Source organism: Lathyrus oleraceus, chromosome 2 (assembly GCF_024323335.1).
Source record: "Lathyrus oleraceus cultivar Zhongwan6 chromosome 2, CAAS_Psat_ZW6_1.0, whole genome shotgun sequence".
NCBI classification, from domain to species: domain Eukaryota; kingdom Viridiplantae; phylum Streptophyta; class Magnoliopsida; order Fabales; family Fabaceae; genus Lathyrus; species Lathyrus oleraceus.
In genome coordinates, this window is record NC_066580.1 from 378,040,568 (window position 1) to 378,112,656 (window position 72,089).

Consider the following 72,089-nt stretch of genomic DNA (forward strand, 5'->3'; position numbering starts at 1 on the left):
CACAAAGGCAAGCTATAAGCTCAAGCTCAAGCTTCACAACCTACAAAACAAATTCATGTTAGTTCATAACACCAAACAATCTCAATTTAATTGACTTGAAGCATTCTCCTTAAGCATCATGCATTTCATCCTGAAAAGTCAATCCAATTGTGAGAAACTAGACCACTAGGCCAAGCCTAGGGCCCAAAAGGGAGAAAAAATTCTAAACAACAAGTAATCCTCAACCAAAATCAAATTCACACAAATATAAAACCAATACAATTGATCCCATACTCATATCATTCATCATATTCATTTCATGACCAAAACATCACAAACTAGGTCAAATGCAACATCCAATGTCCAAACAGAATGAATTCCATCAAAAGCATACCAAAATAATTCCAAAAATCCTCAAATAATTCACACCTAAACAGGACACATTCAAGGTATAGCATGTCAATTTTCAGCTCAATTGGACAAAAGGAACTATGTCAATGAAAATCAAGAAATACAGACACAATTATTCAAGCCAAACCAAAGCATCAACACATGCATTCACTTCAAAAATTCATAAGTCAATGAACACAATTAAGAAATGAATGGGACCAAAACAGGGATGTCCTACAATGTGTCTACAACCAGCATACCAAATTTCATGTTCATCTAAAACCATATGAGAATTTCACATTAAATTTACAAACATGTGTCATATGAACTTGCATAATTGACATACAGAGATGAAAAATATCAATCAAATTGAAAATGCCATATAAAAATCCAGAAAAATTCACATAGCATCTCAACATGTCAATGATCATCCATGCAAAATTTCAATTCATTTCAACAAGCATAGGCTAGGAAAATAATTTCATGAAGTTGCCCTAGTTAGGTGTGACACAAATTGTCACACCTACGTTCAAAAAATCATATCTCACTCCACAGGTATCCAAAATTCACAAACTTTACATGTAAATCACCATCAACATGTCCACAATCACCACAAAAAATTTCAAGAATTTCTTTTAAAGCATGAGTATTTCACAATGGAAATGGCAAAATGCATACAAAAATGACCTAAGTCAAACATCCCTAGGTCAAACCAATTTTCCACCATGCACAACCTTGAAAATCATATCCATAAAATTCTAGAGAGAAAATGGGAACTATAGAAAAAATCCTCATATTTTTTTGACTATTAATTAATTTTCTATGATTTTTTAAAGTTTGTTAAATTATGGAATAATTATTTAGTGTGAAAACGAATTAAATTAAATTACAGTGGCATTTTCGCAATAATCCCAGGCCAGTCCAAACTCATTAATGCGGTGTCACTTCCTTATTGGCCGTGCTTGGAGGGAAACAGCTTTCAAAATTGGAATGGCAGTGAAGTGCATCAAACGAAAAACAATTCCAGAATATCGTCTTCCTTCTTCGCACGGCATGTTCATGAGCTTGGAACGGCAAATTCGGTTTCGCTCATTTTTTCACCAAAACGCATAAACCGTACATCATTCTCTTCCTCTCTCAATGCTCATCACTAATATGCTAACGATTTTTATTAATTTCCACTGTACATCACGAATCGAGCTTGGAAAGGAATGAACACAAAACTTGAAATCAAGATATCTCTCTTAATACTTAATCATTTCATAAACCACAAGTTTCACGCTAACCTACGATGAACGATCTACACAATGCATATAACAATTTACAAAACCATGAGATTCGAATTCGCACCTTTGTTTGATGACAGCCGTGATTCGTGATGTTTTGATGCGCAAATTCCAAAAACAGATCAAGTAGAAGATATAAGAAGGTGAATGCAACTTGTAGCTTGGCTCGAATTCGCTTCTAGTGGAAGAAATCTCCAAATGCCATTGATGCACCTCATATGAACAGTTGCGAATGGTGAGGCTTTTGATGATGAATTGCCAAAACAGTAGAAGAAGATGATGATTGGAGCTTGAATCAAAAAGAAACTCGTGATTTCATGGAGAATTGGAAGAGTTATGCTTCAATTTGCTTGATGTGTTCTTGAGAGTTTTTGGTGAATTTGGAGGGAAAAGAGATTGAGATTTTGGAAAATGTGAATTCTGTTATGAGTTGGTTATGATTAGGAATATATACCTCAACTTAATCCACACTTAATCACCTTAATTAACAAAATAGAATGTGTTTAGCAAAATGTCATTTTCAAAGCAAGGGCAAAATGGTACTTTCACCACAGGCCAATGACAGCTGTATTTGACAGCTCACACATGCTCTAAATATCTGTTATGATGTGTTGCAACTTGTCCCATATTCATTGGATGTGTATTTCTCATTTTCCACATGTCATGACACTTTTATGCATTTTCAAGTCCATTTCAAAAGTGAGTTCTCAAACCATGAGGCCTTGACACGTTATGAGCATTCAAACCATTTCCAAATATCATTTGTGAGGTGTTGCAAAAATCCCCATTCAAAAATTCCCATTATTTCTCAAGTTGGACAATTTTGCCCCTGGATCTTTAACTGTACACTTCAAATTTGACTTTTTGCATTGACCATTTTTGATGAAATCCAATTATGCAGCATGAAAGTACATGTCAAATGGAGTTTTTGCATAAAAAGATCACTCAATTTGGACACTCCATGTGGAAGTTATGCCCCTCTGATTATGGGTCATTTTTAAAATTGAATGGACCATAACTTGCCAACCATACATGGGAATTTCAAGTTCTTGGACTTTTTGGAAAGGTGAGACCAAGATATACAACTTTCATGTTGAACAAATTTTCATTTGAATCTTCCTTGGACATGTAATTTTGAGGTCAAAAACTTTCCATTTTTGGAAACTTCCATTACAAGTCACTTTCTATTTTTGGCAATTTCTGTCCTGACTTGATTTTCTCCATTCTTAAGCTTTGCAATGTCCAATAACACTTGTTCCAACATGAATGAAGTGTATCCAACTCATTTTCACCTCCAAATCCATTAAATCATGCACAGTTGACCACAGTTGACTTTTCCAACTGATAGATGAATTTGACAATGCACTGATCAATCTGAGCTCCAATCTCCTGATGAAATGGCTCAAGGGTGAAACCCTAGCCTCAATAATCTCCATATAATCATGAAATGATCTTCATATCCATCATAGACCCCATCTCCTGATCATGCCCTGATTGGCCCAATGCAACTGATTAGGGTTGACCAGTGGTCAAAATCCTAATCTCAAGGAATCTGCTTCAACACTTGATGAAATCAAACCAAGATGATGATGATGAATCATTGTAATCAAGATGAATACCAATCTCCTTTGAGAACCATGAAACCCTAATTTGGACCTCCACATCCTCAGATGATCAATGACCAGTCCAATGAAACCCTAGCTTGCACTTTGCCTTCCTCATCTTCTGATCAAGACTTGGGAGAATGGCTTGCACAATGTAACCACATGATATGCAATATGCAATGCCTAATGACCTAAAAAATGATATGCAATATGCTATGCTAATCCCAAGAGAGAAGGGCAAATTTTGAGGTGTTACAGATACCACTCACTGTTTATTATGTTAAATATGTGATTTAATATAATTGCTAATGTTGCAAAAACCTACAGGGTCACACACAAAAGGACAGATTGATGAGAGATAGAGTAACTAAGGAACACTGTAAGGTATGGTGCACTTAAGTGAATTGTAGAACATCGTAAGGTACATCGTACTTAAGTAGAATAGGAAATATGGTAAGGTACCACACACTTAAGTGATTTTGGCATATCATAAGATATGGGCCACATACACTTAAGTGGGCTTTTTAGCTTGCAGCCCACACAAGTGATTATATAAATAGTACCCTTGTGCAGAAGCATATGTGCAGTTGCAATTTCGTTTCTCTCTCTCTCTCTCTCTCTCTCTCTCTCTCTCAATTAAAGTCTTCATTCGTAGCAGCTAGCACTGAGATTGAAGGAATTTGTTTGTGTGGACTTAGTAGAGGCGTTGTCACCATTCAATGTTCGTGATCGCTCCGTAGATCTGCATCAAAGGTTTCAATCGCCACAAGAGGTAACGATTCTATCACTGATCATGCCCATTCGTAAGGATCACTAAAGGAGAATTTTTTAAATTTCCGCTGCGCTTTGAATCGCTCTTCTCCTTCATAAATGACCTTGTTTATCTATTTGAGGCTAATAATGATCTAACATATTTACTAAGTCTCTAAACCAAAGAATTGTTGTTAAGAGTATTATTGGAATTTCACATAGTTTAAGTGAATGAGTAAATCAGTAATTTGGGCATGGCATTATATAAATAATGGAATAAAGTTGAAAAACCAAAATTCTTATTCTTCTCTACCTATTTCACACAAGAAAGATAGGAAAAAGGTGTGAACATGGTGAAGAGCAAGTCCATTTTTATTGCACTCATCCTCAATCCTACATTTTATCATCTTCAACATAGGAGCTACATGCAAGCATAATCCAACATAATCAATAGTAAGTAAAAGAAGTAGGGTGATAAGATCTACTCCATTAAATCCTCTTGGATATTCAATAACATGCAATGAAAATAAAAGGCAAGTAGGGTGAAGTTGGGATATGCTTGTGCTGAGGGAAAGAAAGTTCATCATCATCATCATCATCATCATCAAACTTTCTGGTGGATTAGAGAGAAAAAGAGAGAGAGAGAGAGAGAGAGAGAGAGAGAGAGAGAGAGAGAGAGAGAGAGAGAGAGAACAAGATTCTCTGACACAATAAGGAAGAGTGTGAAGACCTCAAAGAATCTCCAACCTTTATTATCAAACTCTCTCTTGAAATCAGAATTTTGAAGTCAGGTAGGCTTCTTATTAGGCTTGAATTCATGAGTATAATAGTTATGATGAATGTAGGCCTAGGTTTTGCTTATTTGAATGACATGCATGTGGATTCTTAGTTGTTATATGAGATTATGAGCATGTCTTCTAGTTGCTATTAGTACCAATGCATCTGTAGGGTTTTGAATGCCTTTGAGTGATGAGAGGATGGGAGTGGTGTTGGCTGATTTGAGTTTTGTAGCTCGACCTTGAAGAATTCTGCACAAATTACGGTTATAATACAATAATATGGTCTACCTGTTATTTTATCTGTGGCGTGTGTTTGGCCTTCTAAAGGAATTATGATCATACGACCAAATTATAGGCTACCATAATTCCTTTTGGTGTGCGCAAAAAACGTCACGTTTCCAAGCTTCAAGTAATTACCTATGATATAGGGGATGAAAATACCAAGCTTTCTATTGGTGTTATAGTTAGAATCTGAAGTAAATAATGTTAATTTAGATTAAGACTTTAACCTTACATGTATATTTGCTATACATATAAAGCTCTTGTCTAATGAAATGGATAATAATTGAATACATATAGGGAGTGATATGTCTCACTACATATATCGATTGTATAACCTAGAAGAATAGTTGGAGTCTCACAAGATCGTAGTAAGATGTTCAAGATCACATAAACTAAACTCGAATATGAGAGACCAACGTTGTTATGATTTATAGATTCATATAGGTGTATGTGATATCATGTTATGTCAATATAGTGTATATGATTAATTACATCACCAATTAGGTTATAGATGACATAGGTTGTTGGGGGAGTTTTTCACTAGGGAGCATTGAACATTATGAAACTTCTTCTTTTAGAGCAAGAACTTTGTGAGAGACACACCACATATTCATCCAAAACCTTAAGGTGATTTATGAGTGAGTTCTCTCACTTATAAATGCTCAAGTTTCCACACTACCAACCAATGTGTGACTATTATCCATACTACTCACAATTGATACATTATCAACACCCCCCTCAAGTGTGAGTCCATAATACTCCCCCTCAAATGAAAGCTCTTCTTACTTCCACAAATTCTTGTACCGCATAGAACGTTTCTTATTCACCACACTGACGCCGTTGACACTCTTCAACGAAATATTTCTTATTTACCACACTGGCGCCATTGACACTCTTCAACGAAACGTTTCTTATTCACCACACTGGCGCCGTTGACTTACGATACAAGTAAGCCGACCCCGTCTCAAACCAAAAGCTCTGATACCATTTGTTGGGGGAGTTTTTCACTAGGGAGCATTGAACATTATAAGACTTCTTCTTTTAGAGCAAGAATTTTGTGAGAGACGCACCACATATTCATCCAAAACCTTTGTTGGGGAAGTTTTCACTCTGGAGCATTGAACATTATGAGACTTCTTCTTTTAGAGCAAGAAATTTGTGATAGACACACCACATATTCATCCAAGACCTTAAGATGATAGGTGAATGAGTTCTCTCACTTATAAATGTTCAAGTCTCCACATTACCAACCAATGTGAGACTATTGTCCATATTACTCACACTTGATACATTCTCAACATAGGTGACCACAAAAAGAACTTATAGATGTAGTAAAAATTCCACATAGATTGTTTATCTCAACTTTTTTCTTATATATATGATTAAATGATAGGTAAAGGCAAGGCGGAGATATTGTGAAGTGAATGTTTGACACCTATTAGTTATTTATTGTTCAGTTGCATTTTCTATTAGATGTACTGATATCTAGATGTATTTTCTTATACTATTTTAGATGTACAGGTACCAATTATAATAATACCCTATATCGATAATATAGACAATTTAATGTGAGATGTTATAAATCTCTAAATAATAATATTCATGGATAAAAATAAGTCTTTAAATACAAATACAAGTTTATTTTATATATATATATATATATATATATATATATATATATATATATAATGTTTAGTTATAATAAAATAAAAGAAAAATTAATATTTAGGGATGAATAAAGTACTATTTTTTACGCATTAATTATTCTATTTTTATTTTATTAATGCTATTTGATGAATTTAATAAGGAGTTTAAAAATAGTGCACTAACAATATAAAATAATATTACACATCCAACTAATTAAAATTTATAAATTTAGCATGTCATATTAATATTTTAAAATTAAAAATATGATTTAACAAAATACATGCTCATTGATAGATATTAGATATATTTTCTCTTTAATAAAAAACAAAAGCCTAATCGAATATATAATTAATAATGTTAAAATATTTACAGAAACGTCTATAAGAAATTTAAATTTTGGTGATATTAAATTATTTAGTGAATAAAAATTAGACATTAATTAAAAAATTTCTTTGGCAATTACTTACTCTCACAAAATTTAATGGTGAAATTGTTATGATTGATTTTTATTAAATCAAGATCAAATATTAAAATCAAATATCATATCAACAAAACAAAATCTAACGCTAAAATTATTATTATTAAACAATAATATTAGTAAGATATCTGTAATATTACTATTTCATGATTTTAATTACTAGTAGTATATTTCACATAAATATTAGAGTCTAATTATAAATGTAGGTTGTAGTTTAATTATAAATATTTGATATTTTTACAAAGTATTTGACAAACATATATCTTATCTTAGCCATCAAATATTTTTAATACTAAATCAATAATTATATTTTAGTTCACTATGATGAAACAATATAACCATGTTATCCTTGTTTGTCAATGCTACTATTTATCTCTTCAATTTTGGTGTTAGGATATTTTATAATTTAAATATTATTTAATTATTATATTTTAATAATTATTATGTAAATATATATATTTTTTAATTATATTAATTATTCATCAAATTAAGTCTCTTAATTAATTAAATGGTCAAATGAATTAATGAATTAATTAATTCGATATTAGCTTAAATATGAGGGAATGTCATGATGATCCATTTCGGAATAATGGAAATCCTAAATGGTCATCACCTTATATATAGGTTATGGTCCCTTCTTTAAGCAAGAAACCAGAATCTTAGATAAAATTTTAGGGTTAACGATCTTTGGGACAAGAGTGATGAAAGAAGTCATTATTGCTTTAGACACACTAGAATTTGAGTAGAAATCCATGACAAAACGAACAACATCCTTCTTCACTGACTCTCAACAAACCTGAAAAAAATTGAAGCTAAAGCTTTCAGGTTCGAGGCTCTTAACTACCATTACAACTCCAAAATGTAGCCTTAATTTCTTCTTATGTGAAAACCATTTATAGACTCCTGCTATCTTCATACGATAACTCAAACATATCCACTCGGTCGAGCACCGGTCTTGACCTATTCGCCTCAAGACTTTCTCTTTCTCTTTCTCATTGCAAACTCCTGTTTTAATCTCGGTCGCTTTCTCTTTCATGCCTTCCGAAGTGTTGACGTAAGAAATGAAATTTCTTCTGTATCTAGCTTTCATGACTTTATGGAAAAAGCAAGAGTTCCTGTCTCTTTCCTTCAACCACAACACTCTAGATTTTTGTCTTAACAAACTCTCCTTCAAATTAAGATGATTCCACACTTCCAAAGATGCTAATTCTCTTCTCAAAGCCAACTCATCTATGGTAGTGATATCTAAATTGCTAACCTGAGAATCAAGGTTATTCAGCTCATGCGCTGCAACCTCCACTTTCAAGTTTATCCAACCAAATACATCAACATTCCACTTCTTCAAACTGATCTTCAATTGTCTCAATTTCTCTTTTAAAACAAAATCTCCTATACTAGTGACCTTGTAAGAACTCCACTCTTTCTCAATAAACAAAGGAAAATCTAGGTGTTTGAGATAACTATTGTTGAACTTGAACGACTTAGGACCCAAATCTTTGTTGTTTGCTTTTAACTAGATAGGGAAATGATTTGAGATACCCCTATTGCCTACATATTGACCAACAGTCTTCAAAACCTCAATCAAATTATCAGAAACCAATAACCTATCTAATTACGTTGAATTCCACCTCCTCCACTATTCAATCCCCCATGTTGAATTATTCTTCAGGGCAACCAAATCCCTATATAACCTCTTCTTTAGTAACAACTGACACGAAGAGTACACATTCACCAAGAAGATCTCTTGACCCCTTCACTCTGCGTTAACCCCTATAAAGCCCTCGCCCATAAAGCTAAACGAGAGCTTGAGTAAATCCTTCCTCCATAAAATAACAATACCCTCTGTCGACCCGACATCCCTAGATTCAGTCCATTCCACATTAGAATCACCCCACAAAGAAGAAGCAATGTTATCATCTAAAGAAGCAAGCCTGGTTTCTTAAATAAAACAGATGTCCACCTTAACCAATTGAATCAAGTGAGTAATCCTCTTCCTCTCGACCTTATTTCCTCCCCCGCCGATATTGATAGACAACAGATTTATTGAGCAATAAATTTTATAGACTCCCTCTTGGACTTTCCTTCTTTGTCTTTAGCCTCCACTTCTCTAATTTGTTCATCATAATCTTCCTTGCTACCCTCTGCTACCCTCTTCATAGATACCCAGAGAAAAGATAATCTCCCAAACTTTCTTCGACACCTTGGAGTCCATTTCCGCCCAAAATCTCTTGTTACCTTGGTTAACCTCAGAGTCAGTGACTGAATGAAATATTTGAATTGATTCCCCTGACAAGGAAACCTTCGAATTCTACATCTTCGACTGAGTAAGAAAGAGATCATTACCGTGGATGCTCTCTGACGAATGAGCTTTGAAACCTCTTTAATCAAACGATTGAGATAAATAATTCTTTACAAAACCCAGGGTATGATTAATTGTAAATGTTGAAGAAGATGGGAAACATTCCCCCTATAAACCTAATTTCTCCCCTAACTCGACAAAAGTTATGAGAGGAGAACAACCACCTTTGCCTATAATTTTCTGAAGTGCTCCTAACCATAATACTAGCCACATCCAACTTGGAAAAATCTGAAGTGCTCTCATCACAACAAATATATTTACCAACCAAGGATGACAGAAAAAAGAGAAAAGGAATTGACCATGCATGACAAGGGATGCCATAACACCGCAACCACGTAACTCTCTCCGGATCAACATCCTCTTCTTTCCATTTCCTTACCTCTAAAAACCACAGACCAAGCCAGTACTTCACTCCTTATAACAAAGCTTCAAGCTCATCGTCTTCGTTCTCTTCAAGGAGGCAAATATTGGCTTCTAAAGGAGTCACCTTAAGAGCAAAATACCCCTCTGGATGAAAATTCCTTTGCATATTATACGAAGAACATGGGATCAAAACCTTCCTTACATACGCTTTCTTAAACCTCTTCACTTCCTCCTTACCAACCTCATAAACAAGCTTTTGAGAAGTCTTGGAAGAAAAAGTAACATTATGATGTTGTTTGGTTGGGTTGCGAGTAACATCTGCATATGTGGTCCCTCTCTGAAACTGGGACTGAACTTTGTTGTCCTTGTACTGTTTCTCAAAGAACGAAACTTCTCATTGATCTTCTTTCTTGGTTCCTCCTCACGTACCCTTCTTAAAAATATTTTGTCAGAAGAAAACACTCCTTCAAACGCTCTATGAAATATTGGAAGATTCACATACAACTTCCTCCCTTCTATCAACAAGTTGTCTAGTTTCAGGATCAAACTTCTTTCATCTCTAACCTCATAGAAACGAACAAATATGTATTTCCTTCCTCTCTTGTCCATCTTTGGTGGAATGACGACCTCATTAATCTCACCGAACTTTTTGAATAACTGGTACAAATCTCTTGCCCTCAAATGATCAGAAAACTCTATAAAGAAAATAGTAGTAGACTCCTTATCAATCTTCCGCTTGAACCTACTTTTTACATCCCATCTCTTTCATGTCAGTTTATGATAAGAAACCTTGATCCATTCTTCATCTCCATAAACCTTGATCCATTCTTCATCTCCATAATTGCCTTTGGATCTCGCCATAGAGAAATGATTGAAACCCTATAAAAGAGTTGAGAAAGCTAGAGAGAAGGGAGAACTTCTCTCTCCAACAGATGAAATCAATTATTGTTGAATTCAATTTGATTATTGTTTGAATAGAAAAATTTCCTTGATAAATCTATGCAAGTATTTGAGGAATATGATGTAATATTTGAGTCATCGGACACAAGAAACTTTGATTCGTCTTCTTAATTAAATACTCCATCTTAGGCATTATTATGTGGACTATTAGAATTCAAATCTTTGGTTGTTTATCAGGTGGTTTTTAGTTTTCTTTGCTTGTTTGTGGAGCTGTACTGATCTTTTTGAGAGAGAAACTTTTATCTAGGGGTGGCACTTTTATCTAATTTTGAGATTCTTGGTTTTCTTATTTTTTTGGATTTTGGTCTTATTAGACACTTTTCGTGTCAAGTTCATAGAGATTGAGCGGAGACCCATATTCTTTGGTTTGTTTTTATGTATTCCTCTTCATATATATATATATATATATAATTTTAATTACCATATGCTAAATTATTTGATATATTAAAAAGAATGATCAAAATTAACGATTTTATTAAAATTTTGTAAGAGATTAATTTTTATGCACCTCGTTGACATATTAAATAATTTTCAATTGATGTTAAATTTTATAGAAATGATCTATATGAAAATTGTTTTCAGTTCAATGGTGAATTTTGTTAGACTGATATGTGGTGAAGAGTTAGCAGAGGTGTCATAATAGTATATTTGACACCTGTCATTTTATACCAAATCTTAATCGTTAATAGAAATAAATCAAATAATCATATAAATTAAATAAAAATACAATATATAAAATTTATTTTCTCTAAAAAATTGTCTAGTTTTTAGAAAAAAATTGACCTATTTATAAATTTTTTTATTTAAAAATAAAATTATTTTAGAAAAGTAATATTATTTTATCTCCTCTAAGCATTATCTTAATTTTCTATATATTTTTATCCAAAATTATTCACCATTAACTATTATTAGATGCATTCAATATTCAATGTATTCAATTACATTTATTTTATTAGTAAATTTTTTTAACACATATCTTAGAGGTTTGATTGATTTTGAACCTACCTTATAAATCTTCTATAAATTAATAGTATTAATAGTAATACTCCTCACCAAACACCACCACAATTTGATTGTCTTTCAATTTCTCCTTTCAATACCAATCATGAATATGTTTGGATTAAACACACACCAATCCTATTTTATTTTTCTTCTTCTTATATCAATGGGACTATTTTCATATTCAGCTCAATCCATGAGATTTGAATTACCATATGGTAAATCTGCAAGATGCTTCACCGAAGAAATAAACAAGAATACGATGGTAGTTGGAAAGTACTCAATCGTCAATCATGACAAGAATCAACCTTTACCCCCCAACCACACTATCACTGTTCAGGTATTCATTTAAAAATTAATGCTAACTATGTAAATTTGATTATTGGGTTATTATTTGTGATTTAATTGTTGATGTTGATTATAGGTGTCTACTCATGGAGATAGGCCAGAAGTATTTCATTTTGCAGAGAATATTCAATTAGGGCAATTCTCATTTACAGCATATATAAGTGGACAATACTTTATATGTTTTATGGATACAACTGATGATCCCAAAGTGACATTGTCTATTGACTTTGATATGAAAACTGGAGTCAAAATCTTGGATCGGCTCAATGTTTTAAAGAGAAGTCAAATTGATGTAAGTTTCTCAATTTTTTAGTGTAATATTTACATAAAGTAATATTACTTTATCAATTAATCAATTTTACTATGTTGATATTGTATGTTTTATTATAATTTTTGCACCACGAAAAAGGTATTAGTTGTGGAATCTAAAAAATTAATTGAATGAAATAATAGTATAAAATAATTTTATGTATACATTCAATCACGTCATACCATTTATATATTATATATTTATATGTTTTTCTAGAAATTATATTATCAAATATCTAAAACAATAGAAGATCTAATTGGACATTATTATAAAAGTTAAAGCCTATTTTTTAATAAAGGCAAATTAAAGTTTAATAATAAAAATAATAAATCATATAATATGTTAATATATGTTGGCATATATATATATATATATATATATATATATATATATATATATATATATATATATATATATATATATATATATATATATATATATATATATATATATATATATATATATATATATAATTCAATGGGTTGTTTGATTTCTTTAAAATGTGACAGGGAATGGCACGTGAGATACAAATTTTACATGAAACTGCATTATCCATACATGAGGAGATGTCTTATCTTCTGCAACGGTAATTATTTTTCTGTTTATTTGTTTATTTTTAATCCAACTTTTAGTGATATGATTCTTACTTTAGTTTACCAACAAAATTCCTTTCAGAAATAGAGAAATGATAGAGCTTAACTGGATTACCGAGTATAGAATGTTCCTGTGGATTTTTGTTTCATTTTTTATCACCTTCTCAATAACCGGATTTCAGCGATGGCATTTGAAGACCTTTTTTCGGAAAAAGAAACTCATATAGTTTTGTCACCTTCTCAATGAGTTTTTAGGTTTATTAATACTGGTTTTTGGATAAATCAAGTGCAAACTCATATTTTTTTTTATTGAGTTCAAAATGTTATATTCTATCTAAACCAATAGAAGATCGAGTGTTTTATCTTTGATTATATAATTTTACGTGTTTTTGGTGCTTTTCTTAGAAGTTTGTGTTTTGTAGATGGTAGATTATATAATTGTTATGCACTTTTGGTGCTTCTCTTAGAAGTTTGTGTTTAGTTGTTTTGCAAAACAACTGATGCAGTCTTGTATAGACATACTGCATGGAAATATATAGTGTTTTGATCCCCTTCTCTTACCCCGTTATGCCACGACTTTTGTCTAATTAAACTTTCCTTGTATTGAAAGTTTCTCCATACCTTACTGAATGCACTCTTTTTCTTTCTATCACTTCCTCATTTTGTTCATTAGTTGTACTCAATTTTGCATCTATATCATTTAATTCCTTAATTGTCTCTTCCACCTTTAAGTTTAACCACCAACAAACCTCCATGTTCAAATCTCTTAACTTTGTTCTTAGTATTTTGAGTTGTTCCTTTAAAACATTAGACTGTTTGCCTTTTACATCAACGTTTTTCCATTTCTTTTCTACAAATTAGAGGAAATCTTTGTTATAAAATCACCATGTATTCAATCTAAAGGGTTTTGGACCCTAATCCTTTTTATTGGACTTTATCCATATTGGGCTATGATCTGAAACATCATTGTGCCTTACCTCCCGACCCACTACCTTCTAATTGCCAATCACATCTTCTGATAACAATAATATATCCAGTCTACTTTTTTTTTGTTGCATTCTAACATTATATCAATGATAACAAGCATTTCACCATGTTTTTTAGCTTAATTTTAGTGTTTTTAATATCGTTTTATATTCCTTTTATTGCAATACTGGCTGTTTTCATTGTGTTTCGAGTATATGGCGATTGGAAACGACTATAGAAGGAACAAATGAAAAATAATAATAAAAAAAGAATAAGGTTTCATGATGGGTAGGCATGACGCATATCACGCCCCGAGGAGCCGGTCGTCATGGCTAAAAAACAAACAGAGAAGCCAACGCTGAAGAACCTATGACCTATGACAGGAAGGTTGTCATTACAAATGACGCCCATCATGGGCCCTGAAACTAAATTTACAAAAGATGAAGGGAAAACCTTCATCTAGGATGATGCTCGTAATCTACTATAGTCCCTGTTTTTCTCCACTTTCTCAATTTGTTTCAGCCTTTTTCTCGACCATTCTCTCTTGATTCTGCACAATTTCTTAAGTATTTGGAATGCAAAAATATGTACAAATAGGGCCATAACTCATAGGAAAAGCACCCAAGCACATTTGTACTGAATTACTCTAGATTTTCATTATAGTTTTATGCAAAATTTGAAGCTTTCTATCATTGTCGCTATCTTCTATTTCTCTGTTGCACTTTCATTGGATCATTGTTGTACTCTTGGATCAAAGTCTCCCTTCATAGCACCTTTAATTTCATAAACATTTATATCATTTACAAGTTCCATTTTGACTGATTTTATGATGAATTCATTATATGCATGTGTTATTTTTCTGTTTATCATGTCTGAGTAATTTATTTATAGTCCGAAACATGACGACTATCATACCAATATAACTCATGCGAATTGTATATATATTTAAAGATTAAATATACGACACCCCTTGTAATGTTAGCGATTTTGATTTATCAATAAAAGAATATTTTTTGATTCCCCATTGTAATGTGAAGATTCTTTGCTTTTGACCCATGTGTGCACTGTTTGCTAATGTGGCGTGTATATGTGTAATTTAATTTATTTATTTATTTTTAAAATCCACGTCAGCAGATAGTAAAAAATAGTGCACAAAGAGGCCATATATAGTGAATCTTCACATTACAAAGGGGGATAAAAAAAATTCTTTTACAGGGGATAAATTGAAACTCATTAACATTGCAAGGGGGTGTCGTATATTTAACCTTATATTTAACTGTAACGAGAATGCAATTTTTGTTTTGCAATTTCTATTTTTGAGAAGGAGAGTTCGCTACAAAAGTATGAGCGTCGAGATATCGTTTACGCGCTGAAAGGGCGAAAATAATATCCGACTTAGAAATTAATATTTTTTATTTTTAGATTGTGAAAGCGTCTATAAGTTAATCAACAAACTACTGTATTTTGAAAGAGATATTTAAACTCACAAATTCGACTTGTGAAAGTAAGTGGTTGCAGGTTTAGAGTCCGGTAACGTGCCGACAAAAGTGGAAGTTACCCCTAATTTTAGTATTTTCTACGAAAAATATCATTCTCGTTATAATTAAATGCAACAACTCGTATGAGTAAAGTCAGTAGATAAAAATCATTGTTATGGCATTTTGTTTTAATATTGAGTAAAATCAAACTATTTTCCTTTTCGCAAACAAAAACTCAATTTCGTATAGTCTTAGCTTTACACCAAAAATAATAGAAAATGGTACTTGAATGTTTGGTCTTTGTGGATACGATATCTTTTTATACCACTTGATATAGTCGTATACTTGTGGCATATCAACCAAGTGGACCTATTTCCAAATGTTTGGACATTTACCAGTTTCAATAAGTCAAGAATTCATTGAAGTCTCGCATCTCTCATGCCCTTTATTGACTAATTGAACCTACCATTTCCATCACATTTCTTACAACATTAAAATCACCTCCCACACACCAATCCCCTTTCCCCAATTTCTATTTTATCTTTATTAATCCCCCCACAATTATCTTTTTTTTTTCCTATCGGACATGAAGAATAAACATTGACAAAATAACATACTTTTCCTTTGTGTAATATGCATACTCCAACAAAACATTCTCCTTTAAAGTTGAATTATGGTATAATTGGTCTCGCTCTCCACATGATTATTGTACCTCCTAATAAACCTTGTGCTCCCTTAGTCATCCACTTAAATTCCCTGTCTCACAATAACTTTGCAACTATATCAATGTTAACTTCCTATGATCCCCCCCCCCCTAGAAAGCATATGTTCGCCTTTCCTTTTTAATATGTGATTGAGTCTTTTTTTTAGTTTTCGCACCCTCTGATGTTATATATCACTATATTATTTTGATTTCCTTGCCTCCCTTTTGAATTTTCCTTCTCTATCTCTTGCTTCCATCTTTCTGATTGCATCTTCATATACCTCCCCTATTACCTCACTCGTATTCCCTCGTTCCAAAATTTCTTTCCAAACTTTCCCAACTACATCCTTTTCTAAACCATCACAAAACACCTTGTTACCTTGCAAGACATATGAATTAGTTGTCTGTTTGTAGCAAAACACGAAGCCTCATGACCGTTGCTCTGATAACTGATAAGTGCTAAATTGTGGTAATTTTGTGTGTGAATAATTGGTACTTATTGACTTGTTTCAATTGATTTTCTTGCGTAAATCTCAACTTTTGCGTATATATTGTATAATTTATGTTATCATGTAAATATTGCTTAATTTGATAGTTTTCATCTTTTTTTGAAAGTTTTTATTCATAATTGAAGCATTGGGATCAATGGCACAAAGCAAGACTAAAATAACATTTTTGAAGATTCCAAATTTTCCTACTTGGGCTTAGTGTGGTCCTAGCGCGCTTAAAGAAAGAGGGATAGGGAGAATTTTGGAAATTTGCGCTAGGGAGTGCGCTTAACGTGAATCAAGCCAATTTAAGTGTATTTTTGCTGATCACGCTAAGCGAGCTCTGCTTGTGCTTAACGCGATTTCACTTTTTCAGCCCATATATATATATATATATATATATATATATATATATATATATATATATATATATATATATATATATATATATATATATATATATATATATATATATATATACACACTACAACAAACAAGACCTTAGACAGCGCTTTTTTTAGCCTTAGACAGCGCTGTCTAAACCTCCGCTGCTAAAGGTTTAGACAGCGCTTTTTGAAATCTTAAAAGCGCTGTCTAAGCCCCCCCCCCCTAGACAGCGCTTTGGCCAAAAGCGCTTTATAAGACCCTCTTATTTTAAATTTTTTAGGTATACCTTAGACAACGCTTTTGAAAAGCGCTGTCTAAGCCCCACCCCCTTAGACAGCGCTTTGGCCAAAAGCGCTTTCTAAGACCCTCCTATTTTAATTTTTTTAGGTATACCTTAGACAGCGCTTTTCAAAAAGCGCTGTCTAAGCCCCCCCCCCCTTAGACAGCGCTTTTGCCTAAAGCGCTTTCTAATCCCCCCCTTAGACAGCGCTTTTTACAAAAGCGCTGTCTAAGGTATACGAAAATTTTTGAAGCTTTTGTTTTAAACCACATTTTTTCCAGGTTTATAAACCAGAATTTCTACCTGTTTTCAACCAGATTTTGACAGACAATTATCACATTTTATATATGCCATTTTGGCCTTTTTTCTACCAATTTTTGGCTAACAAATATATATATATATACCAATTCAAACCAATTTTGCCTTAAATGTATCAAAATATATACAAATTTATGTACACATTTACAAGTCATAACATATACTACAAATGTACACATTAATTACACAAATTTATGAACAAACATTGAGCTTTATCATGAATTGACACCACTCGTTTTAAGACTTACATTACACAATTTTACCAGGCACTCAGTGGGAGAGAGATGTTTTACATATACCAAGTTTTTGGGGGAAGGATAATTGTTTGTGTTTTCTTGTCATTCTGCAATTTATCACATGACTTTAATATGTTGATGCACTAAATGTATACATGGTTTAGCTTGAATTTCTTTTGTTTCGTGATTGATCAAAACCTATCCATTCTGCATTTTGTTTGTGAGTAAGGCCTCTGATTTCCATAATTTAGCTTGATCAAAATCTTACCATCCTTTGCCTATTAACCACAACCAGTCAAGTGTTAACCCAGCAAAAATACCTCCAAGAATAAACAATACCAAGATATTTCCCAAGGCATTTTGTTCAGGTCCCTACAAAAGTAACAACACAAGTATTAACAAATCAATATTTAAATAACTCTGAACCTTTATAAAGTCATAGTTTCTTAAAGGATCCTTCACCTTGTAACCTTTGGGTGCAGAAGTGAGAACACAAACAGTGAGGTAACCATTTGACAATCCCAGAAAAGATGTCAACATTATCATCCAACCCTGAGTACCATACTTAGCCGTGAAATAAAATGCTGGAATAAATAAAAATCGAGAAATGGATGCGGTAGTGATCAATTTTCTCGACTCCAAATTCAGGATTTTAATCAGTGGAATGTATCTTCCGATAAGATCCCACACATTGTACATTGTAATTAACACAAGAGCATATCTGTAATAAACAGAATGTAAACTCATAATTTAATTTGTACTTTCGATATATTCATCTACTATAATGATATTGTATTTACTCAGGTTTATGCCTAAAAATGAACAAACAACAAAGGATGAGAAATACAAAGTAGATAAACAATGTTGTGAACTTTTGAATGAACTTACCATGTGCCTAAACTGTGTTTTCCGGTATCTTCTGATAAGAATCCAGGGAATATGGACAATGTCAACCCATATATCACAAACAAATTAAGTGCATAATCAATGTTTTCCCGTAACAATTCTTTATTTTCTTTGCGCTCAAACTGTCTTGATTCTTCGGTTTCCTGAAAAAACACAAATTAGTCTAATAAATAAAATCGCAAAAGTTAGGAATTTCCATGAAAAAGAAAACTGAAATGAGTAGAAGCAAAACAAAAGAAGCAGTACCGAACGGATGCCAGCTGCAGCAAGGTCAGAAGAAACCGTTTTGGACCCTTCAGATGCTGCTTTAGATCGATAGTACTTCACAATTGGTAATTTAGGATACACAAATCCATAGAGAACAACACAAAGAAGCACAAAGAATGTTGATATAGAAAAGAAGAGAACTGCAGAAGCAGTATCATTACAAATTATCAGCACATTGATAGAGTAATATGCAAGTCAGTACAATAAACATAATGAATGATGCAAAGTTATTAAAGAGTTGAACTTACTCGCTCCTTTGTGAAGACCCTCCTGAGAATTTTCAAATGCAACTTTTGTAATTAACCTCAGAGTGGATGTCAGCGCGCCCGATGCTGCTTCACCAGCAAGAAAAGACTGCAGCAGCAACAACAACAAAATGTTCAAAAATTGAATATATCAAAGGAATTTTTTCAGTATCCTCGTCAATTCTATCGTGATTATGACCTGAGTAGGGCATCAATTACAGGGCTTGCCAATGTTGTATCATACAACAGAACCATCATGAACCTGCATCCACAAGCTCATGTTAGTTACCATCCAATTCTAGCCTGGCAGGAGGTTTCAACATAGCTCATGGCAAGCATAATCAATCTACAGACTAAACTGATGCGACAATCATAAGCCAAATGCAGGTATGCGTTTTTTCAATAAGTCAGAAACTACACCAAGCTGTAATAGTAGCCAATTGACATAGTCATGAGCTGAACCTGCAACATGTGTAAAATAGGAGCCATTGCCAAACAAACTTGCATCAAGCCACCAAAGCCTGTAATCAAGCCATGCCAGCACCAGGTTTTACAAACCAGCACAGTGAACTTGCAATGCTTGAAACTTACTTGTATTGCAGCAATGCACAATGGTCCTAACATAACACTACATCAAAGAACAAAAAACAACATAACAACATAACATTTCCTAAATTCAAGTTACTAACCAAATTGGCATTAAAAAGGGAACATGTTCAACAGGTCATCAATCAAGCTTCACAACAAATGTCACTTAAGTCAACCTTCCACAACCAGCCACTAATAGAATCATCCTAACCTAAGTAACTAACTTCATCAAACTAACTGCCAACTCAGTGAGTTAATAGAATAAACTCACTAAGTTCATCTCAACTAACTCCAAACCAACTCCTAACTTATTCCAAACCTATTCTATTCCAGACCTAGTGCATATATATCATCATCTCCATCATCATTGCAAGGGCTTGGCATCATTCCCTCAAGCTCCTAAGCAATCCTCTCTGAATTTTCTCCCTCTTCCACACTACACGCATGATCCCAAAGCTATTAAAGCTCATCATTAGAGCTTCAATTTCACTTATGCTAACCTTCTCCCACACAGTACCAAAGCACTCAATTCACTCAGGTTTTGAATCCAGAAGAAGAAGAAGAATCAAGGAGAATAAGAAAGTGCGACCAATACAAGGAACAAGCTTTGAAAGACATTACCTGGAAGGTCATCATCGCCGTCAACAACTTCGGCAAGGTAATTATGAAAAATGTCGCTTTTCTTTAAATTTTGGTTACCAATATGTAGAGGATGATGAGAGGATTCAAAGTCCTCATCCCTGGGGCTTTGAATCAGTGAGGATAGAATTTAATTGGAGATTTTCGTGTTAGGGTTCTTGGGATGATTGGTTTAGGTTAGGTATTTAGAGGTCCAATTGCATCAAATTAACTAGGGATTTGGGTAGAGCATGAGTAGATGGAGATTTTGGCAGCTCCAATGTTGGTTTTGGTGGCCATCGCCGCCAGGAGTGATGGACGACGCGGTGGCATGTGTCATCTCCGGCAGGCATGGAGGGAAGTAGTGTTGTTGACTCTTTCAAAATATTGTTGAGTTTGATCTTGATGGGCTTGATTTGGCCAGATCCATATCTTGATCTTGAAAGACTTTAATCATATTCTCAGGATTATAATTTTATTCCATTAAACAAACACACCCTTAATCACAGCGACCAAGTTCTCATTATTTTCATTTTGCTTCATCTGCATCTCTCTCTAAGCTATTCTGATGCCAATCATTTGCTTTTCTAGAGCATCTAATACTGCTTCCACTTTGGTGTTAGTATTTGATCCTGTAAAGTGATGATCCCCTCAAGAATCCGGGAGGTCATACCAGTTTGATGTGAACCCGGATTACAGAAACAGTAAATGGAAGAAAATATAGTAGTAATGGAAAACAAGTGTGTATCATTTCTATAAATCAGAGGAAAATCAATAGAATGATCCTATTGTCCACAGAGCTATGCTCCTTCAGAAAACCAATGCTCTCTTGCCTTAACAGCTGAGTAATTTTCTTCATGCCTCTCTCTCTCTCTACTCAGCACACCTATAACAGAATTCCACTACATCATTAGCCTCTCTCTTTCTCTCTCTGCCACCAGTGTTATCAAATTTCCCCACCATGGCCGCTATGGCGGATTTACGTGGCGGTTTTTGGGCTCGCCAAAATGGTAAATATCGGCTGCTATTGCAGGTTTTTCCGCAATAACGGCACCGCAAAGTGACCGGTATGGCAGGATTTTGCCTCTCCGTCATGGACCGCCATCAACAACACTGTCTGCCACACGGACAATCCCACTCTCCCCTTTCCTATTCTTCAAGCTTCAACCCACTGCATATTAGGTTTAGGGTTGTTGTGTAACGGTCCATTTGGCCCAGAATTCTCATTTGGGGTTCTAACATATGCACCTTACAAAATTTAGTTACTATTTACACGTGCAAAAATAGATAATAAACTAGACATCACATAATCTAGCTCAAAAGGATGAAAAAGAAGCTGGTCAAATACTACTAAACATTTTGAACTTTTGTATTTACTTTAAAAAGGCAATTCTGAAATGCCTCTTTACAGTAGGTAAACTGTTATAGCTAGCCAGATAAATCTTTGCAAGTAAACAAACCTTTAAAGTATAGTACAGGAGGTCAGACATCCTAAATCCCTCATAAGCCATAAAATCGTCAGAATTCAGGCCATGGAAAAACTTTAGACTGGTATAACATTGGCGATTCATATGCATATATTCCTCAAACAAACAAGAATATTCCGTAATTCAACACAAATAAAAAGTTGAGGTACCTTCTCAGCTTGAACCACAACCATGAGACGACCAAGTATCTCTTGATCAGATAGTCGCGAAAATCTCACAATTGCACACCTACTCTGAATCGGCTCAATAATCTTAGACGATGTATTGCAACCAAGCGCGAAACGAGTAGAATTAGAATATATCTCCATCGTCCTTCTTAAAGCTTGCTGTGCTCCAGATGTCATACTGATTCGAGTCCAAAAAAAAATGTTACAACAAAACTAAAATCCAATGAAAACAATAATGAATAAAGTAAGAACATTAATTGAATTAAATCACCGCCAAAATATAAAATAGACCTGTCAGCTTCATCGAGTATAACAACTTTGTGTCGGCCTGGAGGAAGTGTTACTTTCTTTTGAGCAAACATCTTGATCTTGTTCCTCACAACATCTATTCCTCTACAGCAGCAAAAAAAATGTGAATAGCTTGGTTAAACACTGTAACATCATTATTTCATGTGCAATAAGGGGAAAATTCGATACCTATCATCTGAAGCATTTAGTTCAAGAACAGCTTCTCTGTAATTGGGACCGAGAAGCTCGTGCGCAAGTGCGAGGATGCTAGTGGTTTTTCCAGTTCCAGGAGGACCCTAAAAAATGACAATAACAAAATTGGGAATTAGGGCACAGTGAAAAACTAAAGAGTGAGAGAAAACGAATGAGTGAGTGTGATGAATTGAAGAGTGGGGATGAGTGGTTTACTGATAAAATGAGGTTGGGCATGTTGCCGTCACGAGCGATGACTTGGAGCCGGGAGACGTCGTCTTCATTGCCGACGATGTCGACGACCTTGCTGGGTCGGTACTTCTCAACCCACGGTACGTCGTAGTTTGCGCTGTTGCTTGAGGATGACGATGCCATGCTGTGATGCTGAATGCGAATAGCAAAACCCCGGACAAACCCTATATGACAAACTTGGAGGGAATTTCTAATTTCTAAGGTGGGAAAGTTTTTAGGGATACTCTTCCTAATTTATTTTATTTTTTAATTGAAAGACTTTAAACAGCGCTTTCTCAAAAGCGCTGACTAAGGTCTATATTTAAAAGCGCTTTCTAAAAGCGCTGTCTAAGGGGGGGTCTTAGACAGCGCTTTCTAAAAGCGCTGTCTAAGACCCCCCTTAGACAGCGCTTTCATTATTTTTTTAGAACATTTTCCGTGTTTTATTTTTATTTTAACCTTAGACAGCGCTTTCTTTTAAAAGCGCTGTCTAAGATGCGCTGTTAAAAAACCTTTTTGGCGTAGTGATATATATATATATATATATATATATATATATATATATATATATATATATATATATATATATATATATATTCATTTGTACACAAATTTTTTAGGGATGGTTTTGGAAACTTTTAATCTCATTTCCATCAACACAATTCTTTATAGATGCGTTTAGAAACAACATTAGGGGTTGCATCTTGAAGATCTGGAATTGGATTCGCCTCTATCATTGGGAAATCACGGTGGATGTTTCTTCACCTTCCTTCTTCTCTTTGTACCTTTCTTGTTGGGGTTTTGTATGTAAGTTTACTTTGATAATATGTATTTTTATTGATCATGGCGTTGTATACGGTCTATTTTATGAATCTATGTCGATGTTATCCTTGTTTACTTGTTTTATCTATTTACTTGTTTTATCTAGATCTAGGATAATCATCTGTCAGATGCTAAACTCGAGGAGAAAATGACGCGTTTCTAAAGCTCATCTCCAAGTTTCCAACCTCTCATTTAAATCATCATTCGACTCTCTAAGAAGGACTATATCATCTGCAAAAAAAGCATGCATCTCAGTGCTAACTCTTGTATGTGTTCCGTGAGTAATTCCAAAATTAAGGTAAAAAGGTAAGGGCTTAGGGTTGAACCTTGATGCAATTGTAATGGGAAAATCCTTTGTCTCATCACCTTGTGTTTGAACACTATTCGATACACCTTTATACATATCTTGGATAGCTCGAATATATGCAATTCTAACCATTTTCTTCTCTAGAGCTTTCCATAAAATTTCTCTAGGCACTCTATCATACGCCTTCTCTAAGTCAATAAAAATTAAGTGCATGTCTTGGTCCATTCGATACTACTCCATCACACGTTGTAATAGATAAATCACTTCCATGGTCTACATTTCCGCATAAAATCAATTTGATTTTTGGTGACTTGAGTCTATTTTTTAAATCTCCGTTCAATCACTCTTTCCCATAGCTTCATGGTATGACTCATAAGTTTAATCCTCTTATAATTTGCATAATTTATATACCTTCATTGTTCTTATAGATTGAAACTAAAGTGCTTCTTCTCCATTCACTTGACATGTATTTTGACCTCATAATTTCATTAAAGAGTTTGGTGAGCCACTCAATACCTCTATCTCTAAGAACTTTTCACACTTCAATAGGTATGTTGTCTGACCAACCACCTTACTATTACTCATTGTTTTCAACCCTTCATTTATCTCATGTTTCTGAATCCAACAATAGTAATTATAGTTTTGATCCTCTTCTCTAATGTTGAGTTTGCTAGAGTTCAATGAAATATCATATCCTTCATTAAATAAATTATAGAAATACGTCAACCTATTGTTTATATCTTTTTCATGAACTACGACTTTACCTTCTTCATCTTTAACACACTTCATTTGATCAAAATATCTAATTTTTATTTCTCTTTACTTAGCAACATGTAACAAAAATAGTATATATTATGCTTAAATAGTCTTTGGTCCCTGTAAGTTGACGTATTTTTTATTTTGATCTCTGTATCTTTTTTTTTGTGTAAGTTCTTATATGTTGAATTCTTTTTTGTTTTAGTCCCCGACGTCAATATTCCGTTACAAAAATGCTGAATTGGTTAACGTTGCTAACATAACATACTTTTTTTTTTTCATTTTTTTAATACCCAATGTTTCCACGTCAACTTTTTTTTATTTTTTTTATTTTTGTTTTGATGTTAAATCCTAAAATGCAAAGTTTAAAAAGTGATGTCCAAAATAGTTAAACTCATGACAATTACATCAATATCATAGTACTTAACTAGACCAACCAACTCATTTGTTTAATTCATTGCAACAAATTTATATATTACATAAACAAAATATTTACTATTTAATTCATTTGTTTAATTCATTAAATATATTGTTGAAATACTAATTAATATATTAATATTTAATAAACTATCTAATATTTCAATTATTAATATTTAATATACTATTTTATTATTAATTAAAATATTAAATAGTAATTGATATGTTTGAAACATTAAATAGTATTTCAAGTATTTAATAAGTATTTCAACTATTTAAATAAGTATTTATCACAATATTATTAAATATTAATAAAATAAACTATTTAATAAACTAAATAATTGAAATATTAAATAATTAAAATATTTAAAAACTAATTATTTAATAAACTAAATAATTGAAATATTTTATAAACTAATTATTCAATAAACTAAATAATTGAAATATTAATAGTTGAAATATTAAATAATTGAAATATTTTATAAACTAATTATTTAATCAACTAAATAATTAAAATATTTTATAAATTAATTATTTAATAAACTAAATAGTTTAAGTAATAATCATTAAAATATTTTATAAACTAATTATTTAATAAATTTATTAATATTTCCAGTATATAAATTTATTCTTAAACTAACTATATAAATAATTAAAATATTTTTTGCATTACTGCAGTATATATAATTGCAATTCATATTTGCAATATATAATTCCGTACCGTACGAAATATATATATATATATATATATATATATATATATATATATATATATATATATATATAATATATATATATATATATATATATATATATATATATATATATATATATATATATATATATATATATATATATATATATATATATATATATATATATTAAAAATATTCAACAATGTGGCATAAGTTTTTGAAAGTCTTTGCTTTTTTTTATTTATCACTCAAGTTATTAAATAATAATTATTATCCTATGTGGAATTCAATAAAAATAAAAAATAAAATAAAAAATCTGTCACGTAAGCAAGTTTACCACATCAATTTTTTTAAAAAGGAAAATCACAAGACAATTTCAACCTATATATTATATATTACCACAAAACTATGAAAAGTATATTTTATTTTAAAAAAATTAAATTAATATTAAATTTCTGAAAATTTTAATTTTAATTTTGTTTTTAAATATTTTAGTTTTAATAAATTACTTATCATTTAATGTTTTTTGTTTATATACAATATTTAATTTTGATTTTTTATATTTTAAATAATATTTTATAAAGATAAATAAATGATTTCATGCTTTACATCTTATTCTGCTGCTTTACTAACTCATCAAATTCAAAATAAAATCTACCTTCTAGAGACATGATATAATAAGTCTCACAAAAAACACTTCAGCTTTTTTTAATTGAATTGTGTTCTAGTAATAAACTTTCAGTTTTTTTTTAAAATTCTTTTCTCTTTTAGAAAATACATTTATCAAAAAAAAAATCTCATTATGTTAATTCTCTAATACTTTTTCTTTAAAAAATATTTATAAATAAATATTATATGATGTAGTCAATATTTGATATTCAGTCAATTATATTTAATTATTACTACAAATTGTTTTAACACCTACTTTAGAGGTCGGCACTAATTTTGCACATTTACCTTATATAACTTCTATAAATTAATACTAATAATCCTCAACTTTCTTCCACTCCTTTCAATACCAATCATGAATAGGTTTGGATTAAACACACAACAATCCTATCTCCCTTTTGTTCTTCTTGTAACCATAGTACTATTTTCATATTCAGTTCAATCCATCAGATTTGAATTATCACATGGTAAAGACGCAAGATGTTTCTCGGAAGATTTAATTAAGAATTCAATGGTAGTTGGACACTACTCAATCGTGAATCAAAACAATGATCAACCATTGCCACCAAACCACACTATCGGTGTTCAGGTATTGAATCAAAAAACATTATGCTAGATATGTGAAGTTGATTATTGAGTTATTATTTGTGATTTAAATGTTGATGTTGATTAGGTGTCTACGCATGGAGTTACGAATGCAATACTTTATCGTGCAGATGAGATTCAATTAGGGCAGTTTGCGTTTACGGCAGATGAGACAGAACAGTACGTGATATGTTTCTTGGGTACAACTGAGGATTCTAAAGGGACGCTGTCTATTGATTTTGATATAAGAAGTGGTGTCACCACATTGGGTAGACCCAATATTGCAAAGAGAAGCAACATTGATGTAAGTTTTTCAAATTTTGTGTGTATATAATATTTTGCAGTTTGTAGCACACTAAAATTGAGAAGAAAATAAATAAAAATATTGGGAAGAGTGAAAAATATGAACGATCCAAAGATGAATCAAGGAGTGGTTTGGTTGGGAATAAATGAGGGTAGGAAAGGGGACGGGAGAAACGGGGAGAGGAAGAAAGTGTTTCATATTTACATATTTTTATTTATTTATTTATTTAAATATAATTTAACTTATTATTAAAATGTTCAAAATTCTATTTTATACAAATTTTGTCTTTCTCTCTCTTTTTTTTATCTTTATCTTTTAATTTATTAATTTGTTTAAGTTTATTTTATTTTATTTTTTAAATTTGATGTTACTTTTTAATTATTAAAATTTTTTTTATAATAATTTTATATTGATTTTATTTTATTTGATAATTTTAATTATATAATATTATTGTTATATTTTTATAAAATATTTTATGATGTTTTTTGAATGAATACTTATATTTCGGTAATGAAATAATTTTAAATTATGAACGTAAATATCATGAAAAATTAGAAGAATAAAAAAATAAATTAGTTTTAAAATATATTTAATCTCTTTGTGAAAATATAATAGTTTGGAAAACATTTTAATTACAAATATGTTTGGTTGAGATGATAGGTAAGATATTTTAAAACTAATTTTTCTTTTATTTTTGTAATTTTATCATAATTACTGTTCATAATAATATAAGTATTCTCTAATATCATAAAATATTTATGAAAACATACAAATAATAATATAAAATTTTATTTTTTTTATCAAATATAATAAAATCTAAAAAAAGTTATTATATAAAGCCTATTAACATAACTAAAAAGTGACATCAAAATTAAGAAATAATTATAATAATATGAGATTGACTTTGAGGTAGGAGTAAGTTTTTAGGCGGAAAAAATAAAACCCCAACATAAAAAAAAAAATAGAAGAGAAATAAGATAGAAAATCCAAAAATTCGATATTTGTTTAGAGATAAATTAAAATTTTTATAAAAGAAAATTGAGATTAATTTCCTAAATATAATAAATTTTAGCATCCATTGAGGGACAGAAAACCATTCTACAATGGATTTTGATTCTCTCTTAAAACATTGAACCAAACAAATTATAAAGGTAAGTTTGATTGGGTAAATGGAGGGTAAGGGGAGAAGTGAAAATATATTAACATTATTAGATGTATTTTGTTCAATTTTTAGAAAGAGGAAGGAGCAAAATCCTTTTTTGAACTATTTTTGCTTCTCCAATTTTGAGAGATGTGGAGAAAAGGGGAGGTGTTTTATATTTTCTCCCCTTCTCTCTAAAAACTCTCAACCAAACAAATTATAAGGGTCCATTTGATCGGGTAAATGGAGGGGAGGGGGAGAAGCGAAAATATTTAATATTATTAGATGTATTTTGTTCAATTTTTAGAAAGAGGAAGGAGCAAAACCCTTTTTTTTAGCTACTTTTTGTTTCTCCAGTTTTGAGAGATTTGGAGAAAAGTGGAGGTATTTTATATTAATTATAATAATTATATTACATATTATTCTTATTTATCTATTTACATATAAACTTAATTTATTAAAATGTTAAGATTTTTTTTTTTTTAAAATTATCTCTCTTACTTTTTTTAATATTTTACTTTTATTATTCATTGGATTTGGATGTGTTTAAATTTATTATTAATTTTTAATTGTTTGTGTTACTTTTTAAATATCTTAACATATTTTTTTATAATATATTTTTTAGATTTTATTGTATTCGATAATCTTTTTAAATTGTATATCATTATCATTACATTTTTCTTTTAATATGTATAAATTTGTTTATTTTGTTCTCTAATTAAATACTTATATTTTATTAATAAATTTGTATTTGAATTATCTTTTATTTTATTCTCTGATTGAACATTTATATTTGTGTTGAATTATAAACGAAAAGTAAAAATTACAAGAATAAAAAAAAGTAAATTATCTCCTATATGAATCAAATATATTTTTAACTAAAATTCCTCTCACCCTCTTTCATATTTTAAATCAAATTAAAATCCTTTCACTCCCTTTCCTTCCCTCCCCTTAATTTGATAAAAACAATTAATTATCTTAACATTTTGTTTATAATATTTGTTTGATAGATTTTATTTTATTCAATTATCTTTTTAAATTATATATCATTATCATTACATTTTATTTTGATATATATATATATATATATATATATATATATATATATATATATATATATATATATATATATATATATATATATATATATATATATATATATATATATATATTCTTAACTTTTATTAATATATAATATTGTATAGAACTTTGGGAGGAGGGGATGTATTATACAAATATAGAATGAGTAAATAATTATTTGATCTATCAATATTTTTATTATTGTATTCTTTGAATATAACCAAATTGCAAATTCTTTTTTTTATTTTAAATTTTATGAATTAAATTAATTAACGAAAAATAAATAATTGATATGAATAATGAAAAGATATTTAAGAATCAAACTAACTAGTTTAAAAGACATTTGAGTACAAATTTACAATTTCAACCCATTATAAAATTGTTTTATTAATAGGGATAAGAATAGGTCAGACCAATTAATAGGAGACTATTGTCTAACCTATACAGATCCAGACTAGGTCAATTTTTTTTAAATAGAAAAAATTTAGACTTGTTTATAAATCTATTTAGCTAAAACGTCCCGATCACCGACTATAAAAAAACTTTTTAAGTCTTTTAGGTCGACTTATTTAAATAAACATGGAGAACTTTATAATATTTATATTGTATTTTATACTTGGAATTAAAATATGAAAATAAAGCTTAGTTATCTTAAAGAATTTATGAAAATAAGTTTAAAAAATATGTTATAAGTTGTTTTCATAAGTTCTCTTAAACAAGTAGTATCACAAAATTTATGTTTATAGGTAAACTCAAATTACTCAATGAAAATTAAATCTTTATTCTCATTGATATTTTAATTTATTAGTCATCAACATTGAGTTAAGAGTGATACACAGGTGAGAGAAACATCACATATTCATTTAAAATCTTAACCTAATAAATATGTGAATTCTCCCACTTATAAATGTTCAAGTTGTTACATTTATAAGCAATACGGGACTTCAATTCACATTTAACTTATTATTCTTAACAAAAATATGCATATGATGGGCTACAAGCCTTAAAATAAGTCTATGAAATGATACATGTTAGACTTAAATTTTGAATTTTTTTAAAACTTAAGTTTGACAAAGATTAACTTGACCCAACCTATTCTCATTCCTAGTCACCAATGTGTTGGACATTAAAGTAAATTTAGGGACGGATCATTTTCAACGTTTCTAATAACATTTTAGAAAAAAATACTAATAACATTTTTTAACTAATTTAACTAATATAATAACCTTTTTTAACTAATTTTCTTTTTTATGTTTTAGAATACAAAATTATTTAATAAACTAACATTTTAATTTAATTTAATATGTTTTTAATTGATAATAAATTCAACTTATTTTTATTTTTTATAAGATTTTGTTAAGTTTAAAATTTAAAAAATAAATAAATTATTAAACATTTTCGTTAAGTATAGTTCTATATTTTTTAAAAGTCTAAGACATTGTCTTGGTAACCTTACCCTAAGTAGTTTTGTGTGTCACATATCCATAAACTAAATTAAATGTATAATCAATAGAGTTTAAGAAATTGTAATATTGTCATTGTTAATGCAACCCAATTTTACTGTTATATTATATTATTGTAATAATTTTATTATAGGATCTCATTTTTTTATTTCAAGATTTTATAATTATTACATAGACATAATCTTTGTGAAAATTTGTGTCATAAAAAAAATATGGATTGATTTGATTTTCTTAACATTTGACAGAGAATGGTATATGAGGTACAAATGTTACATGAAACTGCATTATCTATTAAAGATGAGATGTCTTATCTTCTCCAACGGTAAGTGTGTAGATTTGTTTGTCTATTTTTAATTATTAATTCAATTTTTAGGCCTATGATTCTTACTTTATTTTTTCCATTTTTTCCCTCAGAAATACAGAAATGTTGGAGCTCAACTGGATAACTGATAATAGAATGTTCTTGTGGATTTTCGTTTCATATTTTGTCACCTTCTCAGTAACAGGGTTACAACTATGGCACTTGAGGGCTTTTCTTCGGAAAAAGAAAATTATATAACTCTTTTGATTATTCATAAATTATACTGTACATCTTAATTGTCTTATGTGCTCAATAAAATATACTTGTCTCAATGTATTAGACAAGCATAAATGAAGTATTTTGTATTAGTATGAGAAATAATATGTTGGGTATTGGTACGTAATACCTAGCTCATTTTCCATAATTGTTGATATTATTAAATTAGATATTTTAAATTTTAAATTTTAAATTAAAATTAAAAAATAACAATTTGGACAAGAAATATAAGGAAAATAGGTGTTATTGGCAGTGTGATAGATTGTAGCTACGGCAAAAATTTAGATCTATGTTGCTAAGAAAAAAAAGCTTTTTTTTAGCAAAAGCAACAATCTCCAAAATGCCTTTGCAGCCTCCCTTCGGCATATACGACTTTTATAAGTGATTTAGAAAATGTTCCAAATGAATGAAAGATCAAAAACCTGCGGAGAATAAGAAAATCAGCATAGCAACCGCATTTCTGACCAATAAATTGTCAGCATCTCTTCACCATTTAAAGGAATCCACACTTATGGATTATGGATTAGGCGGTATATATTCAATAAAGAATTCCGCAAATATTCAAGCTCCAATTCTGCAACTCCAATACCATGATCCTGCACAAAAAATAGGTTTCATCTCCATCCAACATTTATCCAACTCCCCTGTCATGAACAAAGGTTCGATTGGGCTGCACACAGTCAAACAAAGTAGGATATTCAACACAAAAAGGAGTTGTTCCAAACCATTTGAGGCGCCAAAAGTAAATAGAAAAACAACTTCTTATTTTTCCGGCGATACTATTCCCAAACCAATTGACATCAAGTACCGAGAGCTAATCTCAAGTCCCTCCATCAAAGAGATGACTTCTTGTCATTCATTAACCAAAAGGGATCCATAATAAATCATTTAGAGTCTCCTTATTTGAACGCAATCAAAGAACTCCAATCTGAACCCTTATCCGATAAAATCCGCCATCCTTTTTACTCAGGAGAGCTCTATTGAACACTTCAACCTCCGTTATTCTCACATCTCCTTCATAGTTCGGTTTGCGAACTGTATCTATTGAACACTTCAACCTCCCTTATTCCTACATCTCCTTCATAGTTCGGTTTACGAACTGTATCTCTTCTTTTCTTCACCAATCCACATGAATGATCTCTGGATATTAGTAATTTCTTCATTCGCCGACTTTGGAGCCCTGTAAAAAGATGAGCCATGTAGATCGATTTTAGCAAAAACTATTTTGTCACAATCAATGAAAAACATTACTTACCCAATACAGATAGAGGAATGAACGTTTGTATCACACCGAATGAATTTCTACATATCAATATTTACGGGAAAATACCACTTATCTCACTCACACATATGTGGATGAGGCGTTGTTTTGTATTCTCTCGAGACGAAACATCTTTCATGTAAAAAAGAGTTTGAAGGTTATGCCAAGAGGAAAAATGGTTTGGATGTGTTGGATTATTTTTAGGCGAACAAAGAATAATCGAGCGATGAAGTGTAAGCCAACCACTCGATTATTCTCGGAGCAGGAAAGTGTAAACCTCCCATTCCTTTTCCGTCCAAGTTTTTTTTGAGAAAATTATTAGCGGAAGACGAATACTCGAGTAATATAGCGTAAGCCGATCATTCAACCATTCAAGGAGCAGGAAAGTGTAAACTTCTCATTCCCTTTTCGTCCAAGTTTGGATCAAGCAGTATGGCGTAAGTCAATCATTGGATCATTCGAGGAGAGGGAAAGTGCAAACCTCCAATTCCTATTTCAACTGGTTTTTATTAAAAAAAAGGTTTTAAGCGATTCAAATAAGCGGAAAAGAAAAACTCGATGTTGATCAAAGGTTTATCGTGTTAGTGAAAAATGATTGGTGGAATGGTTTGACTTAGTTTTGAAAATGCTTTGAAGTTGGTTAAAGAAAAAATAAAAGAGTGAGAATTGTAACACAAGATCGTGATTGCATCGCGGAGGGCGTGAATTCTAGCGTAATGAAGTGAACTCTAGCGTGAAGCGTAAGCTAACCCCACAAAGTAAATCGAAACGCAATATTGTACAAAGTAAGCAACAAAGTAAGAGGATAGAAGTTCATACAACATATTTACAACACCCATTCATCACAATTGAATTGAAAAAGTAAAGAAAATTGAAGTGCACTTATTAGGATCATAACGCGAGTACGGGAATCGATGTCGTGTAATGCGAAGACGTGCAATGCAAAGCTACCATAAATAGGATTCAAATTCGATTTAAATGTAACAATGTTGGATCCTTGTATCTTAACACAAATCAAATTTCAATTTGCTAACGCACAATGCACTCATTGTCGCAATGCGAAAAACAACCGGCGGGAAAAAGCAAGCAAACAGAGCCGCCACCGTGCGTTATTTATCCCAAAGGAGGGAAAGGAAACGCTCGAAGTAAACCTGGAAAGGAAATGGTCTTACGACCGGAGATGCAAGGATCGGGAGTCGGTTACGCAAGGGGAAGGTATTAGCATCCCCTCACGTCCGTCGTACTCGACGGGATCCACGCTCAGAAGAATAGAATAAGGTTGCTAAATAACTGCTCAAAAAGAATGCACGCACACTGGAATCAAACACAGATGGAGGAAGACGGAGGAAGGTGACTCGACAGGATATCGCATCCTGGGCCTACGTAGTTTGTCAGAAACAAACATCAGAGTCGACGTAGTTCGGGGATATGGGAAACGGCTGGCTAGGATATCGCATCCTATGCCTACGTATCTCATCTGGAATGAGAATCAGAGCTACCGTAGTTCGGCTAACGCCCGCCGAAACAAACACAACATAAAGACGCTGAGACGTCAAAGCAAACACGCAAATGGAAACAGACTGCCAATGACTGGCCTTACGTCCGACTCCAAACAACAAACCCAAACAAGGAAACCGAATGCCAATCGCTGGACTTACATCAGACTCCAAGCACACAAACAAACACAAACAAGGAAACCAAATGCCAATCGCTGGACTTACATCAGACTCCACACAAACAAACACCCAAACGGGAAACCGAATGCCAATCGCTGGACTTACATCAGACTCCACACCTACTCACAAGAGGGTATCAAACAGACAAGCTAATAGGGAGTCTGGAACTCGAGCCTAATAACTGTCAAGCAAACACACACAAAAAGAAAAAAGGGTGCCCGGAGAGATCTCGCACGATCTCCTGCCTACGTACCTCATCTGGTATGAGGATCAGGGCGACGTAGTTCCCCTTAACAGGGGAGAAACTTTCTCCTAACCAGAAACCGGGAAAAAACAAACTAATAGGGAGACTGACTCGAGCCTAAAAGTTGTCATGCAATCCACAATAGTCCTAGGTTGAGGTTTCTAACATAACCTAACTCGCAAAGGAAGCAAGTTGAAACAGCAAATAAACAGCAAATAAGCAATCACAAGAGAGCAAGCACATACACTATATGCAAACAAGTGGCTCATACAAGGTTGGGCTTTAGTCAAGGGGTCAAATCAACCTCGACAAACAAGCCGGTTCTGTTATGGGTGTTTTGAGCTATTAACCCTAACATTGAGAGTTAAGGTGAAGCAGATGAAAAGGTAATGAGGGTAAGACCTCATAGCTCTTATCCCTGGCCTAGGAGAGCTTGAATCAATGAAGGTGTGGGAGTCCAGAATGTGGGACTCTATTCCACAATGACTGACTCTATATACAAGGATCTTGGTTGTTTATTCAAAATGCATCAGCACGTAGTGCGAGCAAGATGAAAGACTCAACTGAATAGCAGGGGATGGATTGCACATCCCTTCTATCTGCCAATGCCTCTTCACTTAGGAGGTCTTTACATGTACAAGGCACACGGATAAACAAGCACAAACATTGCCTCTTAAGGAGGGCTTCAGACAGGTGCCTGCCAAAAACAGCAGGTCTTCCAGACTACATGGAGAAAAGGAAGTTACCTAAGTGGTATGCCAACCACAAGTAAAGCAACTCAAACAATGAGTTAAAGCGGCTAAAGTACATGTGTAAACAACCAACCAATCAGTACTATGTTCAGACAAACAACCAACAGACAAACAACAGTCAGACAACCAATATACACAACATGCAAGCTTTATGTGCAAGCATTCAAATTGTTTCATCCTCTCAAATGACCTGCAAACAGCAAGGGTTAGTGGACAAAGTAAATAACAACACTCAAATGATGAGGCAACATCAACCATGGAGATTGGATGCTTGGTCCTGAAATACACAGCTCAAATGTGAGTTCAAACCCCTAGGGCAAAGCCTAGGGTCAAAAGTGAGGAAAAAAGTCAAAACAGCAATCAAAACTCAACATATAGCATATTTAATCCATCATGAACATGTCCTAAAAAGGACCAAGTCAAAAGCACTAAGCAAGGTCATCTCATGAGCAAGTTATGGCAAGACACACAACATGATCATCAATTGGACATACAAAGAGAGAAAATACACATTAAATCAGAAATGACCCAAACAATTCTGGAAATTTTTATGAGCAATCAACATATCAAACACAATCATCATGCCAAAAATTATAAACAGAGGAGCTCAATTGGCAAGGTAATGAAAATGGAGAAGATCAACATCAAATTGTGTGACATACATTGTCACACCATATTAGCATGTGCCTAAAACAGAAATGAAAAATTCTAAATATGCACAACCAAGCCTCAAAAATCACACAACATGTTGAGAACCAGCACACAAAATTTCATGTCAAGTGGATCATTATTGAGCATTTCACAATAAGATGAATGAAACATGTCACATATGCATACCTGTTCAAAGAGTCTAGCACAATTAAAATTCCAGCCATGCACAATTTCAGAAATCCACATAAAAAAATAGAAGACATATCAAGGATCAAGTAGAAAAAAATCTGGAATTAATTGGACCATTATTCAATTTTTGGTGATTTTTTGAATGTCATGGATAAGATGAAATAAACATTGAAATATCATGAAAATAATAAAAAGAATTGAATAAAATGGCAATGCATCAGCCGGATTCGAACCGTGCGCCTCAAAACGCTCCGTTTCAATAATTGACGTGGAAGCCACATCAACAGTCAAGGTTGGCGTGGAAGCGGTCAAATGGATATGGACCAATGAATTGGCCACTGGATGCACACGCAAGCGCTTGGTCAGCATGAATTAAAAAAAACATGAAAATAGAGGGAATCGAACACGCGCTTGCAACTTGAATGGCGCTTCTACACTAATATTTGCATGGACGAACCAGTAAACCCTAGGCCTGTACAGGCAGGGCGGCGCACAGTGGAAACCACCGTCTTCTTCATGAAGACGGTGGATGAACAGTAACAATCCACAATTTTTTTTCCAGATTTGGCCAAAACTTATATCAATCAAAAGCTCGTGACATGTACAACAAGAATCCAGCATCAATTCATGTTAATTCATCACATACATTGCAAATCGAAACAAAACATTTTGATGTACAAAACTTCAATCAAGCATATCTCAGCCAATAAGCCACCATTTCACAGGAAATTTCCATCAGCATAATCAGCAAGCAAGGATCTACACTATCATGGCAATAGTTTTGAGAATTAGGAGCTTCGAAAAACCTACCTCTTGAAGATCAACTTCTGGAATCAGCAATTTCAAGGCTGACAAGCTTCAAATCCACTCCTCTATCACTGTTATGAATCTTTATGAAGAAATTGGAGCTTGTAGTGACTTAGATCTTGCTCAAATAACAATTTCCATGTTCCTTGTTCTTGAGCTTGCTATGCTTAATTTCTGCTCGAATTCACTGATCAAAGGCTTGATCTACACCAAATCAATATCACAGAACAAGAATATGGAAGAAAATCAAAGGCTTATGTGGAAGAAATTTGAATTTAGATTGGGAGAAAATTTTGGAGGGAAGAGGATTTTAGATCTAGAAATGGTGAAAAATCCTCAAATTCTGTTATGCTTTTGTATTTATATGATCTCCTAATCATGCTGAAAAACTTAATTAAGCTTGGTTAATTGTGATTAGCAAAAACAAGGTGTGTGACCAAAAAATGAAAATTGGTGGTGCATGGCAAATGCATACGTGAACAGTACCAAATGCATGGTCAAATTCACTCAAAATCATTTTATCAACACAATGACAATGGTATTTTGTCCATACAATGCACCAATTTTGAATTTGTAAATTTCCCTCCAAAATAAGCATGAAAGAACAAATGATCATATGATGCAATTTCAAGCAATGTAATGAATGATTTGGAAATTTCATGTCATGACAAGCAAAATGCAAGAAGAGGCACTAAATTTGGAGTTATGAGTCAAAAGTTATGCCCTTTTGAAGTTTCGAGCACACTTGGCAATGATTTAATCATATCTCCTCAACCATTCATCATAAACTCATGATCTTGGACTTTTTGGAAATAGTAGAGAAAGATATTCAACTTTCATGTTGGACAAAATTTCATTTGAAGCTTCTTTGGTGATGTAAGATCAAGTTGAATTTGAACCAAAAACTTTCCATTTTTGGAAACTTTCAATTACAGGTCACTTTCCATTTTTGGAAACTTTTGATCTGACCTCAAATTCTTCAAGATATGCATTTGACATGATGAATAAGCCTCTTTAGGACATGAATGAAGGATCTCAAACCATTTCTCCACCTCATAGCCCTCAGTTGACTTTCTGTTGACTTTTTGTTTGACAGATGACTTAGAAGTGCTCTAATCAGCTTGAGCCTCAACCACTTGAGGAATTGGCTCCAAAATGAAACCCTATCTCAAATAAGCCCAAGATAATGACCATATGATCTCCATCCAAAAAATAAACCCCATCTCTTTGAAAATTCCTGATTGGAAGAATGGCACTGATTAGGGTTGACCAGAGGTCAAAACCCTAATCTCAAGGAACACGGGCATGAATTCTGAAACCTTGAGGATGAAAAAACCATGATGATGATGATGACATGTCCTTACCAACAAGATAATACTCAACCTCCTTGAGGAACCAAGAAAATCCTAATTGAAGCACAAACCCTCAGATGGTTGATGATCAATTCAATAAGACCCTCAGGCTTGAATCTTTCAACCTCTCTATCTTCTGAGAAAGACTTAGGAGGATGACTTGTCTTATTTCAAATGATATGCAATATGTACATGCCTAATGCCCTAAAATATGAAATGCAATATGCTAAACTAGTCCCAAGAGAGGAGCGCAAATTTTGAGGTGTTACAGCTGCCCCTATTCAATCCACTGTGAACCTGTCGATATGAACAGCCTCGGCTTTCAGATGATCAGGGTGAAGAGTGATTGAATACCAAGAACAGACGAACAATTTACACTCCACGGGAAAATAATTAACAATGCATGTCAGAATCGGCAAAGATGCGATCTCAAAAGAAGAATCCGTCTGGTACAGTGAAAGTCGGCCTGAACGCCGAAAAGAAATATTGATATGGATATGAGTACCAAAATAAATGGTAACACAGGAACCACCATGGCCTGAGCGCCGCACATCGGTCTGAATACTGAGCATCGGAATATGAGAGTATTAATGTCGGTCTGAACACCGGGAGATTGACCTGAATGCCCGAAAAACTGACCTGAATGCCATTTCGGTCTGAATACCACTCTGGTCTGGATACCCCTTCGGTCTGGATACCACTTCGGCCTGAATACCGGAAAATTGGCCTGAGTTCCACAAGTACTTCGACCTGATCGTCGGAAACCTCTTCGATCTGAAAATCGGAAACTGGGCCTGAGTGCCACAAATGCGTCGACCTGATCGTCGGAAACTTCTTCGATCTGAAAATCGGAAACTGGGCCTGAGTGCCACAAGTGCGTCGACCTGATCGTCGAGAACTTCTTCGATCTGGAAATCGGAAACTGGCCTGGGTGCCACAAGTGCGTCAACCTGATCGTCGGAAACTTCTTCGATCTGGAATTTGGAAACTGGCCTGGGTGCCACAAGTGCGTCGACCTGATCGTCGAAAACTTCTTCGATCTGGAAATCAGAAACTGGCCTGGGTGCCACAAGTGCGTCGACCTGATCGTCGGAAACTTCTTCGATCTGGAAATCGGAAACTGGCCTGGGTGCCACAAGTGCGTCGACCTGATCGTCGGAAACTTCTTCGATCTGGAAATCAGAAACTGGCCTGGGTGCCACAAGTGCGTCGACCTGATCGTCGGAAACTTCTTCGATCTGGAAATCGGAAAATCTCATGCCGGTCAGCATCGGCAGAAACAAGGAAAAGTAAAGAATGAGGCAGCACGTGGGCCAACGACTTATGCTGGGAATAATAAGCCATGAGCATGCCATCCCTACTTAATCCACTATGAACGAACCATTTGCGCTCAGTTGGGGATTACTCTCTTTCTTCTTTTTTGCTTTTCTTGAACCCCGAAACTTCTCTTGATATTTTTATTATTTCCATCTCTGCCCGACAGAAACTCTTCCTCCAATATCGCACTACTGGGGAATATTATTGATCTGACATCATGATGATAAACTCCTCAGAGTAACATCTTCACCATCTGGCGACACCAATCCTCAAACAGTAACCACGACTTGAGACTAGTTTATGCTTGCAATGCTTATGCATGATTTGTTTCAGCGTAACGCTCCATAATCATGGAAATTCTACGCAATTAGGTATGTAATATGCTATGCTTATCTACATGATGAATGCATAAAAAGTATCTCCCTCAAGGGACTCTTCTGGGGAGATCGAGGCACTTTGCTGAGGAACTTGACAACACTCCAATCTCCACCCTGCTGGGGAATAACACTGCTGCTGGGGAAAGGACCACCCTCAATAGGGATGACCTCCGCTGAACCCAATCCGCTTGGGGACCTCGCTGGGAAAGAAACCACCAACACACTCTGCGGGGAAAACAACAATCTTTGACTTGCTGGGGGAAACTAACAAGCTCCGCCGTGCCAGGGGAAACAACTACCAACAGACACCTCTACTGGGGAAATAGCAACCTTCAGGCCTGGCTGCTGAGGAAATACCAGTCTCGAAACTGCTGGGGAGATAACAATCCCGACTCTGTTAGGGAAGACACAAACCTTGAATCTGGTGGGGAGGTAGCAATCCCGACTCTGCTTGGGGAAATAAGGAAAGTATGGCACAGAACACCCGTCGACTCGTCGAACCCTGGTATTCAACATCTAAATCCAGTGTCAACTTTCCACTTTTGAGAGCTCCTAGACTCGTCTGGACTTTTCTGATTCATCACCTTGTATTCCCGACTTCTCCGTACTCCACGGAGATCGAACTTCCTGGATTCGTACAAACTTTCCAGTCCTCAGACTTTGAAGAGTCTTCTTGATTAATCTTCCAGGATCGTCGCACGTTTTTCGTTGTCTTTTCACCATTCTTCAATCCTCTTGTCCCTGACTGGACTCCACGGGGATCTTTTGTCAAAAGCTCCACATCATAACCTGCAAGTGAGTGAAAATATCTAACAACACCTGCAAAAGAGATCGTTAGATAAAAACGTGCCCCAGGCGTGCCAAGATTTCAACACCTGGGTCACTCAACCTTCCGAATAAGATTTCAAGTTTTCAATCTTATAAACATGCATTGGAAGGGATCTCCATGTCTCAAAATGCAAAGATTCTTTATCAAAATAAACGAATGTTTTTGCAATCAAAGCGGTAATGAAAACAAAAACAAAATTATTTGACTGAATATGCATTTTATTGATTGAAAAAGGTGTGGCTCAAAACTGAGCGATACACAGGAAGCAATTCCTGAAAAGAGGTAATTGCGCACAAAAGGAAAAATCTATTCTAATGGCAATGTGAACCCGTGACCTCATCGAGTTCCAACTCGGTTACACCCCTTATGTCCTCAAGACTCTCCGTGCTTACTGCCTTCTGAACAAGACGCCTTCGGCTGATCTCTGTCGGGGATTATCCTGGTGTCATAACCAAAACACAAACGATCATGCTAGACGCAGTTGTTCGTTTCAATCCCTCTTTTGCCTGGACCGTCCTTTCGGGTTTTCAGTCCACCGGGATACCCTTTTTTGCCCAAGCCGCCTTTTCAGGTTTTCAACTTGCCGGGTGTACAGTTTTTTTTCTCTTTTTATCCCTAATTTTTGCCCGAACCTTTTCATCATTTTTTTTTTCGGTTCGCCAGGATGCCCATTTTTTCCTGGACTATTTTATTCTTTTCGTCCAGCGGGTCTCTTATACAAAGTATTTTTTAACTGCGTCCGCATTCACAGGGGATGGAAAATCCTCGCCATCCATGGTCGTCAACAACAAGGCTCCACCAGAGAAAACCTTCTTGACCATGAATGGACCTTCATAGTTAGGTGTCCACTTGCCCCTACGATCGTTCTGAGGAGGAAGGATCCTTTTCAGCACCATATCTCCCCCATGATACACCCGAGGTCGTACCTTTCGGTCGAAAGCACGCTTCATCCGCTGCTGGTACAACTGCCCATGACAGATGGCCGCCAACCTCTTCTCCTCAATCAGGCTCAACTCTTCGTACCGAGTCCTTACCCATTCAGCCTCTTGCAATTTCACGTCCATCAGGACTCTCAACGATGGAATCTGAACCTCAACCGGTAGCACGACTTCCATCCCATACACAAGAGAGAAAGGCGTTGCCCCAGTAGACGTACGCACCGAGGTACGATACCCATGCAATGCAAACGGCAACATCTCATGCCAGTCTTTATAGGTCACGACCATTTTCTGCACAATCTTCTTAATATTCTTATTGGCTGCCTCGACCGCCCCATTCATCTTCGGACGATAAGGAGAAGAATTGTGATGCTCGATCTTGAATTCCCGGCACAGTTCTGCCATCATCTTGTTGTTGAGATTAGAACCATTATCAGTAATGATTCTTTCGGGAACCCCATATCTGCAAATGATATCTCTTTTCAGGAACCTGGCAACGACCTGCTCCGTCACATTCGCATAAGAGGCTACTTCCACCCACTTGGTGAAGTAATCAATAGCCACTAATATGAACCGGTGCCCATTCGAAGCCGTAGGCTCAATCTTTCCGATCATATCAATGCCCCACATAGCAAACGGCCACGGAGACAACATTAAACTCAACGGATTTGGAGGCACGTGCACCTTATCAGCATAAATCTGGCATTTATGACATTTCCGCACGAAATTGAAACATTGGGCCTCCATTGTCATCCAATAATAACCAGCCCGCAGCAACTTCTTCACCATCGCATTTCCACTAGCATGGGTACCGAACGACCCCTCATGCACCTCTTTCATCAATTGGCTTGCTTCTTTATCATCAACACATCTGAGCAAGACCCAATCAAAATTCCGCTTGTACAGAACCCCATCCTTGTTCAAATAGAACACCATGGCCAACCTCCTCAGAGTCTTTCGGTCCTTCTTGGATGCTCCCTCAGGATACTTTTGGGTTTCTAGATAGCGTTTGATATCAAAATACCACGGCTTCTCATCATCAGGTGCTGTGTCAACAGCAAACACATAAGCCGGTCTATCCAGACGTCCCACCTCAACACTAGGGAATTGATTCCACCACTGCACCTTAATCAAGGCAGCCAGAGTAGCCAAAGCATCTGCTAACGGATTCTCTTCTCTCGGTACATGGTGTAATTCCACCTTGGTGAAAAACGTCAACAATCTCCTCGTATAATCCCGGTATGGAATTAAATGAGATTGATGCGTATACCATTTTCTGTTAACCTGATTCACAACCAAAGCTGAATCTCCATATATAACAAGGTTCTTGATCCGCAAATCAATCGCCTCTTCGATCCCCAAGATACAAGCTTCATATTCAGCCACGTTGTTGGTACACTCAAATGTTAGTCGGGCAGCAAAAGGAATATGAGATCCTTTCGGCGTAACCAAAACAGCACCAACTCCGCTACCATTCACGTTAACGGCCCCATCAAACATCAAAATCCATTCGGATTCAAGGTCAGGCCCCTCCTCCGGGATCGGTTCCTCACAATCTTTCGATTTGAGAAACATGATGTCCTCATCAGGGAATTCAAACTTCATCGGTTGATAATCCTCAATGGGTTGCTGGGGGAGGTAATCAGACAATACACTCCCCTTGATTGCTTTCTGAGAGGTATACTGTATATCATATTCGGTCAAAATCATTTGCCATCTCGCAACCCGTCCGGTCAATGCTGGCTTCTCAAAGATATACTTGATTGGATCCATCTTGGAAATCAACAAAGTGGTATGAACCAGCATATACTGTCTCAGTCGGCGAGCAACCCATACCAAAGCACAACAAGCTTTCTCGAGCAATGAATATCTTGTTTCACAGTCGGTAAACTTTTTGCTAAGGTAGTATATAGCATGCTCTTTTCGACCAGACTCGTCATGCTGCCCCAATACACACCCCACAGACCCCTCAAGGACCGTCAAGTACAGAATTAACGGTCGTCCCTCCACAGGAGGCATCAGAATCGGAGGCTCTGGCAAATATTCTTTTATCTTTTCAAATGCCGCTTGGCAATCGTTATTCCACCTGACCGTTTGATCTTTTCTCAACAACTTGAATATCAGTTCACATGTGGCTGTTAGATGAGATATGAACCGTGAAATGTAGTTCAATCTACCTAAGAAACCACGAACTTCTTTTTCTGTTCTCGGCTCAGGCATTTCTCGTATTGCTTTTACTTTATCAGGATCAACCTCGATTCCTCTTTCACTTACAATGAACCCCAGCAATTTACCGGATCGCACCCCGAAAGTGCACTTATTCGGATTCAACCTCAGTCTGAACTGTCTCAACCGGTCAAACAACTTGGCCAGATCTACCAGATGCCCCTCTTCTGTTTGGGACTTTGCTATCATGTCATCAACATAGCATTCGATTTCATGATGAATCATATCATGAAACAAAGTCACCATGGCTCTCTGATAAGTAGCACCGGTGTTCTTGAGACCAAATGGCATCACCTTATAGCAAAAAGTGCCCCACGGTGTGATGAACGTTGTTTTCTCTATATCATCTGGCGACATTTTGATTTGATTATAGCCAGAAAAGCCATCCATGAAGGAAAACACCGAGAACTGAGCTGTATTGTCTACCAACACGTCAATGTGAGGTAATGGGAAATCATCCTTCGGGCTAGCTCTGTTCAAATCCCGGTAGTCCACACACATTCTCACCTTCCCATCCTTCTTCGGCACCGGCATAATATTCGCGACCCAAGGCGGATAATTAGTGACAGCGAGGAACCCAGCATCCAACTGCTTCTGGACCTCCTCTTTGATTTTCATGGCCATCTCGGGTCGAGTTCTGCGCAACTTCTGCTTCACTGGAGGACAATATGCTCTCAACGGTAGCTTGTGCACCACAATATCGGTATCCAACCCTGGCATATCTTGATAAGACCAGGCGAAGATATCAACACACTCCTTCAACAAGGCTACCATTCTGTTCTTAACATTCGCCTCCAAAGCAGCCCCAACTTTCACTTCCTTTCTGACCTCGTCGGTACCCAGATTCACAATCTCAACTTGCTCCTCATGCGGCTGAATCACCTTCTCCTCTTGTTTTAACAACCTGGCTAATTCCTCGGGCAGTTCACAATCATCTTCGCCTTCTTCTTCGGCATGATAGATCGGATTGTCGAAGTCATATGAGGGTGTAACAGGATTGTTATCAATGAGATCCGGCGAATGATCGCATCTGCATGAATGTTGATTCATGCATTGCTTTAGAACCGGAGCGAGACAAATTGAAAAAGAAAATGAAAACATTGCCATTTTAGTTTTGTTTTTATTAAACTGCAAAAATAAATGAAAGACAAGGAACACCGCTTTTAATGAAAAACATCCTTTTTATTTATGACGCAAATTTTGCAAAATGAAACACATGAGGTGGCCCTTACAATTAACCATTACGTTTCAGGCAAAACGTATGGTTTTCATGCAGACAGAATTGAAAAACAAGAAATATTACTCTTCACGTAGAGTGACAGTGATGATCTTTTCGGCCTTCCAGTTCTGGATCTCCATCCCTGGTACGCACAGTTTTATCCATTGATCAAGCTCACAGTCACTGTCGACCTCCTCACCCACCATACAAATGTGATATGGATCCAGCATTCCAGCACTGGTGAACGTGAATGTTTGGCGACGACCCTTATTCTGCCCAAACGAACCTCGGCCCGGCTGATAACCAACCCCAAATCTGTCTTTCTTGGCGGCGATGTCCATCATCTTCCCCAAACCAGGAGCTTCTCCATTCTTCACCACCTCAACAGCCTGTTTGTACGAAGAAATGGACGGCTTCTCCTCTTTAGCAAAAATAGCATTCTCCACCTTGACGGTTTCGAATGCTTGACTTGGTGTTTCCCATATTTCACCGTCCATTTCCACGTACTTGAACGATGATAGGTGGCTGACGAAGATGTCTTCCTCTCCGCAAACTGTGACGACCTGCCCGTCCCAGATGTACTTCAATTTCTGGTGCAAAGTCGAAGTCACTGCCCCAGCAGCAGGGATCCATAGCCTACACAACAAGCAACTGTATGCCGGCTGAATATCCATGACATAGAATATGGACTTAAACACCTCGGGCCCGATTTTCACAGGAAGCTCCACTTCCCCAAACACAGCCCGCTTCGAACCATCGAAAGCTCTCACTACCAGGTCAGTGGGCCTCAAGATTAACCCTTCACAATCCAGCTTTGCCAAGGCTTTCTTCGGCAACACATTGAGCGATGAGCCGGTATCAACCAACACGTGCGAGAGCACGGCTCCTTTACACTCCATTGCAATGTGTAATGCCCTATTATGATTCCGCTCATCCATAGTCAGATCCAAATCAGTGAATCCCAGCCCATGGCTGGCATTGACGTTTGACACCACCGTCTCCAACTGATTGATTGTTATCTCCTGGGGAACATAGGCTCTCTTCAATATTTTCAACAAAGCCTCCCTATGCCCCTCTGAGCTCAGTAACAGAGATAAGATTGAGATTTTGGACGGCGTCTGCCGCAGATGGTCAACAAGCTTGTACTATGACTTCTTGATGATCCTCAGAAATTCTTCAACTTCATCATCAAGTTCTTTTTCCGAGCCACCAGGCGCCGGTGTCACCATAGGAGTACCCTCGCTTACCACCTGCTTCCCTCTTGCCCTGGCCAAAGCCTCGGCCTTATCTTTCTTTTCTTTCTCTCCATCCCCACTCCTCAAAGCATCAGGTGCAAACAACCTTCCACTGCGAGTGAAACCACTGGGTCCGGCATTATCCACCTTTGAAATGGTGGTTTCACCTGCAGTCTGATCGTCCAACTTCTCCCCATTACAATAAACCTTCCCACCATAGTGCCACGGCACGACGTCATCATTGTCATAAGGAATTGGCCCAGGTACCGTGATGGTAACCGGAGCCGCATCTGCCAGCGTTGACAAATCAATCGGATCAAAATAGATGGTTATGGTGGAGACGTCTTCTTTCCCCAAATCCACCTTCTCAAATCTGAGGCTTCCCTCATTCATCATCCTCTGAACAGCTTCCCTCAACAATACACACCCATTGGGAACAACGGTGCAAGCAGCACAACAATCATCACAACCCGGGAAGACCCCATTCCTCAACAGTTGCCTCTTGACCTCAGCCAAAGGAGTCTTCAAATGGTCCACATTCATCAGCCCAATGGTTCTACCATCTTCAGAAATTGCATTCACCCCCATTTGACCATGCGCGGGCATGGGATTAGCATTCACATTTGGTGATGGAGCAAAATTGATAGCTTTAGAATCCACGAAGTCCTGGACAACATGCTTAAAAGCTTTACAATTTTCCACATTGTGTCCAGGGGCACTAGAGTGGAATTCGCACTTGGCATTCTCGTCATAACTGGCAGGCCTTTGATCGGGTCTCACCGAAGCCAAAGTCCTCAACTGAACCAACCCCAAGTCTTTCAACTTCTTCAACAAGAACGAGTACGTCACAGGTGGCCTATCAAATTGACGATCAGTCATTCTCCCTCTCACCTGATACCCGGCCCTCTGCGGTCTCTATTGAAATGGTTGTCGTTGTTGCGGCAGTTGTTGTTGTTGCTGTTGTTGTGCAAGTTGATTATCAGCAGGAATGGTTACCGCAGCAGTGTGCTGGTAGTAACGATCCCTACCTTGTCCTCTCTGGGTATACACAACACTTGTATCACCCTCCTTCTTGCGTTGGCCATTACCAAAGGGCTTCTTCGATCCAGACGACGAATCGTTACCCTGTATCTTCCCCAGCTTCAACCAGCTCTCAATTCTTTCCCCAGCCACTACAATATCAGCAAAGTTGGTAACCGGGCATCCCACCATTCTTTTTGCAAAGGTCCCCTGAAGAGTACCCATAAACAGATCTGACATCTCCCGGTCTACCAACGGAGGTTGGACTCTGGCCGCCAACTCCCTCCATCTCTGTGCATATTCTTTAAACCCTTCATTTGGCTTCTGAGACATACCCTGCAATTGGGTATGGCTAGGAGCCATGTCAGCATTAAATTGATATTGTTTAAAGAACGCATCTCCGAGATCCTGCCAACTCTTGACATCAAATGACCTCAATTTGGTGTACCACTCCAAAGATCCACCAGACAGACTGTCCTGGAAGAAGTACATCCAAAGCTTCTGGTCCATTGTATAAGCAGAAATCTTTCGGACAAAAGCCTGGAGATGAGTTTCCGGGCAAGAACTCCCATTGTATTTGTCAAACGCAGGCGCTTTAAACTTTTGCGGGATCACAATCCCCTCAACCAACCCCATGTTCGACATATTGACAACCCCCGGAGTAGCATAACTTTCCAGAGCCCTGATTTTCTCCTCCAGCACCTGAATTTCCTTGTTTGGCGGTTGGACACCATATTGACCAAACTGTTCATTAAGCACGGAGAACTGGTCTTCTTCTCTATCCTCCTCGGCCCCAAAGAAAGGAGGGAACAAGCTATCTTTCAGATTGTTGCCCATCGGACCTGGTCCACCGCCTGCGGCAGCACCAAAACCCCCATCATTATTAATCACTACGCCAGCAGTTGTCTTTTTTCTGAGATCTCCTCCATCCCTTGATCCACCGAGACCATTGTTGGAAACACCCTCCTGATTATTACCACTGTTGGCAGCTGAAGCCCGCTCGAGCTTCTCTACTTTATCAGCAAGTGCTTTTTGCCCCACGGCAAACCCTTGCATGACGTTGATCAGTTCACTCATTTTCTCCTTCAGCTCGAGAATATCTGCGTTGGGTAGATCCATCAGCCTGGATGTGTTGCGTCTGGTAGGGTATCTGTGTGGACGTGCTGCGTGCAAAGGAATGATTCTACGTGCGCGAGCAATGATTCCTGAAACAATCAAGCACATTAGAAACCGGCACCTGCAAAATAGAAGACAAGTTATTATGATTCATGCATGAATGCAATGTCTATCCATATGAGGAACACTCTGTCTTTCGATCCTGGTTTCATCGAGACAGATAATAATTTGCCGACAACATTCTGACATCAATCGTCTGATTTCACCATACATAGCAGAAATATATGATTTAGCACAGATATCACCCAACCATGTGTGTGCTGTGTGAGTGCATACAGGAAAGCAAATAAAGCTTGAAGATCAATCAATGAATGAAAACAACCACTGTATATCAAAAGTGCACTGCAAGTGCAAAAGTCATACATCAAGTCTGATACAAATCAAATTACAATTCTCCAGAATCAGAAAGAAAATACAAACAAGTGAATTCCGTCAACATGCTTGACGGTAATCCAACACATACTAACTGCCACAAGAGTCTAATCTGAAGAAGGTCCCGCAGAAGGCCCTACATCATCAATCATCCTGGTAAACTTCACGGCTAACCTGAGCTCAGTGTTCTCCTGCTGCAATCTCCCCACCTCCTTCTGATGAATCTTCATCTGACGTAAATAATGATCCCTCTCAGCAAGGTAGTGATCTCTCTCAGCAATAACCTTCACATTCTCTTCTTCCTTAATCTTCAGCTTTGCCTCCCACTCAGCGATAAGAATTCTAACTCTGTCTTCCCTCTGATCCCTCACAAGGATTTGTCTCCTCTTCTCATCTTCGATGACCTTCGAAGCTCTAGCCAACTTCTCCTTGGTAATGTCGTGCTCCTTTGTAGATGACTCCAAAGCTTTGCTGACCTTGCCATAATAAGCGGTGTCTGTCTCAAAGCGCTTCACCACAAGAGCATGTCTCTTATTCTGGTCTTCTATTTTCCCTTTGATTTCCTGATTAGCCCTTTGGATTCTAGCAACACTCATCTCCAATTCAGTCTTCTCTGCTTGTAGCTGATCTCTGGCTTTCTTCATCTCAAGGAACTCTTCCATGCTGACAGAAGAACGTGGCCCCTCAATCAAAGGACACCAAGGATCACCTCCAGGAAATGGTAAATGTGTGAGCTCGATCCTCTTCCTAAGCCAATCATCAAATGGAGGAAAAGACCTGCTATTAACCTTACCAAAAGGAACCTTGCCCTTCCTCTGGATGTTACGCCATGCCCCGGACACTTGCCTCAACTGTGACAGATTACCCTCAGCCGAGAAGTAGAAAGACTTCTGAATCTCACACTCGAGAGGAGGAAACTCCACAACAAATCCCATTTGTCTCCTAAGAAGCGTCGGGTTGTAATTAACGCAACCTTGAACTCCTATAAGAGGCACATTGGGAAAGCTCCCACAACTGTAAATGAAGTTTCGTCCAGCCACACCATTATGAGTCCAAGCTATGTCCTTGGCTCGCAAACCCATCAACTTGGTCGCCCAATTAACCGTAGGATCAAGAGAAACAAAAGCACCTCTGGAAGGCAGATATCCCATGAACCACTTGTGCAACAGTTGAGCACAACATCTGATCAATCCCCCTCGCCTCTTCTCGTTCCGATTATGGACCGAGTAATACACATCCCCAACCAAGGTAGGAATAAGATTCCTCTGCATAAACATCCAGATGGCATTAATGTCCATAAAGTTCTTCTGATTAGGGAACATGATGATCCCATAGATACTGACAGCAATCAAAGCACAAACGGTCTGCCAATTACCCACAACAGCATGCTCCTTGACCTTAGCCTCCAAGAAACTCAAATGAAAACCGGGCAACTTTCCCTTCTCCTTCAAACCCCCCTTGGTCACCTCTGGGCTCAAATAAAGAGCACGAGAAATCTCAGCAACATCAAGTTCATCCTTAGTGACATAGAACGGAATCTGATCCCTGATCGGAAGACCCAGGATGCTGGCATAGTCCTCCATCAAAGGTCCTAACAAGTAATCCGGGAACACAAAACACCTCAAGCCCGAGTCATAAAACTGGAGAAAAGTGTGGATGGCACTCTTATCTGTATCAGTAAGCCTGAAAACCACCTTCAGAATACCACCATAATCCTCACGGAACATCCCCACATGGTCAGGTGTAATCAATGCTATCATATCCTTCAACACATCAATCTCTGGATTGAAGAAACTGTAGAGGACGTCATCTTTCAAGCCGGGCCTCATGTCTGAAACAAAGAAGTCTCTCAACCAGGATCTCGATCAAGAATGTCCCCTGCATATGGATAAACATGAGTTAGATGCAGATAAATGCAAAATGTGAATGATGCTGATGTATGAATGCAATGCACTGTGCCATCCTCCAAGTCATCTGAACATCTGTACTGAAGCCCTGGTCTCTGAACTGATCACAACCATTTGAGGGAATGAATAACCATAAATCCAACTCGAGAGTTCCGAAATAAATGAAACCGAAAGATATACCACCATCATCACTAGAGAACCACTGGTCTGATAGCAACACAATCATCTGTACCAACCCAGGGAATCCTGAAATAAACGGATCCCCACTGATAAATATCACGGACAGAACTCCGGCGTCTCGGAAATAAATCCATAAATCCGACTTATAAATAAGACTCTGATCGATAACTGAACCACTAGTCACCATCAAAGTCACCATCAGAACATGCATCTGTAAGATCAACCCTCCCCTCACAGGTGAATTCTAATCAGTTCATCCTAAGGCGGATAATGATCTTGACAATCGGACAAGATACTCAACGGGTTTGCCCTTTCGGGTGTGCCGCTGCAGCTCTCATAAGATCGTCTAAACCAAAGATCCGGGAAAGATCGGTCACCGAAGTCAACAGCCCTAAAGAGATAACCCAACCAAAGTGGAATACTCCACAATGGAAGAGCTCTCTCAGAAGAACTTCGTCCGACTTATGGTATGTCACGTCGCAACAACATGCTGATCCAACATGTAAGGCAACGTGAGACCACACTAATCCTAGGTGTGCACTCGGGCCTGGGTTTTAGCCCCACTCGGAACACCCACCCCAAATCAGAGGAACCAACCTGTACAGAATCCAGCCTAATGATAATATGATGCATGCAAACATTTATGCAAATATATACACAACATAATAATCATAAATGCAATAAATAAAGCAATAAAAGCAACCAAAACTACCCTAGAGAGCGCTAGGAATGACTCGCTTAGGGAAGATGGACCAGCAATAGGTCAACTTCTATAGTCCCCAACAGAGTCGCCAGCTGTTGCAATGCGAAAAACAACCGGTGGGAAAAAGCAAACAAACAGAGCCACCACCGTGCGTTATTTATCCCAAAGGAGGGAAAGGAAACACTCGAAGTAAACCTGGAAAGGAAATGGTCTTACGACCGGAGATGCAAGGATCGGGAGTCGGTTACGTAAGGGGAAGGTATTAGCACCCCCTCACGTCCGTCGTACTCGACGGGATCCACGCTCAGAAGAATAGAATAAGGTTGCTAAATAACTACTCAAAAAGAATGCACGCACACTGGAATCAAACACAGATGGAGGAAGACGGAGGAAGGTGACTCGGCAGGATATCGCATCATGGCCTACGTAATTTGTCAGAAACAAACATCAGAGTCGACGTAGTTCGGGGATATGGGAAACGGCTCGCTAGGATATCGCATCATATGCCTACGTATCTCATCTGGAATGAGAATCAGAGCTACCGTAGTTCGGCTAACGCCCGCCGAAACAAACACAACATAAAGACGCTGAGACGTCAAAGCAAACACACAAATGGAAGCAGACTGCCAATGACTGGCCTTACGTCTGACTCCAAACAACGAACCCAAACAAGGAAACCGAATGCCAATCGCTGGACTTACATCAGACTCCAAGCACACAAACAAACACAAACAAGGAAACCGAATGCCAATCGTTGGACTTACATCAGACTCCACACAAACAAACACCCAAACGGGAAACCGAATGCCAATCGCTGGACTTACATTAGACTCCACACCTACTCACAAGAGGGTATCAAACAGACAAGCTAATAGGGAGTCTGGAACTCGAGCCTATAACTGTCAAGCAAACACACACAAAAAGAAAAAAGGGTGCCCGGAGAGATCTCGCACGATCTCCTGCCTACGTACCTCATCTGGTATGAGGATCAGGGCGACGTAGTTCCCCTTAACAGGGGAGAAACTTTCTCCTAACCAGAAACCGGGAAAAAACAAACTAATAGGGAGACTGACTCGAGCCTAAAAGTTGTCATGCAATCCACAATAGTCCTAGGTTGAGGTTTCTAACATAACCTAACTCGCACAGGAAGCAAGTTGAAACAACAAATAAACAGCAAATAAGCAATCACAAGAGAGCAAGCACATACACTATATGCAAACAAGTGGCTCATACAAGGCTGGGCTTTAGTCAAGGGGTCAAATCAACCTCGACAAACAAGTCGGTTCTGTTATGGGTGTTTTGAGCTCTTAACCCTAACATTGAGAGTTAGGGTGAAGCAGATGAAAAGGTAATGAGGGTAAGACCTCATAGCTCTTATCCCTGGCCTAGGAGAGCTTGAATCAATGAAGGTGTGGGAGTCCAGAATGTGGGACTCTATTCCACAATGACTGACTCTATATACAAGGATCTTGGTTGTTTATTCAAAATGCATCAACACGTAGTGCGAGCAAGATGAAAGACTCAACTGAATAGCAGGGGATGGATTGCACATCCCTTCTATCTGCCAATGCCTCTTCACTTAGGAGGTCTTTACATGTACAAGGCACAAAGATAAACAAGCACAAACATTGCCTCTTAAGCAGGGCTTCAGACAGGTGCCTGCCAAAAACAGCAGGTCTTCCAGACTACATGGAGAAAAAGAAGTTACCTAAGTGGTATTCCAACCACAAGCAAAGCAACTCAAACAATGAGTTAAAGCGGCTAAAGTACCTGTGTAAACAACCAACCAATCAGTACTATGTTCAGACAAACAACCAAAAGACAAACAACAGTCAGACAACTAATATACACAACATGCAAGCTTTATGTGCAAGCATTCAAATTGTTTCATCATCTCAAATAACATGCAAACAACAAGGGTTAGTGGACAAAGTAAATAACAACACACAAATGAAGAGGCAACATCAACCCTGGAGATTGGATGCTTGGTCCTGAAATACACAGCTCAAATGTGAGTTCAAACCCCTAGGGCAAAGCCTAGGGTCAAAAGTGAGGAAAAAAGTCAAAACAACAATCAAAACTCAACATATAGCATATTTAATCCATCATGAACATGTCCTAAAAAGGACCAAGTTAAAAGCACTAAGCAAGGTCATCTCATGAGCAAGTTATGGCAAGACACACAACATGATCATCAATTGGACATGCAAAGAGAGAAAATACACATTAAATCAGAAATGACCCAAACAATTCTGGAAATTTTTATGAGCAATCAACATATCAAACACAATCATCATGCCAAAAATTATAAACAGAGGAGCTCAATCGGCAAGGTAATGAAAATGGAGAAGATCAACATCAAATTGTGTGACATACATTGTCACACCATATTAGCATGTGCCTAAAACAGAAATGAAAACTGCTAAAAATGCACAACCAGGCCTCAAAAATCACACAACATGTTAAGAACCAGCACACAAAATTTCATGGCAAGTGGATCATTATTGAGCATTTCACAATAAGATGAATGAAACATGTCACATATGCATACCTGTTCAAAGAGTCTAGCACAATTAAAATTCCAACCATGCACAATTTCAGAAATCCACATCAAAAAATAGAAGACATATCAAGTAGAAAAAAATCTGGAATTAATTGGACCATTATTCAATTTTTGGTGATTTTTTGAATGTCATGGATAAGATGAAATAAACATTGAAATATCATGAAAATAATAAAAAGAATTGAATAAAATGGCAATGCATCAGCCGGATTCGAACCGTGCGCCTCAAAACGCTCCGTTTCAATAATTGACGTGGAAGCCACATCAACAGTCAAGGTTGGCGTGGAAGCGGTCAAATGGATATGGACCAATGAATTGGCCACTGGATGCACACGCAAGCGCTAGGTCAGCATGAATTAAACAAAATAACATGAAAACAGAGGGAATCGAACGCGCGCTTGCAACTTGAATGGCGCTTCTACAGTAATATTTGCATGGACGAACCAGTAAACCCTAGGCTTGTACAGGCAGGGCGACGCACGGTGGAAACCACCGTCTTCTTCATGAAGACGGTGGATGAACAGTAACAATCCACAATTTTTTTTCCAGATTTGGCCAAAACTTATATCAATCAAAAGCTCGTGACATGTACAACAAGAATCCAGCATCAATTCATGTTAATTCATCACATACATTACAAATCGAAACAAAACATTTTGATGTACAAAACTTCAATCAAGCATATCTCAGCCAATAAGCCACCATTTCACACGAAATTTCCATCAGCATAATCAGCAAGCAAGGATCTACACTACCATGGCAAAAGTTTTGAGAATTAGGAGCTTCGAAAAACCTACCTCTTGAAGATCAACTTCTGGAATCAGCAATTTCAAGGCCTGGCAAGCTTCAAATCCACTCCTCTATCACTGTTATGAAGCTTTATGAAGAAATTGGAGCTTGTAGTGACTTAGATCTTGCTCAAATAACAGCTTCCATGTTCCTTGTTCTTGAGCTTGCTATGCTTAATTTCTGCTCGAATTCACTGATCCAAGGCTTGATCTACACCAAATCAATATCACAGAACAAGAATATGGAAGAAAATCAAAGGCTTATGTGGAAGAAATTTGAATTTGGATTGGGAGAAAATTTTGGAGGGAAGAGGATTTTAGATCTAGAAATGGTGAAAATTCCTCAAATTCTGTTATGCTTTTGTATTTATATGATCTCCTAATCATGCTGAAAAACTTAATTAAGCTTGGTTAATTGTGATTAGAAAAAACAAGGTGTGTGACCAAAAAATGAAAATTGGTGGTGCATGGCAAATGCATACGTGAACAGTACCAAATGCATGGTCAAATTCACTAAAAATCATTTTATCAACACAATGGCAATGGTATTTTGTCCATACAATGCACCAATTTTGAATTTGTAAATTTCCCTCCAAAATAAGCATGAAAGAACAAATGATCATATGATGCAATTTCAAGCAATGTAATGAATTATTTGGAAAGTTCATGTCATGACAAGCAAAATGCAAGAAGAGGCTCTAAATTTGGAGTTATGAGTCAAAAGTTATGCCCTTTTGAAGTTTCGAGCACACTTGGCAATGATTTGATCATATCTCCTCTACCATTTATCATAAACTCATGATCTTGGACTTTTTGGAAATAGGAGAGAAAGATATTCAACTTTCATGTTGGACAAAATTTCATTTGAAGCATCTTTGGTGATGTAAGATCAAGTTGAATTTGAACCAAAAACTTTCCATTTTTGGAAACTTTCAATTACAAGTCACTTTCCATTTTTGGAAACTTTTGATCTGACCTCAAATTCTTCAAGATATGCATTTGACATGATGAATAAGCCTCTTTAGGACATGAATGAAGGATATCAAACCATTTCTCCACCTCCTAGCCCTCAGTTGACTTTCTGTTGAATTTTTGGTTGACAGATGACCTAGAAGTGCTCTAATCAGCTTGAGCCTCAACCACTTGAGGAATTGGCTCCAAAATGAAACCCTATCTCAAATAAGCCCAAGATAATGACCATATGATCTCCATCCAAGAAATAAACCCCATCTTTTTGAAAATTCCTGATTGGAAGAATGACACTGATTAGGGTTGACTAGATGTTAAAACCCTAATCTCAAGGAACACGAGCATGAATTCTGAAACCTTGAGGATGACAAAACCATGATGATGATGACATATCCTTACCAACAAGATAATACTCAACCTCCTTGAGGAACCAAGAAAATCCTAATTGAAGCACAAACCCTCAGATGGTTGATGATCAATTCAATAAGACCCTCAGGCTTGAATCTCTCAACCTCTCTATCTTCTGAGAAAGACTTAGGAGGATGACTTGTCTTATTTCAAATGATATGCAATATGTACATGCCTAATGCCCTAAAATATGAAATGCAATATGCTAAACTAGTCCCAAGAGAGGAGGGCAAATTTTGAGGTGTTACACTCATCACAAATAAAAATGAAATGCAACAAAATATAACATCGTGAAAGCAACAGTCACATGTCGAAGCGCGAAATGGCGAAAAGCAAAAAATGCAGATTGTTGCTATGCTACACCATCAGAAGCACATATGGAATTGAATCAAAGTGTAACGACAACCAAATAAAAAATGTTGCACGCCAATCAAGAAAATAACAACAAAACGCTAATGCTTAACGTAATTGTTGCAAACGAGTCGAAATGCGTACGAAAAACCAACAGAAAGAAGCAAAAACGTAAAGAAAGTGAAACTTAACATGCAGGGACATAACGTAACACAACTTAAAGTTAACAGGCATAAATTATAACATAACGCAACTAATGGTTCGGAATGAAACGCCAAACACAAACAAAAACATACACACATATTGACATGTTATTAATATAACAAGTGAAATTTAGGTAGAATAACAACATATGTATTACGTCGAATCCACAAATTTTATCCGATTTCAAATGCACCAACTCAAAAACACAGCAATAGAAACGCAATCACAACATATTTACATTCGTACAAAATTTATTTCAGCATCCAAAAAAAATTCAGCAATAACGCAGCGAAATAACTGAAACAAATTAGAACCGAAACTTACAAGAAAACATGATCCGACACAACACAAATGCAAAATAATACTCGAAACTGAAAATTTAGCCAAAAGAGGATTGTATATGTTGTTGCTCCGTTGTTATTGCAAGCAGAGGGGGTGGGGTGTCGCCTGAGTTGCTCGACGATGGTCATGAGTTCGCTGAAGTAGTTGTAAAGCTCATTACTAGCGTGGAAGTTTATTGTAGGTGTTGCATATGGTGAGTGAAAATAAATGTTGTTGGTGGTTCACATGTTGAGGAGGGTGAGAACTTGCTAATGGAGGTTACCGAAGAGAGCAGCGGAAGAGGAGTAAGGTTTGCATTTGGGTTGAGTTATGGAGGAAGAAGGGGTTGTAGAAGGTTGTTATGATGGTAATCGGTTGGTTTCGTGGTGGTTGGTAGGTTTTAAGAAGGAGTATTGGTTGTCCGAAAAAGTTATTGAGGGAGAAGTGTTTTGATGGTGGTCGCGGTGTTGGACAGTGTGGTAGCAGGCGGTTATGGTGGTTGGGTGTGCTTGGTCGAAGATTAATGTGTAGGTGATATGGAGGAGTTATGGTGGTTGTTATGGTCGGCCAGAGGGAAAAGGAAGAGGCGAGAGAAAGGCGAGAGAGAGGGTGAAGACGAAAGTGATGAAGAGTGGAAGAACAAAAGGAAAATGGTGAATAAGTAAAGAAAATCTTGGAAAATGTTAATTCTGAGTTTTTTCTAGAGAGTCCCCACCTTCTTTTTTATTATTTGCTTTTTGCTTTTTGAAAAAAACAATGATAAATTTTTTGGTCAGTTGGCGCCGTGTGAGTGTGTGGTCATTGGTCTTATTCCTCTCTTCCAACATTTGGTATTTATGTTAGTTACTAGGGTTCTATTATTTTTTAATTTCACAGTTAACTCTTTTAGATGTTTTAGTAATTAAAAGAAAATTAATAAAACAAAATGCAATAAGATCACAAATTTTTAACAAAGTAAAATAAAATAAAATCAAATGTTTCATCAAAAGGAATAAAAAAGAATAAAAATTGGCCGCAAAAATGTGCAAAAAAATAAAATGAATGCATTACAATGATCTACATGAAATAAACTTCTGGAAAAAAGACAGATAAAGATCAAATTTTGCAGTAAAAAATACCTGGTTGAAAAGGCTTAGGCTGATCGAAATGAGAATGGAGACGGTACCGAAAAATAAAATAAGCACGTCAGATTAAACTACGTGAAATGTAGATCAATAAAACTGACAATTGCAAGCCCGACCTTGAAAATTTTCGCCCGCTAAGTGTTGGTGTAAGTCCTAGAGGCCAATACTTTTGGTATTTGTATCGAATTATTTATTAATAATAAAAGGCTTTTTCTTTATTATGTTTGTTTAATAAAGTCCCTAGAATAGCTAGTCCGTTTAATGTATCAAGTGTGAATTAATCATGAGATCCCATTAAACATAAGGACACTATTCTTAAAGTATTTGTAGTCGAGCTTTATTGTGAAATGGGATAACATTAAAGCATTAAGACTATTATGTATATAGACTGATGATCACATCTCATGGATCATGGATAAGGAGTTATCAAGTCTTAAACATAGGTATGAATATTAAGAGTAATATTTATACTGGAATGACCCGCTATGAGAATACTATATAGAATGTTATGCAAAGTGTCATAAGTTATTCTCATGGTGATAATGGTGTATATCACCCTTCGACCTGAAACTACTATGGACCCTAGATATAGAGTCGAGTGCCTTATTATTGATCAAACATTGTCCGTAACTGGATGACCATAAAGACAGTTGATGGGTACTCCACGAAGCATGTTGAGGAACATGAGTGACCTAGATGGAATTTGCCCATCCTGTGTAACAGGATAAATGTCTATGGACCCAATATTGAACTAGACAAGGATGACATGGTTTTGTGCCTTGTGTTCAATATAGACATAAGGGAAAAATGGTAATTGTACACATAAGTATTATCACAAAAGGATTTGTCAGATCACATGACATTTTCATGTCTTGGGTAGTAGTGATGTGTTGCTAGATACCGCTAATTGTTTATATGTTAAATACGTGATTTAATATAATTGTTAATGCCGCGAAAACCTACAGGGTCACACACAAAAGGATGGATTGATGAGAGATAGAGTAACTAAGGAACACCGTAAGGTACGGTGCACTTAAGTGAATTGTAGAACATCGTAAGGTACGGTGTACAAGTAGAATACGAAATATGGTAAGGTACCACGCGCTTAAGTGATTTTGGCATATTATAAGATTTGAATTCCCTAGAGGATTCAATCCCATTAGATTACAATATTCATTGACAAGTGCAAATTGGTATTATATGATATATGATCCTAATTTCCGAATTAAGCAAACGGATTTAAGCAGACGCGAATTAAGCAAACGCGACTTAATCAAACACGATAACGAAAAAGCTACGCTAACGTGATTATAGTTAAGGATGATACAAACAATCAAATTTAATCAACTTTATCGTATAAGAAACAGTCGAATTAAGCAAACGAAAGTAGTCGAATTAAGCAAACGAGTTTATAGGAAGAATAGAAAAGAAATTGAAATTAAACTGAAATTAATAAAAACCTCAAAGTGGAATTCAAATACAACGGATCAACTCTTTGAGAATTAGCTCTCCATGAAATCTTCTAAGAAATAGTGTCTCATCAAAATTCAGAACTAGGATTTTTATAGTAGTGAAAGACCTAATATAATAAAAGGTAAATTCGGGCCCTTATATGATCCGACCCGAAAATTACAAAAACTGGCCAAAACTAACTATTTTAATTAAGTCTATAACTTCAACGAATTATTCAACCCTCCTTCACTTAGAATCAGCTTTTTACTTTAACATGAAACTTTTAGCTTATCCTCTCAGCTTTCCAACGCATATTAGAACGCATCAATTCGATCCTCGTAGCTCAAGTTATAATCTACATAGTAACAAGGTATGAAATAACTATTTATGCTGAAAATAAAGTACGGAAATAAAATAAAACCAAAAATAAACTTAAATATAAAAATATGCTAAAATAGTAAAAATAATAGAATAAACTACAGAGTTGCCTAAGTACAATAGTAGAAGAAGGTGCATAAAAATGCACTAATCAAATTCCCCCACACTTGAACTTTTGCACTCCGAGCAAAATTATAAATTCAAAACTTAAAGCAGAAAGAAAAAAACAAGAACAAATAAAACATGTAATTCCAAAGTTTATCAAGATACAAGGTACACGCAGAATTCTAAGTCTAAGCTTCAAGAATATGGTGTTAGTGAACAACTTCTCGTGACATTCAAAGAAGATAGAAAAACAGATTACCAAATAGTACATCCAAAAGTAATAAGATCCTCACAGGATAAATTCACTCAACTCTCAAGTGTTTAGGTTAACCGTTTACACTCAAAGCACAACATGAAAGTTAGTACCATAAGCTTGAATAGACTCTAACATCGACAATTGAAATACATGCACACAAAGATTAAAAAGACTTTTATTTGGTTGTAATGTGGCCAAGGTAAGGGTGAGATAAATCTTAAGGGGTACTAGGCTAAAATTCAAAGAGACAAAAGAGACTTGAAAGAAACTGCGGGAGTTGAATTTACAAAATATTTCATTCACTTCAACAACTCTATATTAACTGTTTTCTTTCATATTTTTTTCTCCTTTCTCTTTTTTTTTCCTTCTTTTTTTCTTTTTCATAAGGAGTATGTATTGACATGTATACATCATTCTATTTTTTTTCATTCACTTTTTTTTTCGTTTCTATTTTCTTTTTCTATTTTTCTTTTCTTTTTCTACCAACTTCTGAAATATTGCAAACATAATTATTCAACCCCACACAACTCCAAGTAAGACTCTTTCAACCATTTGAATAGGGTGATATAACATTGTTTTTCACTTCTCGGTTTGTAATGAGTTTTAAACAAAAAAAAAGATAATAGGCTCAAGGGGGTTTCAAACAAGGGATGATATTATTTCAGGGTTGACTTTTTCGCTAATTGGCTAAAAATCAAAAAACAAAACTGCCTTTATCATATCAGTGTGCACAAGTAAACAACAACATCAACAAGAGTCAATTCAAGTTCTAGAGACTAACAGACATGAGTGAACCACACAAGAAAGAAAGATATGGATTTTTGTATGTTATCCATATAAGGCTCAAAATCTCACAAGGTTAATTGATCTACCACAAATGATGTACACTTTAGAGTTTAGTCATTCCTATCATACTAAAAATGCACATCAAATTTTTTCACATCACACCACAAGACTTTAGTCAAGAGAATTAAGAAAAATACTCATAATTGTAACTCAAAAACCAAAGGAAAAACATGATTTTTTTTAAGAAACCAAACTAAAACCAAAACAGAGAAAAATTGAAAACAAAACAAAGAAAACAAAACAAATAAATGGTTCTCTCCCTGATACTTAAAATATACATTATCCTCAATGAAAGAGCATAAATATAAAATAAGCGTGAGAGAAAGGAAAGAACACACCCGAGGAGTCAATGTGGATAAGTGTTACATAAGCAAACTTTCTCAAAGAGAGTTCTTCTACAGTCTCTTCTTCCAAAGTCGGGTTCTCATGTAGTAGCTTTGGGTAGTGTCCATTGACCTTGAAATTTTGATTAGTGCATTCGCCTTGTATTCCAGAATCAAATAAGAATCTTTGATAAGTAAAAGTGTTGAATGAGCGCGTGAAAGTGATCTCCTTTTTCACAACATCAAGAATCAAAGGATTACGGGGCTGCCTCACTACTTTTATTTCATCTTTAAGTGAGATCCTATGCATACATATGGAATGGCTAATATCACGAGTGTCAGCCAAGATCCATCCAATTCCCTTCTTATGTTTCTGCATAAGTTGAAGCTTTGATGAATAATATGAATCCTCAAGAAGTGGTTTAGGCTCTACAAAATATGGTTGTTCAATGGATGATATGTTTGGGGCAGCCGAAATGTCAAGAGCTTCAACTACATAAACAACTTCATTTACACTATCACCATGCAAGGCAACATCAATCTCAGCACAAACAACACAAACATTAGTATTAGTACAATCATCACATGAGTAAATATCATCAAAATCAGATAAAATTGGAAAATCAATTGAAAACAAATCAGAATAAGCTTCATCAACAACTTCAGAAAGAAACTTTATTTGGAAAACAGAATGCTCTTCCTCGTCAATCTTCTTATTTTTCAGTACTCCTTGTGGGAAAGGGATTGGTGATACATACTTTTTTTCAACCTCGACAACAATAGAAAGTTCAGGTTTATTTTCAGGTGTTACACACTAACAATTTTTTTTATTTTTTTCTGGGGTTGGTTCTGCAACTTTTTCGGATCTCAAGGAAATTGCACTCGCATTTGGGACTTTTGGATTCACTACTATTTGGGCAAGTAGTTGGTTCGATCCTCGAGCTTGCTGCATGACATTTATTGAAGTGACAAGCTGTCCAATTTGTGTTTGTAAAGTCTGAATACTAGAATTTGTTCGTTGTTGAAACTGAAGATTATTCACAGCCATTTGCTTGACAAGATCCTCAAGTGAAGGTTCAGAAGGTGAAGAGGTGGTTACTTGTGGAGGGTTATATGGTGGTGGTGGAATGGGTAACATCAATTATTTCACTAAAGAGGTAAGTTCATCAATTCTGGTTTCTAGAGCATTGTTAGAAGAAGAAACCTGAATCTCATTCATACATTTTGCTTGGACCATAAAATTATCCATTGTTGTGAACTGTTGGGAGTTAAGTGACATGTTCTCAATTAAGGATTTGGCAGCAACAGGATATTCAATACACAAAGCATTATAATCAACATCAGGGGCAACAACTTCTCTCAGAATTCTTTGGTCAGCCATGTTAAACTCAATAGAAAAGAAAAAAAATCAGCAAACAATGAGAAAACACAACTAATTTAGCAATGCAATAACAAATAGAAAAATACCGACAATGTCCCTATTAAGTAAAAACAATTGAAATACGAAAAAAAAAACGATTAAAATAAAATACAAAAACACAAAAATTAATCTAATAACATCAATTAAGGATTTTGAGAATTTTTGCGGAATTTTCTGAAACTACCAAAATAGAAAATAAATCATAAAAAATAGAAAATAGGGAAGACCAAAAGGCAAGAAAGTTAGGGAAAAAAATGCTAAAACATAACACCTAAAACTATAATAATGATTAGACTATAATAATGGTTAAGATCTACAAGAGTCCCCGGCAACGACGCCAATTTGATCCGCTGTCGCACACGGGTCAAAATCGAGTTTAAAAGTGTAGTAAAACGAAAGCGACACTCGAATATCGTATCACAAGGACTCTTGAATGTTATAACCAAACGAATGAAAAGAAGGGGTTTTTTAAGGTTCAAGACTTAAATCAAATATGATTAAAGGTAAAAGCAAAATTGATAAATAAGTTAATCTATTGTATCGATTTCCGACTTATCATCGATTCTTATAATTTCAATTCCCTAGCGGATTCAATCTCATTCGATTACAATACCCACTGACAAGCGCAAATTGGTATTATATGATGTATGATCCTAATTTCCGAATTAAGCAAACAAATTTAAGCAGACGCGAATTAAGCAAACGCGACTTAATCAAACACGATAATGAAAAAGCTACGCTAACGTGATTATAGTTAATGATCATACAAACAATCAAATTTAATCAACTCTATCTATAAGAAACAATCGAATTAAGCATACGAAAGTAGTTGAATTAAGCAAACAAGTTTATAGGAAGAATAGAAAAGAAATTGAAATTAAACTGAAATTAATAAAAACCTCAAAGTGGAATTCAAATACAACAGATCAACTCTTTGGGAATTAGCTCTCCATGAAATCTTTTAAGCAATAATGTCTCATCAAAATTCAGAACTAGGATTTCTATAGTAGTGAAAGATCTAATATAATAAAAGGTAAATTCGGGCCCTTATAGGATCTGACCGAAAATTACAAAAACTGGCCCAAACTAACTATTTTAATTAAGTCTGGAACTTCAACGAATTATTCGACCATCTTTCACTTAGAATCAGATTTTTACTTCAACATGAAACGTTTATCTTATCCTCTCAGCTTTCCAACGCATATTAGAACGCATCAATCCGATTCTCATAGCTCAAGTTATGATCTGCATAGTAACAAGGTATGAAATAACTATTTATGCTGAAAATAAAGTACGAAAATAAAATAAAACCAAAAATAAACTTAAATATAAAAATATACTAAAATAGTAAAAATAATAGAATAAACTACAGAGTTGCCTAAGTACAGTAGTAGAAGAAGATGCATCAAAATGCACTGATCAGGTACGGTGCACTTAAGTGAATTGTAGAACATCGTAAGGTACAATGTACTTAAGTAGAATACGAAATATGGTAAGGTACCACGTGCTTAAGTGACTTTGGCATATTATAAGATATGGGTCATATACACTTAAGTGGTCTTTTTAGCTAGCAGCCCACACAAGTGGTTTTATAAATATAACCCTTGTGCAGAACCATTTGTGCAGTTGTAATTTCGTTTCTCTCTCTCTCTCTCTCTCTCTCTCTCTCTCTCTCTCTCTCTCTCTCTCACTCAAAGCCTTCATTCGTAGCAGCTAACACTGAGATTGAAGGAATCCGTTCATGTGGACTGAGTATAGGCGTTGTCACCATTCAACTTTCGTGATCGCTCCGTAGATCTGCATCAAAGGTTTCAATCGCCACAAGAGGTAACGATTCTATCACTGATCATGCCCATTCGTAAGGATCACTAAAGGATAAATTTTTTAAATTCCGTTGCGTTTTGGATCGCTCTTCTCCTTCACTAAGTTTACACACATTTGAAAATTGATTCAACCGATATGTCTTTAAAACCTAAATTTTATTTTGGTAGACCTTTTAAGCGTTACGCAAAAGAAATTCATGTTATGATATGCAGATGATGCAAATGTCAGATGAATGTATCTATTGGTTCATGGGAAAAATTGGGGTATGTCATGAGTCCCTATTTAAATATTTTTGACGAGAGAATACGAAGAGGGACACTCTTTATATAATCATGGTAGGAGATAGTTAAATACTAAAGAACTCAATTTTTTTTTTCCGAGATGAAATGATATGCTATGTTATGAATGCATGAATGACTCTTTTTTTTTTGTTTTTTTTGCTAGGGATATGATGCGATACAAGATAAACCCTAGCAAGATCTTTTATGATGGATAAACAATGATAGATTAACCTATTGATTAGGCGCTATATTCAATAAAGAATTCCGCAAATATTCAAGCTCCAATTCTGCACCTACAATACCATGACCCTGCACAAAAAATAGATTTCATCTCCATCCAACATTTGTCCAACTCCCCATGTCATAAACAGAGGTTTGATTGGGTTGCACATAGTCAAACAAAGCAGGATATTGAACATAAAAAAAAGTTATTCCAAACCATTTGCGGCGCCAAAAGTCAACAGAAAAACCGCTTCCTATTTTCCCGGCGATACTATTCTCAAACCAATTGACATAATCACCCTAAATACCGAGAGCTAATGTTAAGTACCTCCACCAAAGAGATGAATTCTTGTCATTCATTAACCAAAATGGATCCATAATAAGTCCTTTAGAGTCTCCTTATTTGAACTCAATCAAAGCACTTCAATATGACCCTTTATCCGATAAAATTCGCCACCCCTTCTACTCAAGAGAGCTCTATTGAACATTTCAACCTCCTCTATTCCCAAGCCTCCTTCATAGTTCGGTTTGCGAAACGTATCCCACGCAACCCAATTGACCAGTCTCTTCTTTTATTCACTAAACCCACATGAATGATCTCTAGATATTAGTAATTTCTTCATTCCCCGACTTTGGAGCCCTATAAAAAGATGAGCCCTGTTGGTTGATTTTAGCAAAAGTTATTTTGTTACAAGTGATGAAAAAAATTACTTACCCAAAATAGATAGAGGAATGGACGTTTGCATCATACCGAATGAATTTCTACATATCAACATTTGCGGAAAAACGCCACTTATCTCACTCACACATATGTGGATGAGGAGTTGTTTTGCATCCTCTCAAGACGAGACATCTTTCATGTAAAAAAGAGTTTGAAGGTTATGCCAAGAGGTAAAATGGTTTTGATGTGTTGGATTATTTTTAGGCGAACAAAGAATAATCGAGCGATGAAGTGTAAGCCAACCAATCGATTATTCTCGGAGAAGTGTAGTTGGATTTAGCAAGTATGTTGCTAAGCAAAACAGGGGTGTGGAAAGCAAATTATTGGGCTTAATGGTTAAGCCCAACATGATTTGCAAAGGGAAGTGCAAAAATTCAGCAAACCCAAATTATCTTCTCTACACATCATCTTCCAATTCTCATGTAAAAAAAGAACCACCACCGGAGCTCTGGCACCACCTGGGCGAAGTTGGCCGAAATAAAAAAAAACACCATTTTCTTACTCCTCTCAACCTCTTCTATCCTAATCTCTCATCCATTCTAACCATAAATTAATTAATTCTGGAAATTGAGCAATCAAAGTCAAGAGTCCTAAGCACAAAAATATGAAATTAAATGGAGATGAAGGAGAATCAAACCATCAAACTTTGGGGTTTTGATTCTCCACTATGTAAGCTACATTATGGTATCAAAAATTTAGCAAACAAGCAAAGATGAAAATCCACCGACCTGCAAGATGGAGGATAGTCTTGGAACTTGTTGAAATTTGGAGGTGGTGAAGATGAAGAAGAGAAAACCAGAGGTATGTTACTTGGACTCTGTAAGACCCCAATTTTGACCATAAGATCCCTAATGCAATTTCATCATATGCATTAGCATTGGGATCATACATTGGCATCCCCCTTACCCTTTGTTCATTAGGTTTGTTTTGGGAGAGATCACCAAGCACTTTTTGATTGTATCATACTTGTATATTATCATTTTACTAACCAAAATACCAAAAATATGTCTTTGCATTTGCCTAACTCTTTTGTAGGTGTGGCATGATCATCATTGATCTATCAAGTTCATATTTAGGGTTTAAGACCCTCATAGCTAAGAGCACAACCAAGGATTGATTCACAATGTCTCAAAGCATCATATATGAGTCCCAATGATCTCTACATGTTATATTGATCAAGCATTCTTCAAGAATTTGGAGGTGATTTGCCTTGGAAATCCTAGTTTGACTAGGTATCTTAAGTAACTTCTCCAACAAGCTATCTCACCAATTGATCAAATTTCTCAAGGTACATTTCAAAATTCATCATATTATGCATATATGATCTACCTTGAGCCTAAAAATTCAAGATAATTGGAAGTTAGCAAGTTGGTTGATGGTGGTTGGCCAGATGAATTCATCTGATCAAAACTGGGTCTCCCTAGACCCTATCTCCTACAACTTTCACTATATGAAAATTATTCCAAGAGAAACGTTACTCTAAATGACATTCCAAACAACTTTCATGTTTAATTCTAGAGCTAATTTTTCTCGGAAATTCATTTTACATGTTGAAACATTATAGGTTATTTCGTCTAAACCCTAATTTGAAAGTCAACTTCCCAAGATCATAACTTGCTCAATTTTTATGAGATGAAAGATTTCCAAGTTTCACAATCAAATTAAAGATGTCTAATTCAACTTTTATGTTTGGAGTTAGAGATAAATCAACTTTTATGAGCATGTGATATGAGGATACATTATAGGTCATTTTCCCCTATACCATTGAACAAGTGATTTTCCTCAACTTCAAAAATGCATAACTCTATCATTATAAATCCAAATGACATGAAATTGGTAACCATTTTGACGGTATTTGAAATAGATACATCTTTGATGAATACACGATTCTCATTTGGAGCTCACATAAAAAGTTAAGCAAGGTGGAATATTGAGATATATGACTTAACACTTAGAAAAAATTCACCATGATCAAAGTCCCAAATGGAAACGTGTCCAACATCAAAGTTGTTACCCTTGATCTAAGATTTCCAAAGAGTCTTATTTCATGCATTTTGGATGAGGTTTGCTAGGGCTGCGCATGGTCTTAACAGGTCTGCATCAAGTGGAAAAATCAAATATCCAAAACTCCATTTCACATTGTCTTGCCATTCAAGCATCATTTGAACTTCAGTACAGTTACAATTGGATCAAAATGGATTGCTTTATGGGCCTGTACACGCCCATGCAAGCTTGTGCATCACATTGCCAAATTTAGCAAATTTTCAAGTGTGCAATTATCAATCCTAAATGCTATAAATACAAGGCCTCTAAGCTCATTTCAAAAACCCCTTGCGCGCCAGCTTTGCCCCCAATTGAAACCCTCACAATTCAAAGGAAAATCTGAGAATTTTCAACTTGAAAATTGAGTTTGAATCTCATTGTTTGGAGATTCAAAAACTCCAGGATCCAAAAATTTGTACCATTGCCAAACCACTTATGGAAGCTCCTCGAGTGTGATCAAGTCAAGTTTGAAGCAAGCAAGATCCATTTCTACACAGCATTGAAGGTAATTTTCAGAAATCTTCTTCTCTTCGATTCTCACTCAATTCTCTTGGATCTTTGGTTGTTTGAAGTCCTACCAATGTAGGCAAGAAGATTGAGTTGCTTTGAGGTCAAATCGAAGCAACTCAGTTGACACACCTCAAAATTTAACTCCTCATATCTTTCTATATATTTGGAGTTAGTTGAAATTGAGGTCAGATTCGTGCTCTACGCCATTTTTTCTTTCAGATCATGTCCTCTTTTTTCATTTTGGTGATGGTGATGAGTGAACCAGTCTGGTGGACCTTGCCTGAGAAGGTGACCGAAGGTCCAGCGCCGGTGGTGTGCTGGATAGGTTCTGAGCCATTGATCTCATTTGAAATATTTTAATCCTGAGTGCCTAAAGTAATTACCACGCGTCTGGAACAGTTGACCGGGTGTATGGTGGAATGCACGCTCATGTCCACTTGATCTGCCACCTCAATTAATGAGGGAGATCAAGTGGTCCACGTTTTTTTTTATTTTCTGGTTTTTATTTTATTTCATTTGATTTTCATTAATTCATATTAATTTTAATATTGATCCAAAAAATATGAGAGTTTCACCAAAAAATTTAAATAAAATTCTCTTTCATATTTTGAATTAAAATTATTTTTTGGATCATTATTAATATTTTTCATGATTTACTTAATTTTCTGAATATTTTTAATTGTTTAAAAATACTTTTAAGTTTCCAAAAATTCTGAAATTTTTTCTCCAAGGTCCTTTGACCTTTTTTGACCTATGATAAATCTCATGGCCATTTCTTTGGTGTTTTGATGAGATTTTAGGAATTTGACAAACCATATTTAATTTAATGCATTATTTTTAGTATTTTTAAATTGAATAAATGTCAAATAATTGTGTTGAGCCATTTTAATTGTTTGTATAAGTTTGACTTGTGTTATTGGACCTTGGTCAAAGTTGATTTGACTTTGCTAGGTTAAGATCATTGGATTTAGGGGATTGATGGGATGTATATTCCATCTCCCAAAATGAACGAATGATCTTAATTTGGTAAAAGTCCTCCTTTGTCCAATTTGAGTTTTGAGGTATTCCCCTCCCTCTTCATCTAATTCCCCCTCTTTATGCATCCATTTCATTTGGCCTATGATATCTCAAGGTCTTAAGGCTAGTTGATTGAAAAATCAACATAAGTATGGATGAGATTAAGCCATCTCTTTTGCATATTCTTTTTGTGTGTGGTATGTTTCATGAGAATAGTCCATTATACTATGTCTCTAACATGTATTAACACCAAAATTTTATTGCCCGACCTCAAATAGTTGTGACTTCTACATAAATCCAATTATGATTGCTTAACACAGCGCTAAATTTTTGACACAAAAAGGCATAGCATTCTAGTTAGTGAGATTGTAAGTCTCCCCTCTTTCATGGTATTGTGTGGAAACTTGGCCTTTTTTCCTTCCTTTGGAAGATGTCTTGGTTCAAGGATCCATGCTTGTGATAAGTGGGTTGAGTGTTCTCCAAAGAATGACTAAAAATGAAAATCAAAAGAAAAAACAATACTAACTTCTAATTCATTAACAACTAACATTTAATTTCAAGCCATTTATTTTTAATGCATTTTAATTTTTAAGCTCTATTCATTTGCCGTTATTCATATCATTCTAATTATTTATATTAATGCCTTTTCACTTTGTCCACTTGGACCATATTGTGTGATATATCTTGTTTGTGAATATTTTGTTTGTTTGTGTGGTCTTTGACCATTAATGTACATAATAAGAAACAAAAAACCTAAAAAAACTATTGTGTGGACTGTTGGTTTGATCTTGGGCAATTGGACTTAGAATCTAGGCAACATCCCTATGCAAAAGGACTTGGTCAATGCCAACTTTCATGTAACCAAGTGCTTGCAATTTGAAACTTCATCTGATACATCATTGAAGATCCATCCGAGTTCATCTACAACATGATCATTGTGAAGCTGTTATTTTGAACCCGTGACTTGTGGAATTCATCTGCTACATGGGCAAATTTGAAGAAGGTCATGAAGTGGCTAAAGCTTGGATGTGGCTATCTTTATTTGATGCCTTGCTCTTCAAGTTAATATTGTGCATTGTTTGTTGCTTGATTCAAATATCCAAGGGAATTTGGGGTTTCTATATGACATTCTTGTCTATTGGATTGCAACCCATTGGTCAGATCTTTTCAACTCTTAACTTTTAAATTTATGCTTAGGATTAGTCTCTTCATCTCCTCCCCACTTCTTTAATTTCCAAATCTCTCCCTCATTTTAAAAAAAAGTATTCTTTGCTTATACTAGCTTTTTGTTAAACTTTGACCACTTTGCAAACTAGAAACTTTGGCCTTATGCCATCGCATTTTCAAACTTCTTTTCTTAAATCAAACTTGTAAATAAACTTAACTATACTTGACTTAAAATTTTCAAAAGCAAAAAAGAACTAACTCATTCAAACCATTTTCTAGGCCCTTGTGCCTTTCAAACTTAATTTTTGATTAAAAGCAATGCATCCACTTTGAAATTTGTATCACGAACTACGAGATTTTGATCCCTCATTTTTATGTTGGTACGTAGGCACAAGTCTGAAGGTCTTGTCAAACACAAAAATATAATTAATGAATTCTTTTCTCATCCCCTTATTCTATTTGTTTGTAAACATCACTTTATACAAAATATATATGCACACAAGAAAGGGCTCCCTAGGAGTACCTAGGACACTTTTGGTGCTAACACCTTCCCTCTGTGTAACCAACCCCCTTACCT

The 72,089-nt window shown here is 35.6% G+C and overlaps 3 protein-coding genes and 1 pseudogene across 3 annotated transcripts; 2 read left to right on the forward strand and 2 right to left on the reverse strand.

Annotated features, from left to right (window-relative positions):
* Positions 1-11,934: 11,934 nt before the first annotated feature.
* On the forward strand, positions 11,935-13,411 carry LOC127121448 (transmembrane emp24 domain-containing protein p24delta8). Its single transcript, XM_051051935.1, has 4 exons — positions 11,935-12,216; positions 12,301-12,516; positions 13,044-13,120; positions 13,210-13,411. Exons 1-4 carry the CDS (start codon positions 11,983-11,985, stop codon positions 13,352-13,354), a joined length of 672 nt encoding a protein of 223 aa, XP_050907892.1. The 5' UTR covers positions 11,935-11,982; the 3' UTR covers positions 13,355-13,411.
* Positions 13,412-17,828: 4,417 nt separating this feature from the next.
* LOC127123345 (equilibrative nucleotide transporter 3-like) lies at positions 17,829-19,537 on the reverse strand (annotated as a pseudogene).
* Positions 19,538-19,604: 67 nt separating this feature from the next.
* Positions 19,605-23,182, reverse strand: LOC127121449 (replication factor C subunit 2). The gene is made up of 5 exons (XM_051051936.1): positions 22,958-23,182; positions 22,739-22,845; positions 22,553-22,654; positions 22,244-22,439; positions 19,605-19,663 (listed from the first exon to the last, which is right to left on the reverse strand). The coding sequence occupies exons 1-5, from the start codon at positions 23,114-23,116 to the stop codon at positions 19,640-19,642; spliced, it is 588 nt and encodes a 195-aa protein (XP_050907893.1). The 5' UTR covers positions 23,117-23,182; the 3' UTR covers positions 19,605-19,639.
* A 3,773-nt stretch (positions 23,183-26,955) lies between these two features.
* LOC127121450 (transmembrane emp24 domain-containing protein p24delta7) lies at positions 26,956-31,936 on the forward strand. The gene is made up of 4 exons (XM_051051937.1): positions 26,956-27,227; positions 27,312-27,527; positions 31,457-31,533; positions 31,626-31,936. Exons 1-4 carry the CDS (start codon positions 26,994-26,996, stop codon positions 31,768-31,770), a joined length of 672 nt encoding a protein of 223 aa, XP_050907894.1. The 5' UTR covers positions 26,956-26,993; the 3' UTR covers positions 31,771-31,936.
* Positions 31,937-72,089: the final 40,153 nt, after the last annotated feature.

Excerpts from the sequence above, each read along its gene's own strand:
- LOC127121448 (XM_051051935.1), top strand. The coding sequence starts at position 11,983 with ATGAATATGTTTGGATTAAACACACACCAATCCTATTTTATTTTTCTT. Across the intron at positions 12,517-13,043 it reads TAAAGAGAAGTCAAATTGAT|GGAATGGCACGTGAGATACA; the intron begins GTAAGTTTCTCA and ends AAAATGTGACAG. Across the intron at positions 13,121-13,209 it reads ATGTCTTATCTTCTGCAACG|AAATAGAGAAATGATAGAGC; the intron begins GTAATTATTTTT and ends AATTCCTTTCAG.
- LOC127121449 (XM_051051936.1), bottom strand. The coding sequence starts at position 23,116 with ATGGCATCGTCATCCTCAAGCAACAGCGCAAACTACGACGTACCGTGG. Across the intron at positions 22,655-22,738 it reads CTAAATGCTTCAGATGATAG|AGGAATAGATGTTGTGAGGA; the intron begins GTATCGAATTTT and ends TTGCTGCTGTAG. Across the intron at positions 19,664-22,243 it reads TTGTGGTTCAAGCTGAGAAG|GTTCATGATGGTTCTGTTGT; the intron begins GTACCTCAACTT and ends TTGTGGATGCAG.
- LOC127121450 (XM_051051937.1), top strand. The coding sequence starts at position 26,994 with ATGAATAGGTTTGGATTAAACACACAACAATCCTATCTCCCTTTTGTT. Across the intron at positions 27,228-27,311 it reads ACCACACTATCGGTGTTCAG|GTGTCTACGCATGGAGTTAC; the intron begins GTATTGAATCAA and ends GATGTTGATTAG. Across the intron at positions 27,528-31,456 it reads CAAAGAGAAGCAACATTGAT|AGAATGGTATATGAGGTACA; the intron begins GTAAGTTTTTCA and ends AACATTTGACAG.